Source organism: Akebia trifoliata, chromosome 14 (genome assembly GCF_017979445.1).
Source record: "Akebia trifoliata isolate Shusen 1 chromosome 14, ASM1797944v1, whole genome shotgun sequence".
Classification (NCBI taxonomy): Eukaryota; Viridiplantae; Streptophyta; class Magnoliopsida; order Ranunculales; family Lardizabalaceae; genus Akebia; species Akebia trifoliata.
The window spans coordinates 35,598,896-35,670,984 of NC_141388.1; the positions used below are offsets into that span (position 1 = coordinate 35,598,896).

Sequence of the window (72,089 nt, forward strand, 5' to 3'; positions counted from 1 at the left end):
AAAAAATGAGAGAGTTTCTATTGGCACCTCAACTTTTACTTATTCTCAATCATTCACTTATTTTCTTTATTTATTACTAAGGTTTGCCTCAAATTACAATATCAACATGATAAAATATTATAACACTCATTCAAATAATTTTACTAGTTTTTTACTATTAAAAAAATATTCATATAAAAAATAAAAGAATCTAAGTAAAAGAAAAGAAAAAAAAAATGAAAGAGTTTCTATTGGCACCTCAACTTTTACTTATTCTCAACAATTCACCCATTTTCTTTATTTATTACTAAGGTTTGTCTCAAATTACAATATCAACATAATAAAATATTATAACACTCATTCAAATAATTTTACTAGTTTTTTACTGTTAAAAAAAGATTCATATAAAAAATAAAATAATCTAAGCAAAAGAGAATAAAATAAAATGAGAGAGTTTCTAATGGAACCTCAACTTGTATTTATTCTCAACCATTCACCTACTTTATTTATTTATTACTAAGGTTTGCCTCAAATTACAATGTCAACATAATAAAATATTATAACACTCATTCAAATAATTTTACTAGTAAAAAAATATTCATATAAAAAATAAAAGAATCTAAGCAAAAGAAAAGAAAAAAAAAATGAGAGAGTTTCTAATGGCACCTCAACTTTTATTTATTCTCAACCATTCACCTATTTTCTTTATTTATTACTAAGGTTTGTCTCAAATTACAATATTAACATAATAAAATATTATAACACTCATTCAAATAATTTTACTAGTTTTTTACTATTAAAAAAAGATTTATATAAAAAAAAAAGAATCTAAGCAAAAGAAAAGAAAAATGAGAGACTTTCTAATGGCACCTAAACTTGTACTTATTCTCAACCATTCACCTATTTCCTTTATTTATTACTAAGGTTTGCCTCAAATTACAATATCAATATAATAAAATATTATAACACTCATTCAAATAATTTTACTAGTTTTTTACCATTAAAAAAAGATTCATATAAAAAAAAAAGAATCTAAGCAAAAGAAAAGAAAAAAAAAATGAGAGATTTTCTATTGGCACCTCAACTTGTACTTATTCTCAACCATTCACTTATTTTCTTTATTTATTACTAAGGTTTGCCTCAAATTACAATATCAATATAATAAAATATTATAACACTCATTCAAACAGTTTTAATAGTTTTTTACAATTAAAAAAAAAAGGTTCATATAAAATATTAAACCTAAAACAAAAAATTCTAAGGGAAAAAAATGAGAGTTTCTATTGGCACCTCAACTTTTACTTATGTAAGGCCATTCACCTATTTTCTTTATTAATTACTAAGGTTTGCCTCTAATTACAATCTGAACAAAATAAAATATTATAGTACTCATTCAAATAATTTCAATAGTTTTTTACAATTAAAAAAAAGTTCATATAAAATCGTAAACCTAAAACAAAAGAATCTAAGAAAAAATAAATTGAGATAGTAAAAACATGAGTCTTGTTAACGTGTGCCCTAAAGGGACACACGATAACAAAATCCTAAAAACATATATGAACACACTTAGATTTCTTAGGAATATCTTACATCTCAATGGTTCGTTGGACACTAAATTTTTTCAAGAAAAATTAAAGAACACGAAAGTGTTCGCTTTTAAAAATAGAGAGTTTCTATTGCACACCAATCCATATATAAATAACCAAAGAATTGCTATAGTTGGTGTAGGGCTAGCAAAATTTAGTATGGCAATAGTAACTCACTTTCTAACTCGTATAGTTTCTGTGGCTGTGGCATACATTGGAGTCCAGTCTTCTCCTCCAACCTCAAATTCTCTAAAACGAAAAGGCACCCAAAATCAGTCCTCCACCATGTTTGATCTCCGTCACTACCACCACAAATTCTTCACTGTAAAGTGTACAAATCCTTACTATCTCCACTCAAAGATTTATCTTCCTCTTAAGATAACCTCAATCTCTCCCAAAGTGTCAGGTTTGTCCCCAATTTCTTCCTAGTTTACAATTCAATTTCGAAACAAATCCTAGATTTTTTTTTCCTACTTAAACAATTTATCTTTCTTTAGTTTTTTCTTATTTCCATTATGATCAAAAATGATAATTAGAGGATAGAGATTGGAGGGCAATTGTCGACTGGAAATTTAAGGTTTTGAATATTGAAAAAAAAAAGAAAAAGGAACAGTTGCTTACCTGACAGGGTTGGAGAGATGAAGATAGAAAGAGAGGTTCTTTGTTGTAAGACAGAGAGAGAGAGAGATGACGCCAAGTTTTTCTATTTTGTTTTTGTGGAACCGTGTGATATTGCAAAGGCTCGTTGAAGTGTTGGTAGTCGAGAGAGTCGAATGATTTTTCCGAATGAAACGGAGTATAAAAAGACTTCTTATCGAACCCAAACACTCAAGTTCCAAAAACAGAACGAGTTCGACATGATTTTAGCTGTGCGAAGATTTTTCCAAACAGACTATAAGTCCCGTACAACATCATGGGCTTGTGAAAAAACCCATGATGAAACAAAATTCTCAAATGCTAAAAATGGAAAATTAACTTAAAAACCTTTTAGTTTTGGAAATGTAGACCTACTTGGATGGACCTAGTTGTTGTCCCATGATGGTTGGACATGACAGAACAAATGTAGGGGTCAGTTTCGGTTCAGTTCCTAACATTAGTTTGATTCCGGTTCTTGGTCTGATTCCAAAATAAATGGAATTGGAACTATCAAAAATTATGAATACCCATCGGTTTCGATTCTCAAGAATTGAATGAGAAAAAAAGTATTTCTAATAATTATAACAAAAAATTTCCTTCAAGAAATTAACATATTATCAACAAAATTATTAACTTAGTTATAATTTGTTATACTAAAGATACAAATTAATGATTTTTTTTTTCAAAAGTAAAAAAAATTATCTTTGTTTGAAGTAATAAAATTTTAGAAGAATTACTCTTTTTAAGTTTCAATCAATAATTTATATGAAAAATTGAAGAATTTTATATATCATGCATTTATTTTGAAATAAAAAATACCTTAAATCATCCATAGTATGGAAATAAATGACAATAAATCAGTTTTAGGTACCTACGGGTACCCATTGGACAGAACCTAATGATTCTAATTCCTATTAGTTCGATTCCATTTTAGACCCGGCTCTAATAGATTCCAATAGAAAAAGATCCATAATCGGGATTTTCAATTCCGATTCCTGTTAAACGGGGTACCCATTGACACCCCTAAACAGATGTGGCCATTGTCAATCATGTCATTTCCTCCAAACACCTATTAAAATAGAGATTCTATTGCCACACCAACTTTTGCTAACGCCATCGCAATTCATATGTAAATCACTAAAGAATCAGCACACATTTGTGGTTGGTGGCAATAGAAGCTCTCCTAAAATATATGTACATGAAAGACAACTTCACGTAAATAATTTGCAGGTACCCATGGGAGTTCTGAAGGTAATCCCAATTGCGATTGAAAAAGTAAAACTCAATATAGAAATTATGGTTGGATCCCATAAATTGTGGGTATCTAAAAAGAAAGGAGTCGAGAAGTAACAAAGACATAAACAAGGACATATAAGCAAAGATTGTGACTAGAATGAGGCTCAAATGGAATGTGATGAATGAGTTTCCAATTATAATTGGTATGCATCGAGGATCTTGTTGAGTCTGTATTTGTTTGCTCTAGTTATAGATGAAGTAACTGTTCATATTCAATAACTTGTACCACCATGGATGAGACTAGAGAGAGGGAACCAATGCAAAACTAGATGAGAGAGAGAGAGGGGTTTACAATCCAAGGGCTTTAATATATATTAAAACTAAGGCCAACTATGGTACATACATACCTTGAAGCGGCCAATTTCGTTATTTGAGATTTGTTATACGTAAAGATGGAAAGATTGTGGAAGATGCTACTTGGGGGTGTCAATGGATAGTCGAAAATTCGAATCCGATTTGAATTTAAATTCAAAAAATCAAATAATATCCAAAATTTTTGGATATTGGATTCGAATTCAGATATTAACATTCTGAATTTGATAATATCTTATTTGAAATAATATATAATATATATTATTTTATTTATTTATTATATAAATATTATATCATATAATAAATTTTTTTTAATATTGAAAAATTAATTGGAACAAAGAAAAATTATGTTTTTTTTATATACAAATTATTTGAATTCTTATCCGATATTATCCAATATCCAATAGGATGGTCGGATTCAAATTCAGATAAAGTTTTAGAACATCCGTCGTATTCGAATATCAAATAAAAATTTTGGATTTAGATATTGCTATATCCACACTGATAAGCATCCGGTGACAGCTCTAATGCTACCTATAGAATCATGGATGTTTATTGTCGAAGTATGTTGCTCTAATACTGTGACAAACGCATATCTTTCAAATTAAGTAAGACCCACTACATTTTATGGAGTTGAATGTTGGATAGTCAAGAATCATCATATTAATAAACTGAAGGTAGTAGAGATGCAGATGTTGAGACGGATGAGTGGAAAGATTAGAAGAGAGAAAAAAAAGTGAACACATTCTTAAAAAAAAATGCAAGAATTGCACTAATAAACGATAAACTAAAAGAAAGAAAGAACAGATGGCTTGGGCATAGTTCATGTAGGCTGATTAAAACCTCAGATAGAAGAAATATTCGAGTTGAGGGTCCTAAAATAAAAAAAGAAAGATACAAAAGAACATGGATGGAGATGGTGAAAGTAAATATGAGGTCCCTCTCAATAGTAAAAGATTACGAGGGTGACTGCTATTGGCACCTACCTTTTACTTATTACACTCCAATTTCTTCAATTATTTATCACCCCCTAATTAAAGATTAAAACACTGCATTCGAACATTACAAAAGTAGGCATTAGTTCATGTAAATAATTCATCAATCAGCTCTCAAGACTAATCTTGATCCTTCATTTCACAGAATTGAATGGATGAACAGGATTCATTCAGAAAAACCATTGCAGGACCTCTGAACATCTGATAAATCTTGTCAGACAATAATAAAAATAATGGGCTTTAGTTCATGTAAATAATTCTTCAATCAGTCCCACAAATGACCATTGGGGTGATGTGTGCTTTGGCAAATTAAAGAGGTGATCCAACAATTGGATGTTCATTTGAGTCTCTCATTAGACAAGTTCAGCAAATTGGAGAAGCAAAATCTTTGAAAACAAAACACCCAATTTTCTTTTCTTATTAAATCTCTATCATGACTTACCAACCGAGAATAGGACTCCTCCAAAAATTTCCATCCATGACACGACCTCAATCTTCCATTATCATATGGGCACCCCCAATTCCGAAATCTTCATTATTCTTTTGTCCAAAGCACGCCTTTGCTGTTTCACAAGAGATGCCATGGAAGCAACCTGAGAAAATACAGTCCAATTTTGAGAAGGTGAATGAAAATTCCTTGTGAAATCAAAGATGCATAGAAGGAAAGTCCACGATATTGATGAAAAACTTGCCTCTGCCCGGAGTTTCAAAGCCTCTCTATTAGGGATTTCTCGCAATCCGTCCATTAGATCTAGAAGTTTATTCCATTAGCACAAGTTAGAAAAGTTGGGTGATCGATTAAACCACCCATCTGTACTCTACGCAGCAATCTCACCCCAAGCAAACAATTTTGTCAAACAATGTATTGTTTTTATTAACTGTCCCTTTTTTTTTTTTTCCTTTATTTCATCCTTTCGAGGGGATATATCAGCCTATTCCAAAACTTCTAGCCATATAGGACAAAACATGTTAGCAATGTTATTGGCTCTTGAACTTTACCATATATATATTTATGGGGAAATGTTAACGTCCAAGACCTCATGGGGATGTTAGCATTCTCTGACACATAAAACCCTACCCATTTTGTCTTTTAGTGAAAAAGACAAGGGTATGTTGGTCTTTTACATAATACATGCCATTAGCATTTACTGCAAACAAGGCATTTAAATCCAAAGAATAAAATGCCCCTTAGTATTTATTATGTAAAAGACCAACATACCCTCGTCTTTTTCACTAAAAAACAAAATAAACAGGGGTATGTGTATGTATGTATGTATGCATATGTACATATCAATCAGTAAACAGCCATCCCATACAACTAAAACCATTAAAAAGTACCAAACATACCAGCAGCTTGGGATTCAATCTTGTAAACTGATTTAGCAAGAGTTTGAATATCACTTCCAGCATTCCTGCAAAAATTTTAAAATCAGCTATGTAGACACAGGTGTGTTGTGCGTAGGGGCAGGCACACTTAGACGAATCCAAGGTTAATTTTCAGTAACGATGACATTCCCATCACAGAGATACACTGATAAATCTACCAAAACAGGGTTACAAGTTAAAACATTCAAGTACCATTTCACCATTAACTTTTGATTCTATTTTTCATAGGGTTAGAAGTTTCAGAGTGGGCTATTTTGTGAGGTCAGCCCTAGACTTATATATAGGGTAGCGACTTATATATACAGGGTGGCATTTGACAGCCAAAATTGGGAGCCAAAGTTTTGTCCTATATGGCAAAAAGTTATGGAATGGGCTGAATTTTTGTGAGGTATGGCTAAAAGTTATGGAATGGGCTGATTTTTTGTGAGGGAGATCTTTATGGTGAGTACATCATCCTCACAAAAAATCAGCCCATTCTGAACCTTCTAACCCTAGTTTACAAGTTGAAGAATCGTGGACCTTTAATTTGTAAACCACTTTTGATGGGGTTAGAAGTTTCAGAATGGGCAGATTTTTTGTGAGGATGATCTCCTCACCATAGAGATCATCCTCACAAAAATCAGCATATTCCGAAAATTTTAACCCATATAGGACAAAATACTTTGGTTACGTTATTAGTTGTTGAACCCGACCCATATATCTATAAAATAAAATACAACTAAGTCGGAACAATTGTATGTGACACAAACGTCCAATCAACTATAGTGTTGTTGGAGACAAACCTCCCATCATTTACAGTTTTGTAAGTTAAATCCCCATCAAGTGATAGTGTCGTGGGACCCACTTTATTTCTTTTATTCTCCACCTCCTCTAACTTTGCTATAATTTCTATTTTTTCCACTTTTACCCCCTTTACCCGAAAGAGGATTTCCCCTCCTCTAACTTTACTATATTTTCTCTTTTACCCCTTTAATCCACTTTATTGTTTGTCATCTCTTACCCCTTTAATCTCATTTTTTTTTAATAATATCCTTTCCATCAAGCAATAGTTTCTTTGAATACACTTTATTTCATTTATTCTTCACCACCCCTAACTTTACTATATTTCTCCTTTTACCCCTTTAATCCACTTTATTGTTTTTCATCTTTTACCCTTTTAATCTCAAATTTATTATAATAAAACCCATCTAACTTTATCTTTCTCCCTTTTACCCCCTTAACCCAAGAGAGGATGCCCATGTCGTACCATAGGCACGGGTGAACTCTAGTATATAAAATAAAACACAACTGTATGGCCCATTTTGCTAGAGTGTTGTGGGGGATAAACCTCCCATCCAGCTACAATGTTATGGGAGATAAACCTCTCTTCAAGTTACAATTTTGTGGGGGCCACTTTATAGCCTCTACTATTCACGCTCTCTAAATTTACTATATTTCCTCTTTCACCCCTTTAACCCACTTTATTGTCTTTCATCTTTTAACCCCTTAACCTCATTTTTTTAATAATACCCCTCTAACTTCTTTTTTTCCATTTTTAACCCTTACCCCGAAGAGGATGCCCGTGCCTAACTCTAGTAAATATATAAACATCAATTAATTGAATGAAAAAATTGAAACAAAAATGTACCAGATGGTCACCAAGCATGCATAAATAGATGATAGATATATAATAGTTGAGGTAAATAAAATTTTTAGGGAAATCAAAAATCACATTTACATGAGTTCACTGTGGCCACGTTTCATTTCCTTTTCAGCAAGAGCAGCTCTTTCGAGCAGTTTTTTGCTGTCCAGTTTCATTAAATCAACAGAGCGGTTCAGCTCCTTCACATTCTTCTCAGCTTTATCAAACAGTGCCTGCCAAGGATTTGTGACGATTTAGGTTCGGAAAAAAAATGCTCCAAAAGGTAAGAGAACACAAGCTAATAGCATCTATTAATAAACCATGTGGATCACCAGGCCTTTTGTGTGAAGAAGTACCCCCCCCCCCCTCTCTCTCTCTCTCTCTCTCTCCCTAAGCACGCTAACAAGTTCAAGAAATGATGTTATGATGTTTTGATGTCCTTTACAGTTGTTAAGTTTTCTAACTACCATCCAAAATATGAAAACTACAGATTTGTCCAAAAAGTATAAATGTACGAAAGCATTCCATAAATCGATAACAATATATTGAAAGAGACTTTTCTAGAAACTAACTAGACAAGTAAAGGTACCTCCTCACTTTGAAGCCGACCCAATGTATGTCGAAATAAAAACCTCCTCGGGCCTGCAGAGAAGATTTAGCTTTTCGAGATCAGACAGTGGCCCTAGAAACTAACATATCGGCACGGTTTTATGATAATATTGGAGATTATGTTTTATTGTAAAATAAAGATAAATTTTCAACAGAACATACTTCTAAAATAACATGTGCTTGCCACTGCTTGGATGGGCAATTGGCCCTATAACACCACCCTGAGCATCAGAGAAGGGGCTAAAACATGGATGGCAATATAAAATTTGAATGCCAAGACTATGTGAACCTCCATGAAAAAAGTAAATATTTCAAAGGGTTAGGATTTGCCCAAAATGGTGCAGTCTTTGGGGAAAGACCCACCCAAGAAGTGGCCTTACACTTGACAATTCATTGGAGAGTAAGGCTACCCTTACTAACTTAGCAAAATTTCTAATTTTACTAAGGGTTGTTGAGCTCACATTGTGGCGTCCAAAAACATGATCCAATGCCGCAGGGATGTAGAGGACAAAATTCTATGAACTTAAAAAAAGGGTTATTTTTCACTGTTAAATTTTAAATTTGGGAGTTTGGTGAAGTTTAATAGCCGTCCGTTTTCAAAACCTCAGGTCAAGCCAAGAAAAAGTAATTTATTTTTATTTATTTTTTGGATATGAGATTTTTCCATAGAATCTAGAGGGCTGTGGCGTTGAATTGCCAATTTGGTAATCCATTTGAGCTCAACGACCCTTAATAAGGAAAGTATTTTCTTCATTGGATGCAAGGGAAATGGCATCCATCCCACACTCCCACAAACGGGTGAGGGGACTCGTGAGGGAATATACCAGTCTTTGCATAAAATATTGTTAATATAATTTCAAAATACATAAAAACAAGGAAGAATATTTAGAAAAAAAAAACAAAATATTGTTTTGTTACATAGGTTGAGGTAGTACAGTGCAGAAGTGCAATGTAAGAGCAAAAAAGATCTAGTTAACACCTCGCATAAGGAGGAGGCCTGCTGCAACAGCTACTCCACCAGCCATGACCGGGTACTCCCTTGCACTCATCAATTCATCTAGAAGATTAGATGAAAGTCAGAAGATAAAAATAATACAACCAGAATCATCCACTAAGAGAAAGATCATTTATGTGGACCCATGTCCACCATTCTCAATAAACTCTATCCCCTTATTATACACATGGTCAAACTGCTTCCAGTTCTAGACATGGTTTTAAATCTTGTCCGAGTTGTTTATCGTCCACCAACAAGACGGGATGACAAGTTGTCTCAAAGGCATGGTTTGTTCTGATTCCGAGGCATTGTTTTAATAAATCTCGTCTGAGACAACTCAAATAAATTGGACGTCTCATCCGAAATGACTCCGTCTTGTACATGAATGAGACGAGACATCAAAACGAGTTCTAAAACCATGGTTCTAGATAGATCTGTTAACCAACCAACTACTCCAAAAGACTGATTTGTTAGAGAGGGGAAGAACCATGAATATAAGAGGGTGGGGGTATAACACACCCAAGAGTGGAGGAAAATATACACTCAACACTCCCCCTCACCCAAAAGGGTGGAAAGAATCAAACCCGTGACCTATACGAACCTAGCATACTGATATCATCTTAACGAACCAACTACTCCAAAAGACCGGTCTGTTTGAAGGGGGGGGGGGGGATATAAGAGGGTGGTCACGGGGACTTAATTAGGGTATGACACACCTGAGAGTGGAGGGAAATATACACTCAAAAAGATCAACTTGTAGGACACCTTTTGAATGGGACATAACCAAAAAACCAAACAACTGGATGATCCTAAGTCATAACCATTCAATATAGAGCTAAATGGATGATAAAGACAATGAGATTATGGTTAGGAAAGAGTAGTTCAAACATTGAAAATTGTTATTCTAATTTTTTGGTTTTTTTTTGGGTTATGTCCATCTGATAAAAGCCATCGACTAAATGATCTGAATTGTTAAGTAGGAAATGCTGCACAGGATGGGGAGACATAATTGAGGATAATAGACCTGACGTCCACCATATATTCTCTTAAGCAAAATAAATTATTCAAATTTGCTTCCCCGTGTAAGCTGGTGAGAATGGGAAACTAAATATAAAGTACGTGGGTTAGTTCTCAAGATGATTCAGAAAGATAACAGCTCACCTTTGACTTTCTTGAAGAAAGCATCTTCATAAGATTTATATTGGGATTTCAACCGTGGTACGGAATCCTGCCAAAAGTACCAAATATCTTAGCACAAGTGAGACAATAAGAAATGAAAGTTGGGATACTTAGTACAGTTTTAGACTTAAGTAGCACGAATAACACAGTGTATCATTCAAACCTAAAAAGTTGAGAATAGGCATGGGAAGATCTATCTTGCATTCTAAATGCTTCAAACAGTATGTTACCCATAACAAATATTACTAAAATACAGACGATTTATGGGGCATTTTGGCTTTTATATAGAGGAAAGATGGGATACTTAGTACAGTTCTAGACTTAGAATTACACTATAAAAGGTCTCTACACTAAAGATGTACAACTGTCACGGAAAAGCATACTCATCCACCCACAATATGCAAGGCAGACCCACTAAATACATTTCCTGGTCCAAAATTTGTACCACAGAAGGTGTAAGCTTTTGATAGAATGTATCATTTTAGAAGATCAAGAAAACAAATGTGGGCAGACTCATAGTGACAAAAGGCAGCGATTTTCAAAAAATTGCCATTACATTTCAAAAAAGGCAGACCCACTAAATACATTTCCTGGTCCAATTTTTTTTTTTTTTTTAAAACCAAAAAAAATCTCGAAGTTTTTGAAAAAATCTTTTATTTTTCAAAAATCATGATTAATAATGATTTAATCAACATTTTTTTTGAAAAAAAGAAAAATCACAGATTATTTTTATTTGTAGCAGTTTCTAAGTGGTATTTTATCATTTAACATATGAAATACATATTTTTATGGATTTGGTTCATACAATCAGGGGAGGAGCTGGTGGGGGCAATTGCTCCCACAGAACTTTGAGACACCCTTATATTTTCAACTAATTACATGCCCCATTTGTGCCCCCTCCCTCACCACTCTCCCAATTTGCCCCCACACCCTCACCTCCCTCCAATTTTTGCCCCCCCCCCCCCCCCTCTTTCAATTATTTGTTGATGACATTGCCTCTTGACCAGGCCTTCTCATATACTAATTGGAAATGACCTAATTATGCTTTTCTTCAACTTCTAACCAAAAACCTCTGAATTTCTCCCTAAAACCATTTATGTTCAAGTTCTTCAACTATACAACTAACCATAGTTTGCCCCCACTACAAGAAAATCCTGGCTCCGCCCCTGCATATGATGAGGTTCATGTTTGGGCTAAGAGATCTCCTCAGTAATCCCCATCAATACTCACTCACTCATACAAAACCTACATATAGAATACGGGAAATAAAATTTTTGAATACTTGAACACTGCAAAAATGAAATAAAACCAAAAGGACTAAATTTTTCTCATTTTAAAAATTTTCAGAAAATGCATACACAGTATGAAAATTTCTGTGATGAGAATCAGGAGTTTTGAGTACCAAGACAGCAAATGTACACCCTTAAGTAGAGTATCTTGGTATGTGTCTCGTATACAATGAGTCTGGACCAATCACTCAATGGAACCCGACTAAGGGCTTTCCTTGGCCAAAAATTCAGTCTGATTGGATGATTTTTAATGGTCCAAACTTTGGAATGTTCCGGAGCTCTTCCTATAATTGTTTTTGTTGCCATCCAAAGTCTAGTTCAAAATTTCATGCTATTTCAGAATGTTTCAGCCTCAACCCCAAAACATTGAATGTTTCAAAAATATTTTATAATAGAGTTGTGCTACACTGACTTCATACAACACTGTGCTTATAGAGAACCATCAATTTTCCTCAGGCGGACAACACTTGTATCTCGAGGAAAAGCATTTATGGTTCTATGCGCTCCACTACGTCGGCACGGTGTTGTAGGAAGTCAATTTAGCATTTTTCTTTAGAGTCGTGCTGGGGTGACACAAAGGGAGACACAGGGGTGACACAATGACGTGGTGTCGTGCACATTACCGTAGAGGCTTTTCCGCGAGATACGAGTAAAAAGCATCTACAGTTATGTGCGCCCCACCACATTATTTGTGTCACCCTTGTGTCTCCGTTTGTGTCATTCCAGCATTTTCCTTTTCTTTATAATATTTAAGAACATCTCAAAATGTTTCGTCGAAACTAAATTTTAAACCCATTATCATACTTGATATCATATTATCCTTTTTTTTTTTTTGGCCATGGAACTCTCTTTAGATGGAACCCATTAAACAGTGGATCCTAATATTCTTCATGAATACATGTGTCTACATATTATATTTAAGGGCTGTAATTTAGAGTCTTAATCACTCCAACTATTGATGTTTCCTCATTAAAATAAGGCCTCTTTCAAAAGGCCAATTTTTATATCTTATTTGATTTTCCAAAATTTTAAGAATTAAAATTTATTAGGGGCACAAAAAATGGTAATCCAAACAGACGCTTAAGAGTAAAACATACGCAGAGAACAACCTAGAAAAGCAAAACCCTTATCAAGAAATCAAATAATTAGAAACCCAACAAATTCTACGTACAACCCATAACACTTACGAGCAAACAAAATCTAAAATCTCAAAAAAAAAAAAAAAAAATCAAAAACCTTTAATGTTTGGAGATGGGTTGATGAATTATGTTGGATAGAACGAGCAGAGCGAAGGGCAGAATCCGTGGACTCGGAAACGGTCCGCTTCAGATCCTCTGAGGTGTAAGCGTGCCATGGCTTCGCCTTCCCTTCCTGTGTTGGCGAAGGAGGAGATGATGTCTCTGCTTCCATTAATTCTCTCTTTCCTTTCTTAATGGTGTAGAAGAGCTTAAGAGACACCTGGGCTGGGTCTCTCTCTAGACTAAGCAACCGAGGGTGTTCTAGTCATTTACTCTCTATACTGGGCAAGGTACTCTGTTTTATTTATATTTTTTTATGTGGACTCCTGCCATGTCGACACGTCATCACAAAGCAAATAATTGCTATTTTCTTGATTTTTCCTCGATATCCATCATCTTTAAACTTTGTTTTTCCTTGAGAGCTGCTTTTGGCACCCTGACATTTACTTATCACACACATTTTCTTAAATTATTTACCATACACCATTAAGGACAAACACATTCTTAAAATGTTACCATGGTCGTTCAAATAAAATATTTTCAGTAGTTGTTTATAATTATGATTAAGTTCATATAAAATCTTAAAGTAAAAAAAAAATAGAAATATAGAAGAAAAAAAAAAGAGTTTTTATTAGCATAATCACCAACTTAGAGTTTGGGAATAGTTACCAAACAGAAAGATTGAAAATTTCAATAACATCAAGAAAGAAATCGAAAACAAAATGAAGAAAAAATTAAGTTGGAATTAGGACTCTATAATTGTTCCTACTAAGCGACATTCTCATATTATATCATTAATGAGTTGTGATAATCTGATTAGCCCACGTGGCAAACTCAATCTAACTACCTGATGTGACAAGGTCGATAACTGTAGATCTGTACTCCTTGGGATACACGATTCTCTTGAAATACACTTTTTTTTATGGGAAAGTGCAATCGTGTATCTTGAGGAGTGCAAATCTACGATTCCCAAATTTGTCATGTCATGGTAATTGATTGAATGTGCCATGTGGGGTAGTTAGATTATCATGATGAATAATTAAATACCCACATTAAATTATAATAATCAATTACCAAATCCAATATTGATTTTATCTATAAATAACTACTGGTCACAAAATAGTTAAGCTTTTATTTATATTGTTTAAAATATTAAAAAAATATAACAATCGTCCAAAGTAGGATTAATCAACTTGTAAAAAATATCACAATCAAAATCATCTTTATTAACATCATTATTAGTTTATGTTTTATTGGTAAAATGGTCACCATCATCTTCATCAAAGTTATATTTTGTTATTACTACATCAATGTTATATTTTATTTTTTCTGATTCAATCGTAAAGTTCGTGATTTAATCGTAAAATTCATAAAAGTCCTATCTTACTAAAAATTGCAATTAAATTATTTAAAGAAAAAATTATAATTTAATCTGTGACTTTCATGATTATGTCTATTGGCACACCAACTTTTATCAATCATTCACTTACTTTCTTTATTTTGAAGGAGTGTCATAATTAAAGGTTGGAGTGCCATTAGCAGCTCCATTTTCCCATTTTTTGCTACCTTCCTTAAGCTTTCTATTTCAAAAACTTTCTCGAGTTCCATGTAGTCTGGAGGGGGTGGGTCTCTTCCTCCCTCTCTCTCTCTCTCTCTCTCTCTCTCTCTCTCACAGTTTTCTAGGGCATCAAGTTTCTCCTTCATGATGCTATGTTCTTCATTTCGAATTCGGATTCGATCATGTCTTCGAGATTACGATAAGCTTCAATCCTTCGCTGTTATTCTCATTTACATTCAAGTAAACTTTCAATTCGTTTCTTGATTCCAAAATCAAGGTTTCTGATCAGTTTTTCTTTTTTATATAGTTAGGGTTTCATGTTTGTATTTGTGACAGATCGGTTGCGCTTTGATTGGATCTCTCGGGGCTTTGTTCAATGGTGTATTATTGATCAATTTGGTTGTAGCTTTGTTCGCTCTCGTTGCAATCGAGAGTAGCAGTCAGAGCCTAGGACGAACCTACGCTGTTCTTCTTTGTTGTGCGATCTTGCTCGATGTCTGCTGGTTTATTCTCTTCTCTCACCAAATATGGTGCGTTTTCGTCAATTTGGATTCTAATCTCTATTACATATTTACTACTGGATTGCCAAATTTGGATTCTAATTGTGTTTCTAAGTTGGGTTGTTTGTTGTTGTTGTTGTTGTTTTTTTAATATTTTTTTTTATGTGTAGAGAATTTTATTAAAGAAAGAAAGTAGGTTGATAGACCTATGTACAACGACAGAGATAATAAAAACAAACACATGCACGATCCAACTGACAACACCCCTATTTAGCGTTGTTACAATTCCAATCCCACCTAAACAAGAGGTCCTCAAACAAAATGCCTTTAAATTTCTTAAAGGCTTTAGACCAATAGAAAAGAAACTCCATTACATGTATGAATTATGATCACTTCCTGGATTGAACTATCTTTTCCTTTACATATGCGATTATTCCTTTCCTTACAAATGGCACAACAAATTGTGAAAGGAGTCAAGCTTCATAAAATCCTTTTTCTTTATAAAAATGCCTTGGATTGCCACGATTGGAACAAAGAAAAGATGGGTAACGGAAAAACCCAATCAATTCTAAATAATGAAAGAAATTGGGACCAGATCATAAAAGCAAATTTACAGTGAATGAGGATGATACACATCTTTCCTGTTGGCCTTAAAAAGGGAACTAAAATCGCTGCAACAATACTTTGGGAGATGAGGAGATTGAGAGTAAGAATTGAGGTGCATCTATTTTATGGATTTTTCGTTATTAATATACATATTTGTTCGATTAACTTTCATTGGCATTCTTTTTTAATTATATTGCCTTCTCAACCTCTTTGCTATATGTATGCATTATTACTCCTCTCAAATATATATGTGTGTATATATATATATATCTCAAAGCCTTTTCCCAATGATATGGTATCTATGAAATGAATCAGTGTTCCTCAATTCAATTCTTTCTAGAGACACGTCTTCTGTTATTGAAAGTGTGTTCATATCCATTTTAATTGTCTCAATCAACGTTCTTTTGGCTCTTCCTCTTTCCCTTTTAACACCTTCATCTCAATCGACATTCTTTCCTATTGAATGTACTGCATTTTCTTGAATGCGTGCATAGTAATTTTTATCTTTTCTAGTCTTTCCGCCCATCCATCTCAATATCCTTAGCTACCCTTAATTTATATGGGTACTTCATTTATAATTAGAGCAAACTAATAGGGACTCAAAGTCAATCTTGATATAAACCAATTGTAACTGGAAACACTTTTGTCTCATCTCCATTTACTTTCACACAGTCACAACTCTCTCATACATGTCATTCATAATATCAATATATCTATTTGGGACTCTTTTCTTGAATGTAGGTATAGTTAGATGGGTTCTTCATAACCTTTCAAAATGCCTTTTTTTTTTGTGCTTTGTTTATGGATGGCGTCTTGAGCTCAAGCACTAAAACAAAAGTTTCTTTTCCTAGAGCACAATTTGCTGACATGTGTGCCATTGCAATGGGTTAGAACTCACCATTGAATTGGTCCCACCTAGGGCATTATCCAGTCCAAAATCAACGTGGTTGAATCGTGGATGATTTTTAACTTTATGGATTATGATCTATAGATTTCTCTAGGAGCTCTAACTAGAATCTTTTTTTTTTTTCCATCACCAACAAAGGTGTAGAGTAAAATTGAATGATCGAGATCATCCTATACATTGATTTTTGTCACTGTAGATCTCCTAAGTGTGAGTCATTAAATGTTTGGTCTTGATCTTTTGTATACCTTCCATGGGTACACTTAAGGTTAGAGTATAAGTACTCAGACTCGTACTTCAGATTAATCAAAAGCTCCTCTCTACTCGCTACCCACACAAACATGAAGACAAGCCTACTTAACTTTAGTGCAATTTTTTTTTATTTCTGTTAGAAACGACTGTTACTACAAAAACTAGATGTTACAAAAGTCCATACAAAAAATCCTACTACTAATCTTATTACTCATTTTTGAACTAGTGTTTATGCCTTTATGATGCATGACTGTGAAAACTAATCTAATATGATGAATTTGAGATCAAGTAACTGATTGTCATAAACAAATCTGATTATAAAATAATGCTCAATCCATCACAAATTAATTAGAACGTGTAAAAGGGAATTAAAAATAATTGATGGCCAAATCACAATCTTACAATGCTAATGGCTAAACCTTAGAATTTTGAAAGATGGTCCCAACTGGAAGATAGTACTTCCATTAGCCTAGGGTTCCAAACCAAAACAATCAAATTTCTCTTGATCCTTTCAAGGATTTCAAGAAAAAAAAATTAGGCTCAAATAGTTATGTCTCGAAGTGATTAGATGCAAAAGTACTAATGGGGCATACTTTAGGAGCTTCAAATAATTTTCAGCAGCTTTACTTCAAAATAGTGATCATCTCTAGAAAAGGATCTAGGGCTTATAGGACTTGAGTTAGGGGTTGATCAATGGATTTTAGGGTTAGGGTAGGGGTTGTTGGGGCATATGTGGTTAAAATAGGGTTTGGGTGGGGTTATAAGTGTTGGAATAACGAATAGGATTCAAATGCGTAGTATTTGGGGTTGGAGTAATTCAGCTGGGGTGTGTGGGTTGGGTATAGGTTCAACTAGGGCCCTAATAACCAAATTGGCTATCCCCTGTATAATGGGATGAACATTCTACAAAAATGTAGTTCTATGGGCTCTCCTTGCTCCTTTCGCAAGCCAAATGAATCTTTCCAATGTAGAGCCTTCTTGATGATGTGTCTGCCTTTAATCAACAGTGGAATCATGAACTAAGCCCAAATAAACATCATCCATCAATAAAGATAATTGTGTAGTGGATTTTTTCCTTCTCCTCTAATGAATTCTAAATTGTGAAGCTCTAATGTCCTCATAAATTGAGGGACCCGTCCTAAAAATCTTGCAACACTAAGGGGGATAGTCATTGATATTCTTACAAAGATCCTAGGAGCAAGTATTGAAACGTTGAACAAACATCCAGGTAGAAAGCTATACTTTTGGGTCCGTTGCATCATATGAGTGTTCAACAATTGGGTTTGCACTGGCCTGGGTGTGCTAATCTGCAAATTCACATGAATAAGAATTGCGAACAGCAGACGACAGTACAACAAATACAAAATACAATTATTGGTGAGACCTTCATCTTCACATTCTTTTCGACTTGAAGCCATGACTAATTGGTGAGACAAGCATCTTCACATGTAAAATTACTCTATTGGAAAGTAGCATTGCAGGAGCAGTAGATGTTTTACAACTGAGCCTTGATATATTGTTGAACATTTTACGCTAATGTCCTCTTGTTATACATTTTTCCTGTTTATGTTCGTTTTGTTGTTGAAAAATCTTTATGTTCTATAAAGTTTTTTTTACAGTTGTTGATCTTTTTGTTGTTTGCCCAGGAACATTTCTTCTGAGAAGTATGAAGCATATTTTATCTTTTCACTGAGGCTCGCTCTAGCTATGCAAATTATTGGTTTTTCTGTGAGATTGGCGTCTTCATTATTATGGATTCAGATATACAGATTGGGAGTCTCATGTGTTGATAATACAGTCTCTCGTGAAGCAGATTTTGATTTAAGGAATAGTTTTTTGAATCCCTCAACACCTTCTGTAGTTAGACAGGTCTCTGATTCTGACGACATTTTAGGAGGCTCTATCTATGATCCAGCTTATTACTCATCTCTTTTTGAAGATGCTATAAACAATGGACATGCGAATGAGGTAGTGTGTTTTTTCTCCTGCACGCTTTTGGATCACGTCATTTGCTGGATGCTTTATGTTCTAGTCAAAATTTCTATCATTTCAATATCAACTTTTCTTTACAATACTCAGTTGCTTCATTTTATCTCTCATTTGTACCTCGACAGAATATTGTAAAAAGATGTCACAATTTATGTTGGAAATACATATATTTAAGATTTTTCAAAACAGTGTATGAATTAAAATTCATGACCTAACTCATAGTCCATTGAACCATTAGACACAAGAACCAATTGTGATGAAAAGATGAAAATCATACCCTGGTCTATGCTGATCACAAGGATAAAAAAAGTTGCTGAAATTAGGTTGAGAATAAGATGTAATCATCACTTTCCAATTCGATGAAACTTTGATCTCTTGTGCTTAGCATGCCCCAGATCCTCTTGGACGCCCCCTTGCTTTCCTTAATCTTTGCTCTATTTGCTCCCATACTATTTTTCTGATAAGGGAGAACATATAATATATATACACACATTATATTGGACATACATTGAATTTAGCAATCTATTGGGATAAGATTGCCATTGTTGATGATATCGGTGGCTGTCTGGCTATTTGTCTGGATTCAATCATTGGAAATACAAATTATGTTCATTTTATATTTGTAGGGCAGCACACATGGTATTGGTGGCGATAATGGGCCCACGTCTTCCACTGAAGCTTCACAACTGAAGTCATGCATTAGCAGATCTTTTCAAGTTGTTGATGTAAGTAACAAGCCTTATCTAGAAAATTTTGGGATAGGCAAGGTATGAATGCATTTCTACCTACTTACAAAAACAGTGCTTCCAATTTCAAATTAGCTAAAAATGCATAATGGATCAATGTGGCTGTTGTCAGTTATAAAATTGAATTGGTCGTGGAATTTGATAATTTAGCTGCTTAGGAAATCCATGAACAATTTTAGGAAAAATATACAAATCTGATGTTTAAATTGCCCAAGAAAGTGTTATCATGAGCATTTTTCTCTGTTGCTTGATTTAATAAGCATCATACTATTTAGTCTTCAGAATCAGATAGCAAACCCTAACGATGAGAAATCATCCCTCATGAAGAAGAATCACCACGCTTTTAGTGAAATCTTGATTCTTGAACTTCTTTGAAAAGTTCTCAACAAATAAATATCTTTCTTGAGCCAATAAACACTAAGTTCGAACATTCCCAAACGCTGGTGCAAACTTATTCTGGCCATAATCCTCAAAGCAGATTTTAGGCTAAATTACCTAACTCTAATGTTTTATAATGGCTTAACTACCCCTAAATCCAACCCCCGACATTACAACTGAGTTTGTAGCATTGTTTGGGGACCTTAAATTAAAAAATAAAATAAAATCTTGCATAAAATTGAAAAATAATTGTTTGTATATATTGAAAAAGAGCGAGTGTATGCATTGAAAGGATTTTTTATTATTTGATATTCGCAAGAAATATTTATGAGAGCTGAAAATATATCTGTCCTCGGTGGATTTGAAGAAATAGGATTGCTTCTCATACCATTTTGTTTTGATTGTCGACTATATTTTGATATCCAAAATGTTCGATGCTTTTGTGTCAATTCCCCTATTATTTATGTTTGAAAGATCTATTACTCTGCATTGCATAACAAATGCCTATAATGGGGTTGTTGGTTTCCTTGAATTTCATTGTATTAAGAGTATGATTTACTAATAGGATAGAAGTTCATTGTTTGGTTTTCTTTATCGATATTTATAGTTGGAGTGCTGGGGCAGTTGTAAAGCTGTATTTGGCTGGAGTCAAATCCAGCAAGTTGGGCTCTTTGGGTAGGTCATTCTAGAATTAGTGTTCAATTAGTTTCCTCATAATCACAAGTCGGTATAAGATTCAGTTTCCAACATCTTGAAGAGTGTATGAGGCAACTTGCTTAACATGATTCAATGGTCAGTGATGAAGTTACCATTCCTTTCGATGGAGGGTTAGTAGGTTGGGTGAGTTTCAGGGATGCTTATCACTAATGTGGACATGGATTCACTTTTAAATTAATTTTTTCTTCCTTTGCATAATTTACTTTATTTTCTTCTAAAAACTTAACTCAGTTATTTATATTTGGATAAAAATCAGTTATTTTGTAGAGGGAAAAAATTGCGTTTGGTGCATTTTTACAACTATTCAATCCTTGGTGTGGGCACGATAAGGGGTTCCAAAGGGGTCTAGAGTGGTAAATTTCCTTTCCTTGCACCGTGCTCCATGTGTTTTAGGTATAGCTTAACCCACTTCCACACATCCCAAGGAGTCTTAGTTGTGGAGTTTGTGTTGATGACTTGGACTAGTATCAATCAAGAACTCTTCTTCCATATAAAAGAGAAGAAAATAGCAACACTTGGACACAGAAGACTTGTTGTTGGACAGTATGAAACATGGTTTCAAAACTCGGTTTGACATCTTATCTCGTCCATGGATTAGACAAAACATTTTACTCAATGAATAATAATTGATTTACATATATTTAAATTAAAATAATTATAATGTTTTAATAAAATAAGATAGATTAAAAAATGTTAAGTAAAAAATTTATGTTTTAGTTATATAATAAATATTTAAATTCTAAAATAAAATAATTATTTTAATCAAAATCCCGGTTGACTCAGTTGAGTTTTACTGACTTGGCCGAGATTTTCAAAATATTGTCCGACATTTCGTTTATCTCAGGAGATGATGTCAATGTTGATGCACACTATGTATCCGTATCATTGTTGAATGAGACCTTGGTTGAGATTTAAAATCATGGTATGAAATGGAGAAGAATCGTGATAATCTAACTCATTTTTTTGTACGCCCCCTGACATGGCAGTTCACAGAACCATAAATCTTTGTCCTTGTGTATCCCCAAGCGAAGGATACAAAAAAGAGTCAGATTATCACGACCCCCAGATGTTTGGGATAAGGTTTTGTTGTTGTTATTGGTTTTGCTCCTTGAACTTCACAAAAATTATGTCTGAACTCAAATCCATTTAGAGTGCAATGTAATTAATTCAGTCACAGAATGACTATTAGTATTGTTTTGTAACTGGAAGTGATACTTCCAGATGCAGGGATGATTGCAGTAAGCAAGCCTCAACAAATTTGATTTTTGGTGTACTTTGCTGGTTAAATCCCTTCTCTCTCTCTTTTTTTTTTTTTTTTTCCTCTCAGAATTTCAAGGATTTGTATAGTTATCCATTTTAAAATTCATTATTTTCTATGATCAATCGGATACCGATATCCTTGATTGAACTGACCTGTTGTATGAATTTTGTGTGGCATTTTGAGACTTCTATATTTTCAATTTTAATCCATCAAATTTAATAATTTCAATCTTAAATCCCAAATTAAAACAAAGTATAATTCGAATTGTAGATGGTTGATGAACATCTCTTGAGTTTGAACAAGGCTCGGATCAATATGAAATCATGGCTAAACTTAGCGTTAGGGTTCTTACTAAGATCTATGTAGTTCTTTTTATCTCAGATGGGTCAAGATGTTTGAGAGAGGTGGTTTTTGGGAAGCATCCTGTCATGCATTGACATCACAGCAAATCTGAATTTCGATTCTCTATTTTATCGTCACTTATTTATGTCTTAAAACTAACTACTTTTTTTAAATTTTATTATTTTATTTATATGTATATATATATATATATGAAAAAAAAAGGTAAATTACACTTTTGACCCCCTAATGTTTTGATAATTGCTCTTACCTAGTTATAGTTATCTTAGGGGTTCACTTACCCCCTTCCGTGAAATTGCAGACAAATTAACAGTTAAATTCTTTTTATAAAGACCATTTTGCCCTCATTTTAATTATTGTTTTAAAATTTATTTATTTATAATAAAAAATAATATAAAATTAGAGGGTACAATAGTAAACTAACATCTGAATTTTAACCTCTCAGTGACCCCCCCCCCAAAGGGGAAAGGAAAAACAAGGCAACTCTATAATGTTCAATTAAAGTGTGCCTTCAAAGTAAATAATCATGGATCTTATTTATTCCTAGTTGGGGCGAGGCTTATTTATAAAAATGTTTTTAATGGACAAACTGGACTTAAACTCACGACCCCAAAGTTGTTTTGCAATGTGTCAAACCGACTGAGCTCTGACTATGGGTGCCCATAATTTCCTCTCTTGTTATGACTTAAATGTATTGCAATGTTGCCACTCACAACATGGACAATAAGTGAACACCCTGATTGTTGTGTACATGGCACTTGAAATAATTTTCTTATTCCTAAAACCTTAATCAATGTGTGAACTCATTGATTTTTGTGCATGTAGTACACAATAAATAATAAAAAATGAATTTCAATTTTAAAATGATATTTGAGTCAACTCACTGATTTTTGTATACGTAGCACATTAAAAATGAATTTCATTTTTAAAATGACATTTGAGTCAATTCATTGATTTTGTGCACATGGCACATAAAATTGAATTTATTTCATACAACGACACTCAGATCAACTCATTGAGTTTTGAGCACGTGGCACATAAAATTAGATTTCATTTCCATAAAAATTATCATTGAGATGCCCCATCAATCTCATGTACATTGAAATTAATTCATTAATCAATTTATCGATACATGTCACTTGACTCTTTGGAAAATAATTGGGTCGTGACTTTTTTTCTTAAAATGATTTAAAAGGATGATTCTAATTTAAAAAATCATAGTCATAGGATTCGATTTGCCGACTCGATATAAATGATGATGGTTTGATTGGCTAACTCAATATAAAATGATAATGATTAGACCTTTAACCTTGAGACATTAGCTTGGTTTTAGTATTCTCTCATCAACTTTTGGACTTCAGGGATTGTAGTAGAGATCAATCATCTCAATCGGACGAGTTTAGTGTGTAACATCTTCCAAAATCCGTAATTTGACCTTTTGCCCATGTCTCTTACCTATAAACCAATCAAGATCCATTTTGGAGTTATCTATGGTTCTTAAATTTAAATTAGGTGGCGGTTCCCTTTTTTTAAAAAAATCCTTCAATTATCCATTAAATATTTTTCATTCTATAACGAAAAAGGTGAGACAATTTCACTATCTTTAATATAATAAAATAGCAATGCAAGAAAAAGATGGTTATGTTGGCATCAAGAGCATGAAAGAGTAGCGCAAAGTGTGAAGGAGCTCTTGGATGCAAGGAAACTCAAAGGAGGTGATTTTCTCTATTCCAAATATTACTTTACTTCACCTCCAGGTTTTCCCACTTAACCGGAGAAGGACAGATAGTTTGAATCCCCATTCCTGCTCGTCTGCTCGATCCTAGCTCGCCTACTTGCTTTTTGAATAGAAGAAAATTCAAGTCAAAAGCTCACACCACGGAAAAGTCAAATGCTTTAAACTAAGGATTCAGTCTATATACACTCTTCCTGGTGAGGGTTTGATGTATCACAGAATCCGAAAAACAACTTCTAAGTAAGATGATCTTGGCTTGTCCATAAATCGACTGTTCATTCCCATGGAGTAAGCAACGTCTGGGCGATAATTAGTCAGGTAGATAAGGCTCCCAACAAGTCTCCTACATCAAACCAAATCCGAAAGCTAAGAAACAGTACCTTGTCTATGCTAAGATATAGAACCATGTTCTCTCATGCTCAAATCGACTTAGAAGAGCTAAATGAAAATAACATATACCAATACTTGAAATTGTCTCACCTACATCATATACCAATTGTTAAAGAATTCTAGCCATTCAATCTTGATCAACAAAAATAGTTATAGATGAGTGAGTCTCTAGAATAACATTTTTTTGAAAAACTAAATGGTTTTTCAAGGAAAAGAGATCGAACTAAGCTCTAGTGTTAAGATAACAAACTAATTTACACAGAAAACACTATTCACTTATGCCAAAATGAAACAATGAAAGGGGGAGCTAAACCATTCAAAAACTAACATCTGCGCTCATTCTGCATTGGGTTGTCAATGGGCCCTTCATAGACTGGGTTTGAGTTTAGTTAGTTAGTCCATTTAATTATAGGGCCGGGCTAATCCAGCTGAATCATGGGGCCGGGTTTGGGTACTGATTATAGGACCCTATTTCAATTCGTCTCCTCTTCAAACCTTCGTCTCAAACCCAACCCAGGTTGAAGTTGAACCCTCTCTGTTTTCCTCTCTCTCATTCTCCGCGCGTGTGTCGATCTCCTTCGAACTTTCTCTCATTGTACCTCTCTGGATCTCATCTCTCGGTTTGATATCCTCTCTGAAACGAAGTAGACGAAGCTCAAATTTACAGTATTTTTTTCTCTTAAAGATTCTTAACGAGTTTCTCTTCGAAATTTCTGAAGTTTGATGCTTTATCTTTATTTTTTCTCTTTCGATATGTAATTTGTTTTGTTTCATTTCGTCTCTAGAGTTTTGTTTCTTCTTATTGTGTCTTTTTTTTCCTCATTGGAATGTAGGTGGGAAGCTGGTTATCATACAACTAAGCCGGGGTGAGTGACTATGTTTTGTTTTTAAAGGTGAAAGTATTTTTTCTTGTTTCTTTTTCCTGTTTAATGTATAACTAATGTTCTAATTAAAACCTTTTAATCGCAAACCTGCTTAGGTGGGTTGGTTATTGGTTAGTTGAAAAGGTAACTTTTTCTTATCAAATTGTTCTCTCCTCTGATCGGTTCTTATTGGTTAAAGAGAGGTGAGCCCATTTCTAATATTGTTGTTTCCCTATAGAAGTTGCATTACTTGGTTAATTATGCAAGTGGATTGTTTCTTGGATATTTGACTAAGGTTTCTGTTAATCTTTTCATATTTAGTCGTGGTTTGTGGATGTAAGTCAACAGAAACATAAGTGAAGGCTAGTAAGTTTCAATGTGCTTCCTCACTTGCTCATACTGACCATTACAATACTGAAATATTATAACATTATCCAGTGACAGACTGCTCCAATACGCAAATTGTTGATCTACTATCATTTCAAGTCGTCACCAAGGTTTATTTTGGTGCGAAGTGTGAACTACCCTTTAATAAAACCATAAATCTTATCAACCCATTAAGTCATTCTCATTAATTAAGGAAATTGGCATTCTCTGATGTTAGAAACCAATTGGGTAGGATTTGAAATATCAATCAAGTAGTAGTAGTTACAAGGGCTAATCTAATTTTTGTTTTGCACCAAATGAGAGAACAAAAGATTAACTACCCATTACTCAAAATCAGAAAATCTTACCAATCCATTAAGCCATAGATCAAGTAGTTTATTGTTTCAATGAAGCTACATTGAATGTATTGGTTGGACTCCCACCTATGTATAAAACTTGATATGCTGCTCTTTCTTTATTATTGGAAAATGTATAAATAGTAAAAAATATATAAATAATTTGAATATAAAAAAAAAAGTAAGATAACCAACATATATTTCTAATTTTAAAATACCAAGTTTCAATCCCCATACTCAAATTCAAGTTTCAATCCCTTATAATTAAGAGTCGATAGCCAATACTCAATACTAAGCATGTCCATGATCCACCATTATAATAAATAAAATTAAAAAGTTCACGTCCAACACTAAAAAATAATCTCAAGACCCAACCACTTTTTATCTTTTACCATATGAATGCTTTTCTACATCATCCATATTATATTCTTTTCGTGTGGTATCATTTTCTAAAACATCCATAACATGTTTATTACTATTGAAAGTATAGGTGTATAAAAATACTTGCATGAAATTAATAGTGAATTTTAAAAAACAAATTGATTTACATCTGAGGCTTACGCCTCAGCAAAACTACTTGCACTGTAGTCATACGTCAGCTGAGGCATATGCCTCAACCATGCCTTAGATGTTTGGTCACCTCACCCCAACGCCTCGCACTGTTTTGATGCGCCTTGCCTCAAGGCTCACGCCTCATCTGAAAACACTAGTTCCAGTCATGGTGCGAGGATCATACTATGTTGGCACAGTGCACCATGTTATCTTGTTCACTCTAATTTTCTATTAAAGCTTACTAAACATAATGCAATAGAAGCATGTTTTATACTATAATGTAGAGTTACCACTCTTTTGTTATCAGAGCCTATCGTATGAGATTGTCACTGGTTTTCATACCGCAAGCTCATCATCAGCCCCTCCTAGCATTTCAACCGCAAAATCTGTAGACGGTCTTCTTTCTGAAATTGCACCACTTACAAATGTTCTCGTACGTTTCATAGTTTTTGGTTTTACTTTTTTCCCAGCCAGTCTGCTTATAACATCTTCTTTCTTTTATTTTCTTAATTTATAATTGCATGATACCCTTTTGTGAACGGTATAGTGGAACTGGCCTTTTTTTTGTTTGAGAACCCTTTACCTGCCTTTAATATGGCACATGTTTCCTAACCAGGCCTGCAAGGCCAATAACCTCAAAGTTATCCCTCTGGACAATCCTTACCATGCTAACAAACTGAATCTTTAATTTCAATATAGGATTGTATGTAGTATTTGCCTAACTGATTCAATCTTAGGAGATTGCTTAAGATTGAGTTGTTTCAGAAAGGTGTACATTTTTGCCAAATCAAGTTGGCTTATGAACAAGGCACCGAGTAGGATAAATAAGGCACCAAACCAGGGGTGTACATTTTTAGTATTTTAGTGCCTAACAAATCTAGTAGGTTGATTAACATGCCAAACTGAGTTGTTATTTGGTTTTTATCAAGGCTTGTTAGTGGGTAAGTCATACATTGGTGAGGATGAGATTTGATAGTATCAACCATGGCGGAAAATAACATTGCGAAATGGAGAATAACGGTCTTTATAATGGGAACAGATTGGTTGATTGTGCTCTACAAAAAAGGCGCTGTATTGGGGCAGATTTGTCTCGTCAATTTTGTGAAAATGCCCCGAAAGAGCTCGAAACAGAGGCGGTTCTGTAGAAACGCAGACGATAGCTCTCCAATTCCCTTTTTTGGTGTCAAAATTTGGTGGTTGTTTTTTGATAAGTAATTTGTTGGGGAGCTATAGAAATCTCTAATCGTGTTTTGGAGTTCTTCCAATACTGTGAACCAACCAATCGTTTGAGGAGGTGAGGTAAAAAATCTTCAACTTCTAAAGTTTTAGAATCGAAACCCACATAAGCGTTTGAAATTGCAAGAATTATAAATTTCTAGGGTTAGGGTTTCTACGATTGCCTCAATTTCGAAGAACATCGCTGCATCTGCTTCAGAGTTGGTGCTTAAAACCTTAAACCTAGTTTCTATTTGGCTTTCTATACATTTTCAAAGCTCAAAAGCATTTAAATCCAAGCCATTGACCATCTCACTGCTTTAGTTCAAATAGAAAAAAAACAAAACAGAAACACAATAAAATATTTTATGCGCCAAAATTATTCACTGCTTTATTTTAGAAATACATGTGAATGTATGCTTCTTTCAATGAGTCTTTGGCATATAATGATAGGCATATACTTTAATGGTCAATATGTAAAGTGTTGTTTATTACTTTGAAATGCTCTCTGATATAACTTGTCTTAAGTGTGGTTTAATGTTTACTTGAAACATTTTTCTCATGTATTTGTTATGCAACAACAGTATAAAGTAAGGTGTTCTAATACCAATCTCCGTAATGCTCCATTTTTTTAAAAATAAGCCAAGAATTCTATTATGAAAAGCTTTGGTATTTCAAACAAGTAGGTCTAGTTTTTGGTGGTAAAACAATTGCCCTGGATAGAGTTGAATTGTGAAATCAGATTAATCGGGAAAATCCGGATGTCAAAGTTCCTTACCAAAAACCGTTACATGTATCTTACAATGCATATTTAGAGTAACTTTTTTTCTTGAGCATTAGTTCTTGTAAATAAATAGATGAAACTTATACATGTTTCTGTTCTTGATTTTGTTTGCTTTATTTACAGTCCTTTTATGTTTCAAAATCAAAATCTTACTGTGGTAGTTGCTAAACATGTTCTACAAATGGCGTAAGGAGTTGTCAAATAGACCGTGGAACCATTATATAGTGATCTCATCCAGCCCAAGAGAACAGTGTTATAATTCCAGCAATTTGTATTTATGTGGAAAGAGTCACATTTCAAAGAGTGAAAACAGACACCAATCAAGATTATTTATAGTAAATTAGAAGCATATAACAGAAATAAAGGCCAAAGAGCAATATGATGCTTCTAACTCTTTACTGTTGGATCAATAACACATGATATTAATGTCAAGGTGATCCAATCTCTGCTTATTGTTCATCATTATTATGGAAATCCCAAATGAAAGCTACGGGGCATGGAGAAAAAATCTTAAAACTCGAGAGAGAAGGAAAAAATGCTTCTGCTACACCTTAATGGAAACTGTAAAAACACAGCCTCGGATCAATCCATGACACCCAAAAGGAATTCTATTTGAAAATACGTCTCAAGGAGAATCCGGTTGCCTCAATCATTAGAAATGGCGAATTTTCAGGTTTTGCATCCACCAACATTACATTTTAATTATCGGTACTTTGAAAGTAATGCTCCTAAAGGTACTCCGAATGCAAGTTAGTTCAGCCCGCTATCTTATAACTTTTGGTCCAGCTCCAAAACTCCTTAATGATTGATTGTCCATTAGTGAACAATTCCACTTAAGAGCATTTACTGTTACTAAGTGTATATATCATTTGGACTTTGTATCCATGTTAGTTAATTTCCTGATATTCTGTTCATGATAGTTTCCATGTGATTTCTGGGTACTTATCTTATTTGGACTGTTTTGTGTTGCAGGGATCTCTATGCTTTGTACATTGTGGAAAGCTTGAGGCAGTAACTTTCCTTCGAGTCTACTAAGTAAATGGCTATAAACTCGTAACTATCGCATTTTTTTTTAATTCCTCTGTTTTTTATCTTTTTCTGGTAAAGATATCTCCTTCTATATCTCTATGGTATAGATTGAAAATCCTAACCCAATAACTGTTGTAGTCTCACATCCATTATAGGACCCCTCATCTAACATTTAGTGAGTTTCTAGGTTCAAGAATTTCCCATTGAGCATTCTAGAGCAACTTCATGTAGTAGAGAAATGTTGAAACTGCTCTGTTTATGGATATATAAAAGCTCAAAGAATGCTAAGAACTAATAAATGATAGAGCTTAAAATCACGAAGTGTGTAAACATCTTTAAGGGATTAAATGGGGAACAGAACTGTCTTATCAAATATCTACCAAGACTAATATGGGTTCAAATTCTATCATAATCAACAAGGTGACAACCAATTAAGGATTGCTGGCACAATTTTTTTTCTTTTCTTTTTTAAGTTTTAAATGTTTCAAAATTCACAATGTGCATGGTAGCATAGATATACATGTGGATACCTCTGAATTTTGGTTGGCTTATACCAACAAAACCAAAGAGTTTGTTTTCTCTTATATGTGTCAAATGATGACAATATATTTTCCAAGCACTGAAGCTGCATTACACCTACAAGTTCCTTCATCATTTATTAGCAAGGTTCCAACTCCCCCTTATAAGGAAGTTAATGGTATTTTTCATTTGACACATTTCTGGCCTTCTTGCATTCGATCAAAAAAAAAAAAATTATATCTTATTTACTTAAAACTTGTTTTTCAGGTAGGTAGGAAGAGAGAAAATCAATATGAGAATGAAATTTTTACAAAGTCTGGTTCCTGGTATTGACAAGGTAATTAATTTTAGACTCAGTTTCACTTTTTTATTTTTAATTTATTTTTTCTTGTTCTGGTCTCATGTCGTTTGATTTGTAATTACTAGGTGAGTGGTAAGGCCCATATGTTGGATGAGATAATTAACTATGTACAGTCCTTGCAGTATCAAGTAGAGGTAACCATAATTCTTACTAGACATTTTGATTTAAATTGGAAAATAAAAAAACCGACAGACTAATAGGACTAGCTAGCCCAGCTGTAAGATTAGCTCGATGAATTTGAAGCCCAAACAGATAGCATAGTAATAGATTCTGTCGTCTATTGCATCGGTTATTTGCGACAGAATAAACGACAGTCTTTGTCTGTCGTTCACCAGATTAAAGCAGTCGTTTTTGGCGACTGCTCATAACTGTCATTTATGAAAAACGACTCCGAAATTTACGACTGTCCTTGCGACTGTCATATCCGTCATGTTTTTTAGATTTTTGACGTAGTGAACAACTTGGGTATGCTCCCCAAAGTCAGGAGGTTGAGTTTTTTTCCACCCACAATTTTACCTGATATGCGTGTTTGTAGTGGCAGGGTGTATCTACAGGGATTAGTCCCACTTCCAAAGGGGGTGGGGAAATCCTGTCACATAAAAACTTTACATAGATGTACAACAGTTGGCTTTTAGATTGTTGTAATTTTTTACATAGTTACTTAAATTTTTTATATTTGTTCGGACTTTGTTACTTTTTTCCTATTCATGTTGCATCACTTCCAGTTTCATGTAGTACTAAAATGCTAATGAATAGTCCATGTTCGGTTCATATTCTTACGTTGATTCATTTTTCATTGCAGGAGTTCTCCACAAAAGTCAATATTCATACTCATGTTTGTAGTTGTAGTAGTAGTGTAGCTGGTGGTAATAGTTGTTTGGACACTCATAGATTGGGGTATGAGAATGAATGGGAGGAGCTACTTAAACCCTTTGACATTGAAGATTTGAAGAAATCATTTAATTGGATCACCCCACGCCAGCTTTGTCAAATGCTTGAACTCCCCCTCGATGTGCCCACATTGATGGATATATTCAATTGGGCAGGTAAGCAAACAGGCTATTCTCATTCATTTGATGTCTACAATATGTTATCTTGATTATGAAGTGGTATGGGAGAGCCAATTTTCCGGGCCAAGCAACTCGGGTTCTTAGGGATATGAAGGACATCTTTGGCTGTGAACCCACTTTCAGATCTTATAATGTCGTTTTGGATATATTGGTTGCTGAAAACTGTCCTAAAATTGCCCCAAATGTGTTCTATGAAATGTTGAATAAAGGTGTTTCACCCTCTCTATTCACTTTTTCAGTGGTCATGAAAGCCCTTTGTTCGGTCAATGAGGTAGATTCCGCATGTTCCCTCCTTAGGAAAATGACGAAGCATGGTTGTGTACCCAATTCGATAATTTATCAGACTCTCATACATGCCCTCTCCAAGGATAATAGAGTAAACGAGGCATTGAAGCTCTTGGAAGAGATGTTTCTTATGGGATGTGTGCCTGATGTAGATACCTTCAATGATGTCATGCACGTCCTATGCAGGCTCGATCGGATACATGAGGCAGCAAAGTTGGTTGATAGGATGCTTCTCCGTGGGTTCACCCCTAATGCCGTGACTTATGGGGTGTTGATGCATGGGCTATGTAGAAAAGGTCAGCTTGACGAAGCAAAAGCGCTGTTGAGCAAAATACCCAACCCAAATGTGGTATTGTTCAATACATTGATTAATGGTTATGTAAAGATTGGACGGTTTGATGATGCCAAGGCTATTATGTATGAGATGATGCTACCGATGGGATGTGACCCCGACATATTCACATATAACATCCTAATCCGTGGCCTTTGCAAACTAGGATATATGGGTTCAGCCCGAGAGTTGTTGGATGAGATGGTCATCAATGGTTGCAAGCCCAATGTGATCACTTACACAATATTGGTTGATGGGTTTTGTAAGGAAGGTCGATTGAAGGAAGCCGATGACGTTTTAGCAGATTTCGGCTAAGGGATTTGGTTTAAATACTGTGGGATACAATTGTCTTATGTGTGCACTTTTTAAGGATGGAAAGGTATCTGAGGCTATGGAACTTGTTAGTAAGATGTTGGGTGAAGGATGTAAACCTGATATATTCACGTTCAATTCTCTAATATACGGACTCTGCAAGGCCGATCGTATGGAGGACGCTTTAGGGGTTTATCAGGACATGTTATTGGAGGGCGTGATTGCCAACAACATTACTTACAATACATTGATTCATGCTTTTCTAAGGAAAGGTGTGTTGGAAGTAGCACTAAAGCTTGTGAATGAAATGATATTCCGAGGTTGTTCCCTTGATGTCATCACTTATAATGGCCTAATTAAAGAACTTTGCAAAGAAGGGGCAGTCGAGAAAAGTTTGGGCTTGTTTGAGGAAATGATGCAGAAGGGTGTCACTCCTAATAGCATTTCTTGCAATATTTTAATCAATGGCCTTTGCAAAATGGGGAGAGTACAAAATGCACTTGAGTTTCTAAGGGATATGGTCCATCGAGGCCTAACACCAGATATAGTTACATACAATAGCCTCATAAATGGTCTTTGCAAGATGGGACGTATTCGAGAGGCCATGAACCTTATGGACAAGTTACAAGCTGAAGGGATTGCTCCTGACATTATCACTTATAATACTCTCATTAGTTGGCATTGCAAGGTTGGCATGCTTGATGACGCCAACTTGATTCTATGTAGAGGAGTGCACAATGGGATCATACCCAACGTTAAGACATGGAATATACTTGTCAATAGTTCCATTAAAGAGGATGATGAAGCAAGTTAAAATTCAAATTTAGATTCAATTAAAGTAATTGAATGAAACCTCCACCCTCAAAAATGGTCATCGCGGCGTATTGTAGCCAAATATGCCCCTCAAGCCACATGATCATTTCAGTTCTTATAAATCTGTGGGGACTGCATCTTCATTCAAGTTTTTTGCTTGTGCACTTCAGGTACTAATAATGTTTGTTAACCATTTATGTTGTGTTGTTCTTCGATTGTTCTCTCTTTTTAGTTTTATTTATTTATTTATGTTTTTACTTAAGCCTCTCTTACTATCGTGATTTAATATTAGGGTTTTGAACTTTTTCCAGAAGAGCTAATTGACTAGGGGGAATGGCGAGAGATGGAGGAATCGAGATTACAAATGTGATTAATGTGGGAATTGCTGCCCAAGAAGATTGGGAGAATCATGGGTTCATCTCTCATATATCTCTCCACGTTCATCGCCTCTTTGAATTCCTCAATTCAGTTCAGTACGTATCAAATCACATTCCTCACCCACTCAATTTTCTCTTTGTTATTTCTTGATGATGGTTTACTGTTAATTTTCTTTGATTAGGGTTTTCAACTGGTGATTCTCTCCACAATTTATACTCTCTTTAGGACTTTTTCCAAGATTGTAATTGAGATCATTGAAGAATTAACATTTTCGTACAATATTGAAAATCTAGAAGACAACAGAGACTATGCGAGCATCAACAATTGAGTCTTAAATATTGAAGAACATGATCATCATCATTAGAAACTGATTGAATCACAGAAGTAAAACTATCGCTGTTACTTAGTTTTGGAATGTTTGCTTTCATGTCCATGATTCACAAAATTCTAATCTTTGGATAGTAAGGAAACAATTTGAAAATTTCAGCTTTTGGGTATGTTGATTATTTCATCATTTTGCATTTAATAGTGATCACTGGGCTATAGTTCATTTTGGCGGATTTCATCTCAAGATGGGATAGGTTTTCTGTCTTTCCTGCTATGTGGCCTAAGTTCTCTTTAGACACATAGCAGGAACAATTTTTTTTTTTCCTTATCTAACATAGTGGTGCGAGTTACTCCAATTTTTTTTTCATTCATTTGATCACTGTAGTCATTGTTTTGGTAGGGGGGGGGGGGGATTCAAATTCTGTAGAAACAATTACTTTGATTGAAGCCCTTCCACCAATAGTCTGACTTGATAAGTATGCCGTTGACAACGATTGCAAACTTTATTTTGGAGAACTACGATTGGCGGTTTGGCCCCCTACGTTTTACTTATTACACCCCAATTAAAAATAAAGAAAATCAGTGAATGATTGAGAATAAGTAAAAGCTGGGGTGCCAATATAAGTACTCTCGTTTTTTCCCTCCAATTTCTTATTTTAAGATTTTATATGAGCTGAATCATAATTGTATACAATTATTGAACCAAGCTGAGCCAAACCTTGTTTATGTTTGAAAAGTGTGTTTTAATTGTTAATTGGGGTGTAGTAAGTAAAAGTTGGGGTGCCAATAGCAGCTCTCTAATTTTAATAGGTTATTGTGTCTGGCTACCACTGTATTTTAATGGTTTCTGACACTTCCAGAGGCAACAACAAAGAGCAAATTGGCATCTCTGAATGAGAAGCTCAATACATTGCAGGGTTGTCTAGAACTTCTTGAAGTCTAAGTGGGTACAACATCAGCCAATCCTTCCCTGATTCTGCAATCCAGTTTAAAAGGTAATGAATTTTCTTTGTAGGTTATGTTTTTTGCTAATTATGTTCCACAAAAGTATGGAATCTTTATCAAGTTGTGTAGTAGCTGACTAGTTTTTGTACCTGACTTCAAAGAATAGATGTTTGACATGTTACCTCTGAGATATTAATAGTATGTTAGTCTCCCTATTTGATGCACTTGAGCTTGCCAACTATGCTTGGATCACTGAGTAAGGGATATTTTCAGGTTACATGGTGAAATATAAAGATAGCTGCTATTGGCACCCCAACCTTTTCTTATTACACCCCAATTTCTTAAATAATTTATCACACCCTAATTAAAGATTAGAACTCAGTCTTCAGACATTACAAAGGTTTGGCTCAAATCATAATCTCAACATGACAAAACATTAAAACACTCCCCGTTCAAACAGTTTCAGTAGTTGTTTACAATTATGATTAGGCTCATATAAAATCCTAAACCCAAAAAATAGAAATCTAACAAAAAAATAAAAAATAAATGAGAGAGCTTCTATTGGCACCCCAATTTTTTTTAACTTATTCTCAACCATTCACTTATTTTCTTTACTTGTAATTGGGGTGTAATATGTAAAAGTTGGGGTGCCAATAGCAGCTCTCAATATAAAATATCTCATAAGATTTATATGACCCAATGTCTGACACGTCAAACGCTTAGAAAATGGATTGCCCTTATTTTATTGATGCATTATTTATCACCATTTTTCATGCTTAAACTGTACATTTTCTCCTAAGTAATTTAGTTTGGTTTACAAAAAAGGTAAACAGATGAGTTTGATTCACAATAAGTAGAACCTTCTGTCTGAAACTTCCATATTTAAGTTTGATGAAAAGGAATTTGATATTAAAAGCGTTATTAAGTTTCATATTTTTAAAATCATTTACAATTTTATTATTATTATTTTTTTATCAGTAAGCTGTGACTGTTAAGGGCCCCACCCCTTTTATTAAAAAGAATCTAAAGCCCAAGGAAAGAACAAGACATATCCTGTAAGTAAGCATAACAGGGAAATATCAAAAGGAAAATTTCCTAATAACACAATCAGACTAGTAGAGGAAACTCCACGTTTTGCTAGCCAATCTGCCACTTGGTTTCCTAGCCTAAAGTACTTTTTGGGTTTAACCAATAAGCACGTTCTTAAGGAAAGTAGAAAAATCGAACACCTTAAGAGAAGAAACAATAGGATCAACATTCGAGGACTCTTGTGTATCCCTTTTCACACAATATGCATTCTTATATTTAATTCTTCAAGACTTCCTACAAAATGCAGACCCTCCTATCCATGTTTATCTCTTTGGTATATCTTTTTTTTTTTCACACATTAAGCATTTTTAGTTTGTATTTCATATAAAATCATACTGAATGGAATTGTTCTTGATGATTTAGAAGACCTTAATGAAAATATCGAATTACAATGACACCGAAATAATACAATTTGCTGAAGTTGTCTCTGCATGATTTTAAAATTTACAATTATTCAAAACTCCCTCAAGGAAACCAGAATGGCATACTGAATTCACTACTATACTTGGATAAATGCGGAACTATAAAATTTGTACATAGCTTACGCCAAACAAATATTTCAATTGCAATTTGTATTTCTGAGTTTAGATTTCCAATTTTTCATTTTTAGTTTGTATTTCATATAAAATCATACTGAATGGAATTGTTCTTGATGATTTAGAAGACCTTAATGAAAATATCGAATTACAATGACACCGACATAATACAATTTGCTGAAGTTGTCTCTGCATGATTTTAAAATTTACAATTATTCAAAACTCCCTCAAGGAAACCAGAACAGCATACTGAATTCACTTCTATACTTGTATAAATGTGGAACTATGAAATTTGTACATAGCTTACGCCAAACAAATATATCAATTGCAATTTGTATTTCTGAGTTTAGATTTCCAATTTTTTTCACTGAACACAATTTCTTTATTTGTTTTCATCCATCTCATGGCATAGTTAGCAAGTGCACAACAAATATAGGTAAAGAAGGTACTGTTGATTAGTAAATATGCATCTTTGTATATGATGTTACTTGTTGGTGATGGTCCAGAAAAATACTGGTACTGTGAGGACTTTTTGTTTTCTTGTAATTTCTACAAGGGTTAATTACACTTTGACCCCCTGTAGTTTGTCATAATTCCATATTGACCCCTTAAAATTTTGATAATTGCTCTTACCTCCCCTTTCATTGATGGTGTTAAAATGCAGATGTTATTTTACTATTTTACCCTCTCATCTATGTTTTTTCCTTAAAAAATAAATTTTAGAACAATAATTAAAAATGCACCTGTCTAAGCATTCACACTTTTGCGCATGTGCCCATTTTTGCACAGGGATATATTTTGTTTATAAAAAAGTAGACATTTTAAAAAGGTAAAATGGTCTTTATAAAAGTAAATATCATTTTTCAACTCTTTGGGTTGATGGCAAGTAGATTGAAGGGCCCCCCTTAGATAGCTACAAGGGAGGTAAGTGCAATTGTCAAAATATTAGGAGTTCGACATAGAATTATACCTAACCAAAGGGGGAGAATGTATAATTTACCCTTTCTATAAATATAGGCTTATGTTGACTGTGTCTCACTTGCACTCCCATTATTTTTGGATTACGGATGGGGGTTGTGCAGGAAACTCATTATCTATCTTGGATGGAATTTTCGTGGCTGTCAAGGATTGTATAGACTGTCATCCCTATCAAACCAAAGGTGAGTTTTTAATGAAAATTATAATTTTATAAGTAAGTTCCTCTACATATCAGCATAAGTAGCTCAGTTTCCTATAACATCAGGTGCGACAACATGGTTTAACAAGGTCTGCTTGGTCGAAGGAGATGCAGTTTGTGTTTCAAGATTTCAAAGCTGTGTTGTGATTTTGATAGGAAAGGGAAATATGCACGAGTTGGGCCTAGGAACAATGGTAAATAATCCAAATTATGGGCAAGGGATATGCCTTTTTCGAGTTTAGTGGTTTTAGTTCAATGTGTTTTTCTTTTTTTAGGGTTGGTGAAGGTAGTTGGTTCTGCTTCTTGTTGACATTTTTTTTTCATAGATTGATGGCATGCCATTGAAATCAATATGTTTTTACTTAAACTTACTTAGTAAGGAAAAAATGGCCTTACTTAGCTCATCCATCTTCACAACAAAACCTCAATATTTGTAAGGCTAAGAAAATATCATAAATCTACATATTAGCAACGCTAAGAAAACAAAGTTCGCTTAATTTTGCGAATTGACTTTCTTAAAACTCGTCGGTTTTTTCGGTTGAACCTGCACTTTACAAAAAACTGACGGTTCTTAATAATAAGCCGATTTTAATTTTTAAAAATCCGAGCAGACCTGGTTGGACCATCAGTCCGGTTCAGTTTTGGAAACACTGGTCCACTACATAGAAGCAGTTGTTGATATATATTGAGAGTGGGAGTGGCTTTAGGAAAATGAGAATAGGGTCTCAATCTTGCCACATTAAAAAAGTTCAAATATTACTTATGAAAGCTCCATTTCTCAAGCACTTTTAACATTCAACCCTCATAGCCTTTATTCCAATAGTATTTATCTTAATGAAGAAATATTTTTACAAATGTGAAGATCACTATTCATTTTATTTTAGATATTTTAAGAAAATCTATTAAAGTTGTTTTATATTGTTGTAAAAGCTTCAAATTTTTTAAGGAACTCTATCAATTGAATTACACTTGGCATTTTCAAGGAGGTATTCTAAATTTTGATGGAAGTGTAGGGGTGTGAAATAATTCAAAATGCCACTTGTCTTGTAACAAGGAGGGCACCTTCAAAATTTTGAAGCGGTCTACCCTCTTCAATCTATTTTGTTTTTAGTGTTTTAGAAAAATATTTTAAAGTTGAGGTGGTGTTGCCTTGGTAGAAATTATTAGTCATCTTGTGAAATAGTCCAATAAACATTAAATTTCAACCCAAATGATAAAATTTGAGGTTTATAAACATAAGTCTAGTGAAAATTTATAAATAACAATAGTATTCGATTACTTGCATAAAGGACTTGTACATTATATTATTTGTCAATCTTGAGTAGAAATGAATTATATTTGTTAGGTATTTATATCTCAGTTTATTTGATATATTATAAGCATAAATGCACATTTGACCACGTTTTAATTAGGGATGCAACTTGGTCCGGTTCAAACTGAGAATCGAACCAAACCGATAGCTTTGGGTTGGTTTAGTTCGGTTTAGAACAAGTTGCGGTCTGGGTTACGGAAATGAAGAACGGATCAATTTGGTTCGGTAATCGGATCAAGCTTGTATAGAATCGAACACTTATAAAATAAATAAATATATATGTATATAATAATTATTATGAATTGTTTTAAGAGTTAGGACATAGATTAATGATCTTTTATGAATAAATTCATAATATATCTATGTATACATAAAATATAAAAATTTAATGATTGATTTATTTTATTCTTAATAATTTTCTCTTCTAATAAAGTATTTTTTATATATTATAATGTATGTAGTGAGTGTAAAGGTGATTTCGTGTTACCTCTTACAACTTAGCTCCCTCTGATCGTCTAGTGTCTCTTGCTCTCTCCGATTTGTGATAATGATATTGGTGTAGTACCTGTCAAAAACCCTCTGATGATAAAGTCAGATATGTAATTAATCAGTAAATGACTCTGATCTTTCGAACCCTTCCTTCTAAGTCTCCTCCTCTATTTATAGCTTTCTCCGAGAGATCTCTTTGAATAAGGAATCTTTTCGAGATCCTTGTTCCTAAGAAATGATTCTTTACTTTTAAGAGAGGATATTAAGAACAAAAAGATTCTTTGGATTCCGTTATCCAATCCCTTGATTCTTGGGATCTTCGTTGAAATTATGGGATCTGAGTTAATTTGAAGTCCACTTTAAAGTCTACCTTGCTCGATTTATATACTGGGCAGAACTGACATTCGAGCTCTGTCCTTTGGACGAGTTGGGTGCTCTAGGTACCACTTAAGAGGAAATCAATTAGTTCTTGCCTCCCACTAGTTTAATATCTGGACACTTGTAAGGTCCAAATGCCTTACACAATTAACCCTCTATAGTTAGTGTGACATTATTATTTTTATTTCATGTAAAATATAATTGTTTTCTCTATTAGACTTTAAATTTTCGTCAACATATATTGAAACACTACTCATCTTTGTTGTTTGTTGCAATTTGCTGCCTTAAAGTGCCTTTTTTATGTTTGCTTGATCATTTTCTAAATATTTTTATAACCCACATGAATATTTAATAAATTTTAAAAAAAATATTTTTATTTTCAAGTCGATCAAAATAAGAACCAATAACAAAATGTATATCTTATACACTTCATAACACAATGAAAGGTTACCCTACTTATCTCGGGAAAATTAATTTCTCATAAAAAAGTCATTTTGAGATTTTACAGAATCTTGGATCGACCAATCCCACGAATCCATGGTATTCAAGGTCATCCTCAATTTACAAAATTTTCCTCATTAGGCTTCTTGTTATTGATCATCTGAGATTGTGTGAAATTCTGAATTGACTTTTCTCTAAGCAAAAAATCTATTACCTCGTGTCCACTTAAAAAAAAAAAAAGTCACCAACCCAACCCCATCAACTCCAATTCGAATACAACTTACTTTGGTCCACATCCTTATAATGAAAGGTGATCCTAAACCCATTGTCTATAACTAAAATATGCCTTGAGAACTACGATCATAGATTCACCAGGATCCATAATTAAGCCATATTTTTCACTCATCTCATATCCATAGCATTTTTTTTTGTTGCTTTGGCTGGTCGCACGTACCACCACTATGTGCTATGTAGGCATTTAAATATAACATTGTGGAAGAGTATACAGAGATTCGAAGTCAGGACCTGGGGAGCACACCCAATTCCTCCTTACCATCTCAACTAGCCCCTAATGAGTATCTCATATCCATAGCATGGTTGCATTTTCATCCACTTTGATTATGCCGATAACTTTCACTAATATTGCTACTATCTATATGAAAAATCTCCAACTAGTTATGACCAAATAAATCCTATTCAATATTATTAAAAAGTAATAAATATTTAATAAAATTTCTTTCTTCTACACTGACGTTTTCAAATGATTTTTGTAATAGTAACAACTTAATTTTCTATTGTTGCAATATTGTTATCTTCAACTTGTAATAATCATCAATACTTTGTTAATGTTTTTTTAAGGATATGAATGATCAATATCTATTTAAGAAAGAAAAAAGAATTTAATTAATATAGTGGATGGAATGAGATTCTTTATAAAGAGCTGATTTGATTTTCAACAATTTGTGAGTGAGAATTGAAAAAAGGACAAGATTCCAAAGTGCCAGAGCGAGGTTTAAGAGTAGAAACGACACTCATGGCACCATTAACAAAAGGGATCCGAATACCAATCCTAGTAAATAATATCCATCTTTTTTTTCCTCTTAAAAGTTATAGGTTTTTATTTGAATCTCTTTCAAAATCTCAAAATTTCCATTTGATACATTAGTTTTCGAAAAAAAATACTAGTGTTAGAAAGCTCTTGTTGATATAATAAAACCGATATTTGTTATTATTTAAATAATTGTAATCAAGAAAAAATATATATATTCTTATTGTAAATTTAGGGGTGTCAATGGGTACCCATTTAATTGGAATTGAATTCCTTGGTTCCATATGCCTGATTAGAATCAATCAGGTCTATAAGGAATCAAACCGATAGGAACAAGAATCGATTTGGTTCTATCTGGTTGTTTTATTTTTGTTTGTTTGGTGGGGTTAGTGGTTAACCGTTAACATTTAGTATAAAAAGGGGTTTGAACTTAAGACCTTTGGAACAACCGCCACTAGATGTTACCATTTAGCTTAGTTGTCCTTTTTTATATTTTAGATTAGATATGGTTGAAGGTTTCCCAACTTTTTAAAGTTAATAGATATTACATGAAATTCAATTAACTAAGCATTCGAACTTAAGGTGTGTAATCTCTTCTCAAAGTTCAATACTGGAAGAAGATTAATTTTAGTTCCTGAAAAAAAATATTAAATCGTCATCTTTACAAGTTGTAACTATTTTATTAATGTTGTTAGAGACAATGTGTTGCATTTTTGAAAGGTAAGAACTTCGGAATGATTCATAGGAATTATTTCATCATATTCTTGTTGTATGGAAGCACCCAAATACCTTACTATTCATATGATGAACACACAAGCAAATGTGCAAAAGAGAAAGAAAAACACAATTGACACAAGCGACAAGATTTATGCAGTTTGACTTACGTGTATATATATATATTGGCTTTGGTAGGTCACACGTACCATCACACCTCGTACGTGTACAATAATTAAATAGTCACCTTTTTTGTGAAGGGGCATATAGAGATTCGAATTCATGACCTGGGGAGCAAACCCAGATAGTCTTGCCATCTCACTTAACCCCTAGTGAGTGTATTTTCTAGTATATATATTGAACTCGCTTGGGGAAAAAATGTATTAGTAGCTTATATGTTGTGGGAGGGCTACAATTTTAAAGACACGGTACTCATTAGTGAGTGTCTGGTATATGGAGATACTTATACTTCTTTTCACATATAGAAATATAGAAATTCAAACTCATGTGACAAGTCAAGGCTCTGAAAGAACCACTAACGAAATATCACATTTAGAAGCCCATTTACTCCGCAATTTAAATAAAAATGGAATTGTGATGCTGGGATCTTGGGTCGAAACTGGTAATATTTTAGTAGGGAAATTAATGCTTAAAATGGCGAAAGAATCATCGTATGCTTCGGAAGATAGATTATTACAAGCCATACTTAGCAAAAAAGGTATCCACTGCAAAGGAAATTTGTCTAAAACTACCTATAGGTGGCAAAGGCCGAATTAATATATATATATATATATATATATATATATATATATATATATAATGTCTTGGGACTTCCAACGTATTATCTAGTATAAAAAAAAAAAACCCCAGAAGTTGTATGGACAGCAAAACCATATAGCACCCGAACATCCGACACTCTACAACAAACCTAAGTCCTACATACCTCCAGCAAAGTAGAGATTAGGGCCAAAACTAACAATTTTGTGATGAAAAAAGACTTGCATGCGAAGAAAATGGAATTCTACCATCAAGTTGTTTTACTCTCATTTCAACTCCTAAGAATTGGAACGAGTACCCATGATTCTTTGGGGTTTTGATTTTGGTTCCATTTATTTTAGAATTAGAACTAACATGAATTGAAACTAGAAAAATATGATGGTTCGGACTTTTTTGTACCTCAAGAACCAACCCATTGATACCAATGATAACATTACCCTTAGAAAAAGAGTCCTAATAATCTGACTACGCGATGTACCACACTCAATCGACTCTCCTGATGTGACAAGTTTATGAGCCGTAGATCTGTATGCCTTGGGATACATGGTTCCCTCGGGATAAACTTTTTTAAATGGGCAAATGCAGTTGTGTATACCGAGGCATACATATCTGCTATGGCTCTCGAACTCGTCACGCCAGAAGAGTCGATTGAGTATGCCACATGGGGTAGTCAGCTTATCACGATTCTTAGAAAATTTCTTAATGGTCTCTATTGATAAAAGGAAAAAAAAAAAAAACAAATTTGCTGTTTTATTTAAATTAGAAGAGCAACTATATTAGTTTTTGGGCTTCCTTTATATCAAAGGAACATGAAAGTACCACGAAAAGGGTACTTGGTTGCACACATTATTTCATTACTTTTCTTAGACGTTGAGGTTGTCTATTTCATGCAATTATTGTCAACCACACATGAATGAATCTAGTTCATGTGTTCACCTTCTTCTCCATCTAGTTCTTGTGTTCACCTTCTTCTCCATCTCCATATCAACTTCACCCAAGAAAAAAGATTCTTAAAGAAGCTTATATTCTTTCTCTCTTTTCAATGGGGAACAATAGAACTAATAAGATTCACAAATAAAACAATTAGTCTACGAGATTTGTGATGATAACATCCTTTCGTATACATGACGTATTACCTGTGCATTGTGTCTTGGGATTTGTTATTATGCTTTGATCCACTAAGTTTCACATCAATCCATGATCTACAATCATGAGGGTATATCTGCAAAGACACTACGACGCTCAAGTCACTTATCTAAAAGAGCTCTTTATGACCATGTGTGTCATGAGTCATTAAGCATTCTCAAGAGAGTACCTATGAGAATGAGTGTTTTGCCTTGTTTGCCTCCTTAAATTTAGAAATTTTAGACCCCCCTCCCTTGATTATTGACTCTTAACTTTAATAAAAATTGCAAATTTAATCCCATTTGTGTTTGAAAAATGTCAATGGTCAATGGATGTCTAAATTAAATTTATGGATGCAATTTCAAATTTCCTTAGATGATGATGAGGCAGGCAAGTCGTATAATAGTAGTGTTAAAATTATTAATGTGAGTAGAAAAGTATTTCATCCCTTGACTATTGAATTTAAAAAAACACATGTCAAGTCAAAGTCAGGGATGGGGAGAGTCAATCTAAATTTTTTGTATGAAATTTGTACTTAATGGAGAGGTATTCCAAAACATAGTTACAAAATTCTCCAATTAAACGATTAAATTGACAAATTAATCGATCATTTATCACTTAATTGTTGAATATGATAACATTTTTACCCTTCATCGTCAAAAGTTTATTTTCTTTAACATTCAAATCTCAAGAACAAGATAAGATTTTTAGAGAGGTTGTAGATGACGGGTTTTGGTAAGAAATCCAAAAAATCATTTATACATTTTCCGAAAAAAATTCTACGTTTTGGTAAATATTTGAGATAGCCCTTGTGATTTTAAACTGATCACATGCACCTTGACCTGAGTCTTCTATTGAAGACCAACTAAAAATGACTTTAACTGCTCTCATCTTCAATCTCTAGTGTAGATTTTTTTTCCTTCCAAACCAGTCATCTTCAACATCTTTAGTAAAATCTCTTTACCCTTGCCATCAACCTATTCAACCTTCAAACATCAAATAGAAAACAGGATTTTTGTGGAAGTTGAACACAATGGAAGTTTGGATAGAAAAATCAAGGGTTTTCTATAGGAAGGTTAAGATGAAGTTGAAAATAATTTACCAGATTTTTGACAAGAGAATGAAGATTTGGGCAGTTAAGGCATTGTATATTAGTCTTCCAAAGTATACTTGAGTCAAAGAACATGTCATTTAATCCATAAAAAACAAGGAGGAAGGAGGGGGGGCATGTCATTAATTTGAAAACTTAGGGAAAATCACAAATATTCACATAATGTGGAGAAGCATATTTAAATCACCCATAGAAAATAGACCTAGACCACATATTCATTAATATATGGTGTATCAATGTACATCATATTACTATAAATCACACACTGAGATACTCTAATAAAGTTCATCCGATTTGACGAACCAAACCCCCATTGCAGTAAGGTACTTGTGTTTTTCCTACATTGAAATAAAAGTGGTGAATGTGACAGCAAGTTAGGTGTGGGTTAAGATTGATTTCTCCCATCAGTTCTCCCAAGTGTTTCTCAGCTTGTAACTGCTCCTTTCTTTGGTTTCTGATAAAATTAGAGTAACAAAAAAAAAAAAAAAAACACTCTTGGGCAACCAAATCTGCCTGGCAATCACAAGGTTTGCTGTGGGATTCAAATTCTATTTGAGAAAGCATCCCCTCCCTCTCTTCCTGACTAAAACATTTTGTTGCTCAAGATCAATAGGTGTCAGTCTCACCTTGGCACTCCAAGAAATTCAATTCAAGTGTTATGCCAATGTAGCACCTGTAGTAGTCGTTGCAGAAGTTATCTGATGTGCAGCAAGGCACACATCTTCCTTCTTTCCTGACATCCTGGAAGGTTTGTCCGACATTTTCAATTTCTTCTCTTTTCTTTTTTTCCTTTAATGGGCAAAAGATCGAGAAAAATTTCAGTAGAAGGGTGACTGCTCTTTAGGGTGCTGTGGGTGACTGCTCTTTAGGGTGCTGTGGCTTTGTTTTTTCTCTTTTCTTTGCTTCTTCACCCTTGTTTTTGTATTTCTTCTTGAGGACTCCTTGTCCTCTTTTCAATAAATTCTTTGATTATAGGGGAAAAAAATCATTAAAAAGATGGTTGACATGACCAATCAAAAGATACAAAAGTCAGTTGAAAACCCAATAAAACAAGGTCTACTCAACAGAAAGATTAAAAATCTACTCTTATTTAACTAGAAAATCTTCAAGGAAAATGCCCTTAAATGAAAGCTAAGAAGCAATGGTGAAGAGATTTTCACAGAAAATTTGAGAATCCTCTGGGCTTGGGAGCAATCAAGGTTGAAACATAGATAAATGTGGCTTGAAAAATCAGTATGTCCATTTATAAGACTGTAGATATGGTGAACAAGTAAAACCACATTCAGAATTCTCTGATTTTTCTCTGTTGGATGATGCATTGGTCGGTTCAAAATCAAGGGTAGCTAATTTTGATGAGATCCTTAGAAACCCAGATGCATTTATAGCCACAGGAAGCGGCTTGGTAATGGAAATTCCATTAAAAAAAATACATTTCTAACGCAAGTAATATATACAAGTGAAACATCCAAAGAAAACATATGTCACAGCAACCCAGATGTTGGAGTCCCTGGCCACTAAGTTGCTCAGAGAGTGATCGGCAGCAGGAGCTTACCCGGAACTTGCTATTCAGATCCAAACAATGGCCAAGATTTGCATTGAGGCAGAGCTCATATCACTTGTGTAGTAGTCGTTAGAGGGATTATGACATGCTAGAGTTTGCCCGCGCTCTCTGGGGTTGAGGGGTAGAAGAGGAAAGACAATGAAGTTGAGAGGGGGGTATCATTGGAAAATGGAAGGAGAGGAAAGACAATAAAGTTGTAAGGGTATTATTGAAAAAATGACAAGAAGAAAGGCAATAAAGTTGGAGGGGTATTCTTGGAAAGTTGGGGACTTTGGTAGGAGAGGAACGAAAGAATATTTCAAGTTAAGGAGCTGTCGTCTCAGGAGGTGATCTTGGAGATTCTCAGTCTTTTTTTTTTTTTTTTCTGGTGCAAGCTGAGTAAGGACTTTGAAGGGGTGTTCTTTGAAGACTTAGTGTTCAGATGGGTTGAAATGGGTTCAATTTAGTTTTGCATTTTCTTTTCTTTATATTTTTGTATCTGTTGTAGCTTCGGTTTTTTTTTTACTTTTCTCTCTTTGTGCTTTGTTGGGACGTTCTCGTCCCCTCTTTTTCAGTTTTGAATAAAATTATAATTATTACAAAGCGGGAGGGCAGAAGAGGAGAGACATTAACATTGGGGAGGTGTTCTTGGAAAAGGGAGAAGAACCAAGGGTATAAAGGTAAAAGTTGCCCTCGAGATGTGTGTGAAATTGAATCTGAACCCTTCTTCATGAGGGGATAAACCTTGGGAAGACAATTGCTGTGTTTTATTAAATAGATTTTGCTCAGTAAAGATTAGTAATCAAGTTTGATTGCTTATTTCTTGATGAGGTCAGACTAGCGAACAAATCTTGATCGTATTATTGAAATATCTGAAAAACTCAAGACTGAGGTTGGATGATTCAGATGTACCACCAACAAATTTTTTTATTTTTTTCCAATTAGAACCTCAATTGTGCTTTAGGATAGGATACTTGTCTGAAAATCTCAAGACTGAGGTTGGATGATTCAGATGTACCACCAATGAAAATTTTTATTTTTTTCCAATTAGAACCTCAATTTTGCTTTAGGATAGGATACTTGTCTCCCTTGCATAGATGATTTCTCCATCATTGAATGGGAAAACTTCTATTGCCATACCAGCTTTCCATTACCACAACAATCATATAATTAAATAGATATCTAAGAAGTGAACATGACCATTCTTTTTTTATATATATACTAAATCTACCCATGAGTTCTTTTTCGAACCCAAAACAACCAGTGAGGAGGAAAGAGCAAGAGTCCGTGAGAGAGAGAAAGATGAGAAGAGTTTTGGATTGACAATGAAAAAAAAAACTAGATGAAGACTTTAAGAAAGAAAGAAGGAGCATAGAGAAAATGATTTTCTATGAAAAACTAGAAACCTTAGAAGAAGTTGAAAATATAAGGTTGAGAGAGTTCTAAGGAGGGGTAATTCCAATGCTCAAACGTGTTCTACAATCAGATTGTGGTAGATCAATTACAGATGGCTGACAAAAAACGTAATCTATCTTCTTTTTTTATCGGTAAAAGTCATTTCATTAAGGCGGTAGAGAAGACCGACGAAAAGAAACAATACAAGAGAATCTAAAGTCAAAACGTCATCTATCTTGTTCATTAATTCTTATTTGGTGTGGTATTAAATTTCATTATTTGGTGCGTTATAATGAAAAGTTGGTCTCAAAATAGAAGTGAAATAATGACTAAGGTGACTTAAAAGTTCGATTGAAAATTGTGACACTAAACCAGTACCCATACGATTTCTTCACTGATGAAACCACAATAAAGGAGACCAACAATCACGACCTCTAAAAGAAACATTTCTTAATCTAATTTATGGAGGCAGCAATTCTTACAAATCATTAGATCTTACCCTAACAGCTCCTATCCATTTGGACCACCTTTATTTTTATCCTTTTTTAGGTCTCTAAAGCATATGGCAATGTAGATATTTGACATTTAAAGGATTTTAATGACCTCTTGGTCTCTACATATTTTAGTTTGAACTTAGAAGTTTGGGCAGGAGGATGTAAGATACCAAATTGGTTTCTTGTCAAAAATGTAAGGGAGTTTGTTAAATTCAAAAGGCTATATTACTCCTTGTGTCCAATTTTAAGAGAGGCGGAGAATATATCAACACCATACTACTTGATTCATTCAAAAATACAAGAAATAATAATAATATAAAAAATACAAAAAAAAAAATACAAAACAAAGCAAGAGAGCAAACTAGATTCTAGAGATTCTTCAAACAAGGCATGTAGGCTATGGATGGACAAAGGGAAAGATAGTTCTTCAAGGATCATAATTCAGAAAATAAAAGATTATGTACAAAGGAAAGAAAATTCAAGTAAGATGAAGCAGAAGATGGATGGATCATACACTAATGTCTTTAATTCTCGCTTGGTTGATGACTATTTTCAGATGCTGCGGATGATGATGGTGGTGGTGTTGGAGCAGAAGAATCACTTCTGCTCTGAGACTCTGTCAAAGAAAAAATCCCATTAAAAGGCCATGGAATATTATTAAGCCAATCACTGCTCTCATTCTCTCCATCTCCATCTCCATCTCCATCATCGACACCCAAACTACTCTCCAATGGCATCCTATAAATACTTTCCTCCAAATTTCTTTCGATCTTCAAAAATCCATCATCAACTGGCATCTGAAACCTACAAACCGGGCAAGAACTATGAAGCTCAAGCCATGGCTTAATGCACCCACTATGAAACTTATGCTTACAAGGCATCTCCTTTGCCGCTGAACCAATCTCGAAATCATCCAAGCATACCGAACACTCAAGATTCTCCTTGATCATCACAGTGGGCATAGCTTCTACTGCCTCTTTCTTTGCCGGTACTGACCCATTTCTGCTTGGATCGCTCTCCGCTAAATGTTGAAGCAATTGATCCAAACCAGGGCCGATGAGGTAATCGCCCAAAGAACCTGGAAAGCTCTGATTCGGGTTTTGGGTTTGATTCCCATCGGAGGACTCTTGAAGAAATGTGACCTCATTGAATGGATTGAGCAAGGCAAGGCGCTCACGTTCTTCCTCTTGGTCTCGTTCTCGCTCTCTTTCCCTGTCGTTTTCGGAATTCTCTTGATCGGATATGATCCCAGAGCGAATACTTTGAAGTAAGCGGATGATAGCAGCCGAAGTTCTTCTCCTATGGATAATCGATTCTTGTGTTTCTTCTTCTTCTTCGTCTTCAGATTCTGATTCTGATTCTGATCCTCTTCTTAATCTTCGGAGACGACGACCACCAGTCATCAAGGCAAGTAAGATCGGCGCCCAAAGAGTGAGCGCTCTCTCAGTTCTCGGATCAGGGTCCGGGTCTCTCATGACATCTATTTCGTCCACAGACCTGCTTTCACAGTGCGGGCATTTCATCTCCTCCACCTCCATCACTGGGTTCACTATTTGTGAGCAATTATAACACCAGTATCTAGTAGTAATCAGAGAATCATCCATCTCTGCCCCCTCAATTTTTTCTCTAACTCTGCAATTTTAACAACCAACAAACAATACTACCTCAGAAAATGGGTACAAATTCCTCCAAATTTCTTTGACCCAACATGGAGAAATTTCCCAACACTACCATACATCCCAATCCAATCAGAAAAAAATAACAATAATAAAACCCTGATACAGAAATCAAGAACAAAATCCTTAATCGCACAATCCATCATACATTAAACCTCAAAAAAAAAAAAAAAAAAAAAACAAAAAAAAAGGAACTTAATATAATTTTTCTAAAATCTCACAACCTATTAAATGTTCTGAGTTGACATAAAAAATCACCATGAAAGTAACAAAAAATTGCTAAAATTTCAAAACCCAACAAGCAGAGGTCTCATAAAGTTCCAACAGGGAGATTTAAAATAAACAAACAAAAAAAAAACACCCAAGTTAGTATTCCTACTTATGAACACAGAATGAAGCTAAAACCTCTTGAAAGTTCACAACCCAAAGAACAAAATCACCAATCAAGGAGGAAATCCAACAAGTATTGCAGAAGAAAAAGAGAATTTTACAAAGAAGGGTAGCCCAGAAGAGAGGTTTAAATGTATGAGAAATCAAACAGAAAAGAAGAATCAAAATTATTGTGCACAGAACAGAATAACACAGACCATTATTTATTTATTTTTTAAAGTCCAAAAATCTCAAATGGGCTTTCAAGGAAATGAAGATCAGATGATGAAATAGTGGATTTCTATGTATTCGTACCTTGAAAATGAAGATTCTGTGGATTTGGTTGAAGAAAACGAAGTAGAGAGGAAGAAACACTACCAACGAGGAAGAAACACTACCAACGCGTTTTCTTTCTCCTCTTACGTGTCTTTTCCCTTCTTTTGGATGATTATTTAGACACGCCCCTTAATCTTTTGGTGAATATTTGGGGTACCCTCCTTTGTTTTCGAATTGATGAAATAATCCCCCTTGACCTTCATCTTCTCTCAGATACTAATTGAAATGACTTAAATACTCTAATTTTTTAATATCTTACCAAAAATCATTGATTTTTCTTCCAAAATCTGCCATTCATGATTTCCAATATAATCCAGCAAAAGCCGTACCCAATGGACCATAAGTAAGAAGAAAATCATTGATTTTTCTTTCAAAATTTGCCAGGCAATTGTTTTCAATATTGTCCAGTTCACAAATGATACTAATATATATCTCATCAAGTCAACCTGATTTTCTCGGATGTAATGGGAGCAAAAAGCTTGTATCTTTGAACCAAAATGAAGAAATAGAGGAGAAGAATCCAGAGGACCTCGATAATCTTGTTTCATTCATGAATGATATTGAAATGGCTCGAGAGAGTCATCTCAGTGTTTAATCATTTTTGAAACCATGTCATCATCTTCAAGTTTTTTGGTATCATTCATGAATAAGAACATTATTATAAATAAATAAATAAATAAACTGAGATTAAAATCTAGGGATGAAAATAGGGCTAAGCTAGGATTTTGTCTAAGTAAGGGGATCTAAGGATATTATAAATTTTAAATTTTTCGTAGGGGTAATAGTAACATATTTTATTTTTTTCACTATCACTTGTCATAATAGCCTATAAACACTTTTAATATTTTAAAAACTCTTGTGGGAGGAAAGAATCCCCGTTGCGCACATTTTAGATCTGCCCCTAAATGATAGATTTTGAAAGAAAAAAATCTTTGTTTTTTTTTTAACAAGGGTTTACAAATGAGGGTAGTTAGACCAATTTTTGTTAGCCTTTAAGATTAGACTTTGATCAAGGGGTATGCATCAATTTGAAAACATTGGAGGTATCTCAAATATGGACCAACATAGAGGAGTATATATAAATCAACATTTTCCATTTTTAATTTTTTTTTTTTAAAGGGGCGCTGATGACCATCCAACGATCTATAAAGCCTGGGGATTGTGGTCTTCATGATGATAAAAGACTCCAATTTCAAATAAAAAGAAGCATTTTTGGAGTAGTGTGGCTAAAGAAGCATTTTTAGAGTAGTGTGGCTAATATATGTCTTATTAATTTAACCCCTACTTTTATGAAAATTATTTCATTCTAGAACTTTCTTAATATTGTTTGAAACCCCCATGTAATAATGAAATTACTAAAAGGACCCTTCTTAATGACATTATTAAAAATTTATTTCGTCGCATAGGAAGAGATCATGCAAAAGAAACAACGTGGGAGTAATCTCAGAAAAGATTCAAATATCTAATTTATATTTGTTGTAAAAGACAAATAATTTGGGTTCATCAATGTTGGCATGTATCCATGTTAATGACATTTGACGTGAAAGGGCATGTCACTTAGGGAGGTACCTGACTTGTTGCACACGTTACAGATATAGTAACCAAAAAAAAAATGATATTTTTTTAAAAAGAGAATTGCTATTGCCACATCAACTGTGTGCAATTTTTTGGTGTGGCGTTAGTAAAAGTTGGTGTGGAAATAATAACTCTTTTTTTTTTTTAAAGGAAAAAAATGTGTTTATATTGCATCTTATATATATCTGACGATTAAAATGATAAAAATAAAAAACACGACTTTTTTTTGTTTTTTGTTTTTTGTTTTAAAAGTCACGTTTTTTTTTTAACTTTCTAGACAAAAAATTAAACTAAGCTAAACACTTCTTTTTTTATTGTGGGATTCAATGCATTATAGAATTTGGTTATTCATAAATGTAAACATATGGGATTTAATGATAATATCTTGATTTTAAGAATTTTTAATTTTTTTCGTAGTGTATATGTTGATGAGTAATCTTTTATTATTATTATTATTTTTTCATCATAACATGTATAATTATGTTTGAGAATATGTTATATTGGAAGCATGGAATAAATTAAAATAATTTTCTACCCCTAAATTAAAAACTAGATTGAATTGGTGGTTCAACCAGGTTCGATTGGGTTTTATGATAAAATCAATTAGATAATTAGAGGTCATTTTTTTTTTTTTTTGAAGAAAATAATTAAAAAAATTTCTTTTATTTTAAAATATTAAAATTTATTTTTAATATATATAAATTTAATATATTTTATTTTAATCCAAGTGAACCAAGAGTTGTCAACTTGACTCAATGGAGATTTGAGCATGTAAAGTTCCATGATTCTTATAACTATGAGAAAAATTAGTTTGGCTTGTTTTATAAAGAGCATTTGATTTTCCTAAGTTAAACAAATGAAATTGTATTCCAAAGTTTTTAATTTTCTTTCATTGAGTCTATTAAATTGCATAGGAATAACACTTCTTAACAGTTTTGGGTTTTAGTGAATTTTAGTATTTTGGGGGATTTTGGGAGGAGGCGGTGTGAATGAACAATTGGATTTTATTGATTCGATGGTTCAACCATATAACCCTAGGGGAGCAACTTGATCCGATTCAAATTGAGAGCCAACCCAAACCGATAGCTTTAGGGTGGTTTGGTTCGATTTGGAACATGTTGCGATTCGATTCCGGATTACGAAAATGGAGAACCAATCAATTTGGTTTGGTTCTCGGATCAAGTTTATATAGAATCGAACCAAACCGAGAACCGATCCCCTATGCAATAAATAAATAAATATAATAATTTTTATGGATAGATTACTGATTTATTGTATGAAATTTTATGTTTATTATAGGTTTAATTTTACGTTAAAAAATATTACTTACAATTTATATAATATTGACAACTCAGAGAACCGAACCAAACAGACTTTAGTTCGGTTTGGGTTGATTTGATTTCAATGGAATTTGGTTCGGTTTTGGCTCTTATTTAGTGGAATCGACCTATATTGGTTCGATTCCAATTTGACCTCAAACAGAACCAAGTTGCACCCTAATATAACCCAATGACCATCCCATTATTATGAATACTTTCAAAGTACATAAGAGTTTTTGGAGAAGACTATTATTTCTCTAATGACTCTTACCCGTACATAATATACATAATTAACAAATTGAGTTGATGGAGTAAAGGGTTGTTGAAATTCCAAAAATATCATTTAAATATTGAAAATTATAAAAGACTAATTCAATCATTTGACCAAATTGGATTTTATATTATATCGATTTAATTAAATTTTCAATGTGTAAGAAATATTCAACCATGATAGTTTTACCTAACTAATTTTTTATTTACATTAAAATTTCAGGAATATTCAACATGTAAGGAACATATGCACGTATTACCCAAGTGCAAGGCTTAAAATGATACGGATTTTATCTGAAATTCAAATAATCTGAATCCGAACTTAGCGAGTTTTGTTTCATTAAGTATATCCTAATTAAAATATAGTTCGGATATGGATTGATGTCCCTTAACTCGAGTCAGATATGGTTTCATCCCTACATTTGCTAAGATCCGAATGATATATTACTTTATAAGATATATTCTTATATATTTCAAATTACTTTTCATCAACCAACAACGATTAGGTGTAGTGCTTAAGTTCTCTTTTCAACATGGAAAAGTCTTGAGTTTAAGTTATTATTTAATCATATTTTAGTAATTTTATTTAAAATAATTTTAAACGGTTTGACATTATCCAACCCGATCGACCCGAATCAATAAATTCAGTCGGATTGAATCCAAATATGATTTTAATAAAAGTAAAATGGTTCGGATATGGTCTTAGTTAGTATGATTTGAGTTGGATTCGGATCCGGATATGAATTCGAATAAAAATTTTGGATATGAATATGTACACACTCATATTCGACCCATTTTAAGCCCTATATATATTAAATCATTATATATATTGTTAATTATGTTAGGGTCTTCATGATATTTATTAATTTATTATAAATAGATTAATGATTTATTATATGAAATTTTATGTTTATTATTTGTTTATATTTTTTTCATTATAAATATATTACTTCCAAGTAGGTTTATAGGATACTGGCAACCTATAAAACCATACCGAGCCAAACCAAAGTGACCTTAGTTGGTTTGGTTTGATTTTATAGGCAATTTGGTTCGGTTCTAGTTCATATTTAGTGGAACTGAATCAAGTTGCAATCCTAAATGTCGCTATTCTCCCAAAACATCACTCTAAATTTTAGGAACGATCTTTCTTCTATCTTTGCTCCTAAAATATTGGAAGCTCATTCTCTATGAAAAATTTCATTCTATGCAATAAAAATAATGATTATAATTGCTGTAGAAGAAAATACCAGTGCAACAATATTGACAGATAAATTGTTTGTGAGAAGATTCACTCCAAATTCCTTCTCATGTCTCATACTAGTTCTACTAAATTGCCACAATGCTCTCTTGAAAAATTGAATCCATTTAATACATGTAACATATGCTACAACCCCCATATATGGGAACAACATACCAATGATTAGTCTCAGATATGCATTCGAATGGTCAATTTGTACTTCAGCATATTTGAAACACAATCAAAAGAAAATAATTTGCACAAAATTTTCAAATAATTAATCTCTTAAAATTTTGCTGATTTTACTTGAGTCAATGACTTCGAGCGTGTCATTTTCTTTGAAAAAAATATAATCACAATTAGTTGATGTTTGATTCAGAAGAACTCTTTAGTGAGAGTAGGACCATTAACCAATATATTAATGACATTTTCATGGCATCATACAAACAGACCCCTACTTGCTTGCTCTTTCCATAGAGGGGGTTATCGAGTGCCGACAAGATTAGCCAAGTGATGTTTCCCACCAAGATCCGCTCGTATGAAAGATCTTGACCATGTAACAAACATATGTCTCCTTGGTTATTTTCTCTATTGGTTGACCAAAAGAACATGATTAATTGGAAGGGTACCATCATCAATCATGCTAATATTTTAACTTTGAGGCTATATTAATTTTACAATATCAATAGATAAAAGAATGTGAATAATATAATAAGTACAGTGAATCTAGAACTCACAATATTTCTTTGGATTGAATGAAGTGAGAACAACATTTATATGGTAGACACCTAGTAGTTATATTAAGGATTTGAAAATGATGAAAAAGGTAAAATAACTAAACCAAACAGTCAAAGAAGTTATATAGAACACCATTGAAATGACTGACCATCTGTACATAAAAATGATTCACATGATGTTGGTATGTGTTGGGCCTGCTACTCTTCACATAACATAAAAATAATTCACATGATTAAGTCATGTGTATTACAAATAGTTGCCATATACAATGTTTCTAATATGGGAAATGAGTCACAAATAAAAGTACATGCAGGTAATAAGGGACTCATAATCTAACACATTCACACCAAATGAATTGTGGTAATGGTAAGAGGTAACCCTAGAAGGCTACTGAAACCAAATCAATGGTCATTCAACCCTCTTTGCAAAATAAACATCATGAGGCAACAAATCATACCATCATCTGCTATGGACATAGACTTTCCCTCATGCCATTGATCTTTAGGCAAAAGCTCCATTGCCACTATGTCACCATCAAAAGCCCTATTCATGTTAACTCGATCATAGATTAATATTTCATCGTCAATGCTTTCATTTCCAACATATGTTTCAAAAGGATTATAACAGTTGACACAAAATTTTCCTTAGTGGTAAATTCCACGATGCAGGCCAGAAGTTATCTTTGAAATGGGTTTGTGCTGAAACACAAAACAAAAAAGCAAATTAAAATTGTAGAGTACCAAATAAATTATGGTTGCATTATAAATCAAAAATAGAAAAATGCTCCCACATACTCAATGTGAAGCTAGATGCACTTGAAATCAGAAACTCACTATAAATAACTTTCTTTTTTGAAGATCTCAAGTCTTCAACTGCCTCCATGTCTACATCTTCAGTGGTTGGATGCACAACAGGTCGAGCAAATCTAATTGACCAAGTGATTTGACATAAATTGTAACTGATATAGAACAATGATTTTCCATAAGCTTCTTTGCATAATAAATCAATTTCAATGTAGATTTATCATTGATAGGTACCAAGAAAAAAAAAATGAAAATGTTACTCAAGAACTGTAAAAAGATCAAACGCTTCAAAAGACTAATTGAATTTGAAAGGAGAGTAGAAACTATTAAAAACATTGATAAGAAGCACTTGTCTCTTTTTTTGGTGGGTCATCTCAACCACCTTATTGTTTTCTCTTTCTTTTATAAAATTACACTTATAAACATATATATAAAAAAATACCCGTCTCAACACAAATATAAAATTCAAAATTAAAATAAACAAGAAAAAAAGAATTCCTTCACTAAAAATGAAGAATTGTTAAAAGATAATGAGTTCTTACCACAATGGTTGCTTATTGTATGTTATTTGTTATGGTAAAAGTTAAAATTCAAGTAAAATATTTGTGACAATGATTTTTTATTTTCATGTGGAAATGATTTTAAGACCTATTGAATTTCATATGAATTATTTGAAGAATTGTAATAGGATTTTATTTTTTGTCATATAGGTAATGGTTAAATTGTCAAAATGTCTGATAAAGAAAATTCCAAGTAAAAGTTTTCATATTTCCATTGCTCATCCATATTTTAAATTACATTCACGTTCATTTACAAGATATTTAAATATTTCAAATTAAAAGCCTAGTTCATCAAAATTCATTTCAACAAACAGAATTATAAAAGAGCATTATAAAGACTCATGAGTTTCCTCATTCAAGGGTAAACAAATCCCATTTTAAATGCCAATTCATTGTATATAGAGAGCGAGAGAGATGAAAAGGGACTTGAATTACCTTGTGTCTAAGAGGTGTAATTCTTATACTTTTTTTTAATAAGTGTAATTGTTATACTACGTAGGAAAGTAAGGCATCACCAGTCCAACACAAAAAGGACCAAGAAGACGTTGAAAAGTATTTTTTTTGAAATTTCATATTAAACAATGAGAATATAGAGCCGTAAATCGTAAAATAGAGGGATTGAATTCGTGTATGAAGAAAATGTGTTTTCTAACCAAAACCTACTTATTAGAGGGCATTTACGTTGTCGAATGTTGGTACCCAACTACCTATATCAAAATCAATTCTTATTGACACAGTAAAGCTGAAAATAAAGTTTATTGGGAAGCAAATAGAGTTTCAAAAATTATTTTTGAAACTGAGTAAAAATTAATATAAGTACCGCAAATTAAAAAAGGAAATAATGGTAAAAAATCATAACTATTTATATTTCAAATCAATTCATTGCATCTCATTAAATTCTAGCTTGATAGAAAACCAGACTTGGTTAGTTGAGATATGAGAAAGTTGTGCAAAGGATAGTATCACAGATTTATGTGAAAATACTATGTTTTTCAAATTTGGAAACAATAATTAGCTTTTGAGGAAACACAGATTTTTCTAGTAATAGGAAAGCTAGAATCAAATAAGAAACCAAAACAACCCGTAGACCTTGAGGGCACTTTTAGTATGTTCTCACCTATTTAATAAGGTTTTTTGGTTTAACTGAGAAGTTGCGACAGAAAAGAATATGAACTAATGAATTAATTTAATTGAATAATATGAGAGGCGAGGGGGTGCGGGGGTTGTTTTTATCTAAGAGGGAAGCAAGTTTCTTAAGAAATTCAACCCAAAAATAAACTTCAAGAAGGAAGCAAGTTAGATAAAAATAATAATTAGATTAAATACACACACACAAGAGGGAGAGAGAACCAATATCTTGTGATATTTACCTTTCTTTGATGAGAGGAATTTGTCAACCTTTGACCCATAAGATAGACACACTGCATTTTGCTTGAGGATATGAAAGGCTCAACTTATAACTCTAAAGGATCAATATGAATCTTACCTTGTTTAGAAGCATTTCTCAAATCCTCGATTCTTAGTAACCTCTACAATTGAATGAGCTTGTATTTGTATTACGCCCTCGATCACCGCACTTTCTCACGAGTTATGAGCAATTGAAGAATAAATAAGAAAAAATTGTGGAGAAGTTAAATAGTGGTATTTTTGAAAAAAATTTTGAAAGGAAGTTAAACAGTGGTAAAAAAATGTGTTCGGAGAAGTTATAAAAGGAAAAGTGATTAAAGAAGTCAAGCGACGGTTAGGTTCCTTAGACGAAGTTGCAAAGGAGTTTAGAAGATGAAGAGACATGGCTTCATGTATGTTTACTTTATTCAGATTGCTAACATGCCGTCTTAAAATGAGGGTTAAGGTTTTGAGAGAAGTTGAAGAGGTTAAGAAAGAAGATGAGGCCGAAATTACTGTCGGATATAAAAGAAAATATTAAATTTAAAAAGGATTTTAGTCAAAAAAAAAGTCGTACCATCAATCCTCTTTTTATATAGGTAATAGATTTATCTTGTAGACACCCAAATTTGATCGGGCCCTCGACGCAGAATGCCCCAAAAATCACAAAAAATTGGAATGGGCTTTGAGGCCCAAACCTACAAAAATCCAATGACTTTTATCATTTATCTTTCAATAAATGGCCCAAGGCCTCTCACGTGGCCCACGGACCAAATCTCTTCCCATCCTTCTAAACCCAACTTAACTCAATCCATTACCAAAGCCCAAAACCCAAAATCCAATTCATTACCCAAAGCCCAATTCATTACCCAAATCCAACGCAACCCAATCCAACACCACAACCAAGCACCACAATCAGCAAGGTGTGACACATGGCATCACCCCATCTCACCTCCCTCATCTAATCAACCAACCAACTCCATTACTTCTCTCCAAAAATTAATTCAACCCATAACCCTACCCTAACCTATCCTATCCATTCTCTCAAATCAAACACGTATAACCTATCACCCTCCCCTAATCTACTCCCATCATTCCCTACAAAACCTATCTCTACAATCTACACCTATACCCATCCTCTCAATCAAACACCCATCCTTTCATATCAATTCATCTCAACCTTTCATTTCCACCCACTTTGACACATGTCATCATCTCCCTCACCCTCCCAAAATATCATCAACCACCTCATTAAATCACTCATTCTCTTAAATCAAACATCATTTAAATCACAACTACTACCTTAAACTCACCTCACCAAACACTCAACCCAAATGGGTTGGGTTGGATCCAAACCATTTGGGTCAAAACTCACCCATTTAACCTTCTTACCTAAATACCCTCCAACCTCCATCAAATTACACCCACCCTTCTCTTAAACCCCATACCATTCTATCACTTCTCAATCCTTCACCCCATTATACCCCTAAAATAACCCTCCAACTTCTATAAAAACCCATCCATTCTCCCCTTACAATAACTAATGAAAATTTGACAAAAAAACTCTAAAAAATCACAACTCACCTCAACTCTCTACTCTTGCTCTACTCTCAACACCCAACTCTCAACTCTCAACTCTCAACCTTCTCTCAAACAAGTCAAGCAAGGAAAAAGAAATCAAAGGAAGTCAAAGGAAGGAACAAGGTGGGTTTGGACCAAGAACACCCCCCCCAACTTCCCTCCTTTACTCTCCCTTTCTCTACACATTTGCACACACCCCACTATGGTCTAAATCACCAAAGGGCCCCTTCTTCATAAGGGTGCCCTCAATGATTTGAACCTATATCGAAAGCCCCTCACATTTGAGGGCACATATCAAATGTTTTTTTTTTTTAAATTTCATTTTCTCTATTTCAAAAAACCGATTCCGAGGTTACCACCTATGGTGGATGGAGTAGGGTGCCTAACACCTTCCCTACTCCATAAATGGACCCCCTTACCTTTGAATCAAGGTTGGACCAAACATGCATTATCCAACGAGAGTCATCAAAAATGTCAAAATGACGTGTTTTTCAAAAGATACGACTTCGGGTGACCATTCACACCCATTTTCGAATTTGAATGGTGGCGACTCCAAAACACCCCAAAGTAGAGGGATGTTTTCAAAACATTGAGAATCCCGTGTCCACATATCTAATTCAACCATCAAGCATGTATTTTCACTCAGGGGCAGATTTACAGTAGGGGTGGTGCGGGCACTTGTCCCCACAAGAATTTTCAAAGTATATCGATTAGTGAACTATTGCAACAGATTTTAGCGGTAGATAAAAAAAAATTACCACTATTGCCCCCACAATTTTTATTTATTTTTCACTCTTAGTTGTTCCCACAACTATTTTTTTTCACTCTTAATTGTCTCCCACAATTTTTTTTTTACTCTTGATTGCCCCCACAGGAGCAAAATTCTTGCTCTGCCCCTATTTTGACTAAACACTTAGATGCAACCCAATTTATCATCTAATTTGCAATATATCGACACCACACCACAACTTGAACTGGAGGATTAGGAATGCCAAATCAATCTAATTACAAGCTTAATTGTTGGTATTTTTTTTTTTTTTTCAGTATATTTTGTTTACTTTACTTCATTTATTCCTTTTGTTTCTTTGTATTAGCATTCACCACATGTTGTACACAAGTTATATATATTAATCAGAAGAAACAAACTATTCCATCTTCCATTTTGTCAAGTTATAGTAAAAACACTAAAATATTGATGGAATTGCAAAATACACCTAAAACTTCAAAATAGACGAAATTTCAATTGTTAAAATTTTTTACAATCAATATTTATTTGTGAAAAGTAATAATATTAGTCAAGAATCAGGAAACCATCTTAAAACCATGTTGTGATCATCAACTTCTTCAATATCATTTGTGAAGAAGAATCAGGAAACCATCTTAAAACCATGTTGTGATCATCAACTTCTTCAATATCATTTGTGAAGAAGAAGAGAACAAATACTGAGACTAAAAACCATGGATAATAACAGGGGTGGAGCCAAGATTTTGTCCACTTGGGGCAAATGGACAACTAAAAGCCTTACAAATTTAAAAAATAAATAATAATAAAAAATAGGGGAAATAGTGGTGGATTTTATTTTCTGTCGTTATCATTTGTCCCAATAGCCTACAAACCCTTTCAATTTTTAAAAATTCTTGTGGGAGGGCAAGTGCTCCCATTGCCTCCACTGTAAATTCTCCTCTAGGTGATAGATTTTGGAGGAAAGATTTTTAATCTTTTTTACATGGAGTTACAAATGAGGGTATTTAAGCCAATTTTTGTTAGCCTTTAAGAGTATACTTTAGTCAAGGGGTATGCATCGAAGATATCTCAAATATTCATCGATATGGAGGAGAATATCTAAATCAACCTTTTCCATTTTTATTTTTTTAAAATCTTAATTTCTTTAAGGGACTGATGACCATCCAACATTCTATACTAGCTTAGGGATTGCCATTTTCACGATAATGACAATCCCTTGAAAAGACTAGTGTATCATCGGTGAGCAATGCTATAGAAGATTAGTGAAAGAAACAACATGAGAATAATCTAAAAAAATATTCTAGTAGAGTTTCAAATCTCTAACTTATACCAGTCGTAAATGACAAATGATTTGGATTGATTAGCGTTCGTGTGTATCATCGATGTTTAATGACATGTGATGTAAAAGGGCTTGTCGGTTATAGAGGTACCTCGCATGTGTCATGTGTTATTGACGATGAATATGTGCATTGATTACATGGCACAATTTCACTACACCAAATTACCCCATGAATGTTTGACCGTAATTAGGTCCAAGGGCGGAGTTAGTAAGGAGACATTGGGGGCAATTGCCCCCACTCAAATTTTTTGGGCATTTTAGATACCCTTGAATTTATGCTTAAATTTGATATACCCTTGCATTTTGAACTAGTAACATGCCCCATTTGACCGTGTTGCCCTCACTCCCTCATCTTCCTCCAATTAACCATAAGTTTTCCCCCACTGAAAGAAAATCCTGGCTTCGCCCCTAATTAGGTCGTTTAAAGAAAATTTCTTTTGGATTGAACCTAGTGACTAGATCCTTTTGTTAGGGATGTTGCTACCACTCCAAAAAATTCATTTTAAGATTTTAGGAGTTGATTTTTCTTCAAGCCTCGCTCTTAAAATGTTGGGTGCTCATTCTCTACAATTTTTTTTTGTAATCCCAAGGAGTATTCCCACCTTTTGATGAGAATAATCTACTTGGGGCCACACGCACCATCCAATACCTTGTCAATAAATACAATGATTATTATTGTGAAAGAAAAATATATTAGTGTAACAATACTATAAGTTAATATAACTCACGCATTTGTTGCAAGATTTATGATTGCTACCACATCTCTGACCTACTTTATTATTCTTCGACAATTTTATTTTTCATATTGCCACTAAACCAATTTGACATGAACAAACAAATACATTGAAATTAAGTTTTACATTGTTAGTGAGAAAGATTGGCTCCAAATTATTTCTCATTGCTCATATTTGTACTACTAAACCACCAATCAACTGTTTCATCATCTAATTTGCAAGTTGGGTGTTTGCAATATATCCACATTGCAACTTGACTGGGAATGTTAGGAATGCCGAATCACAGTCCCAATTTTCGAATTTTTATTTTATTTTTCATGTGCTCATTAACAATTTCAATGTAGGAAAAAAAAAAAAAAAACTTACTGCAATGGGGCTTGGTTCATTGAATCGGATGAACTTTGTTATAGTATCTCAGTGTGTGATTTAGGGTAATATGATGTACATTGATACACCATATCCCCCTCCTTTTTTCTGATGGATTAAATTACATGTCCCTTGAATTAAGTCTATTTTCGAAGACTTACTTAAAATGACTTAACTGCTCGCATCTTCATTCTCTTGCCAAAAATCTGGTAAACTATTTTCAACCTCATCTTAACCTTCCTATAGAGAACCCTTGATTTTCCATCCAAACTTCCATTCTGTTCAACTTCCACAAATATTTGAAGGTTGAATAGGTTGACGGTGAGGGTAAGAGATTTTACTAAAGATGTTGACAATGACTGGTTTGGAAGGGAAAAAAAAATCTAGGGTTTTTGGCTAGAGATTGAAGATGAGAGCAGTTAAGTCATTTTTAGTTGGTCTTTAAGAGAAGACCGAGGTCAAGGTTCATGTCTTCGGTTTAAGGTCACAAGGGCTATCTAAAATATTTACCAAAAAGTGGAGGCCTATTTTTAATTTTTAATTTTTAATTTTTAATTTTTTAATTAAAGGAGGGATGTAACTTGCAAGTAAACCATATTTTTTCTATTTAGCTATAGATTAATTAAGTAGAAAATTCTTCTCATGTTCTGGGTTCAAATCTCCATCCATACAACTTCGATTATATAATAATAATGCATGAAATGACTCATGTTCTATATGACCCCAATTTTTGAAATATTAATCCGAGGTAGATTGTAATTAATAAGCTAAAAAAAATATGAACTTTAGAACAATTTTTTATGTTGTGGGGTTTCCTAACACAATTTTGGGATGGGACTACTCCTTTAATGCACCTCAATCCCATAGAAATTTTCCAATGTGCAACAAGGCAAGTCAACGGGCCACCCAATTTAAAACACACATCCGAAGAAAGTAAATCATTGTCACTAGTTTTATAGTTGAGCCAACCCCTTAGGATACAACGTAAACCATACCGACTCGAACATTAGAAAAAAACCCTAATACATTATCGTATAGACATGTTAACCCACCGGGGGCTAGCTGAGATGGTAAGGAGTGACTAGGTGTGCTCCCTTGGTCCTGACTTTGAATCTCTATATGCTCTTCCACAAGACTATATTTAAATGCATGCACAATACAAGATGATGGCACGTGTGGCCCGCAAAAGAATATATATATGCATAAAAATCTTAAGGAATGGGAGGCAACATATCATCTTGAGAACTCCCAACTTAACTTGAATTAAAGAGAAATGCATGATTCATGTTGTCGACCTCAATATTTAGGATAAGTTATACGAAAAGATGTCAACATCAAGAAATCAACTAATCGAATCTTGAAGATTAGGTATTTTTTCTTTTCTTTTTTTAGCATCTTTTTTTTTCTTGAGCTTGAGAATAGATGCAGGTTGAGAATAAACAAGAATATGCACTCTCATGTGGGTAAGAATAGAGAATATTTGCATGAAATGAACACCTCAAATGTCTGAAAAAAATGTAAGGAGAGAATGTGTTAGATCAAGTACCCTATGGTACGGTACTTTGCAATTTGGTATTGAATATTATATTATAATATGATATAAATATTTTATTACTTATTAAGTTCGGATTCAACTATTATTCAGTGGTGATTCAATTAAAAAAACCCTATCTTATTGTCGAGATTTGAATGTTAAAGAAAATAAAAGTTTGACGGTGACAATAAAAATGTTATAATATTCTACAATTAAGTGATAAATGATCTATTAACTTGTTGATTTAATCAGAGAATTTTATAATTTTTTGAAAAAAAAATTCATAGAATTTTGTGACTGTGTTCTGAATTACTAGTTTTCACATATCACGTCCCAACTCACAACAATATAAATATTGTCCCTGACTTAATCACCTATGGGCCTAGGATTTTGTTCTTGGACTTTTACCTCCCAGAAGACCTCGGTACTTTGTAGATTCAATATACTCCTTATGAATACTTCAAGCATTACATTTCTAAGCAATGTAGGACTAAATCCCTTATCCTGTGTCGTGCTACCTCTAAGAGTAGGTTATTACACCATATTTTTAAGTTGTAATTGATAAATTTTTATATGATTGGAATACCTCTCCATTTAAGTACAAAATTTTCATGGCTATATATGCAGACAAAAAATTTAGATTGAGCCTTCCCATCCCTGACTTTGACTTGACATGTCGTGTTTCTTTATCTCACAAAGTTTCTCTCCTTTTATCTCACGGGGAATGGGGAGTAGGGTTAGTTATGTTAGTGTAGCTAGTCAAGCCTTTAAAGTCAATAGTCAAGGGATGCATAAATAGGGATGGAGTAGGTTTTGTAAATTAAAGTCTAGATTACAGGAAAATGGCTCTTCATGTACTCTAATTATCCCTTAAATACTTTTCTACTCACATTAATAATTTTAACACTGCTATTATCATGATTGAAGGAAATTTGGAATGCATCCACAAATTTAATTTAGACATCCATTGACCATTGACTTTGTCAAACACCAATGAGATTAAATTTGTAATTTTTTTTAAAAGTAAAGTTAAGAGTCAATAATCGAGAGAGAGGAGTCTAAAATTTCTAAATTTAAGGAGGCAAACAAGGCAAAGCACTCATTCTCATAGGAGTTGTGATAATTGACTTGGTCACGTGACATACTCAATTGACACCCCTTACATGAAAGGCTCAATAATCGTAGATCTGATTTTCTCGGGATAAGAACTACATCTTTTTATGGGGAATCATAGAAGTATCTTGAGGAGAGTAAATATACAGTTCTTGAACCTATCACGTCAGGGGTGTCGATTAAGTATGTCACATGGTAAGTCAGATTATCATGATTCTTCTTATAGTTACTTTCTTGAGAATGCTTATGACCATGTGAAAAAATTTCATGATCATGGCTCGGACTGACCATTGGGTGGTGTTACTAGACCCATTAATTTGATGGGCCTAATAACACCATGGCCACATCGGGCCTACCTGGTCTACTAGCATAGAATTTTTTCACATGGCACACATGGTCATAAAGAGCTCTTTTAGATAAGTGACTTGGGCGCCGTAGTGTCTTTGCAGATATACCCTCATGAGCATAGATCTTTGCACACTCCTATTTCAAAAATATCGGTACAAAGGAATTTCACGATCGAACTACCAAAATGGCCTAGAAATCCGAGTCCTAACATGGATTGATGCAAAACTGAATGGATCAAAGCAAAATAACAGATCCCAAGGCACAATGCACAGTAATAAGTCATGTATACGAAAGGATGTTACCATCGAAGGCACAGTACCTCATCGTGTACGAATCTCATAGACTAATTGTTTTATTTGTGAATCTTATAGGTTCTATTGTTCCCCATTGAAGCCATTGAAAAGAGAAAGAATACAAGCTTTTTTAAGCATCTTTTTTTTTTCCTTGAATGAAGTTGATATGAAGATGGAGATGGAGGCGAAGGTGAACATAAGAACTAGATGCAGTTGGACTTTGAACAAAAATATTCATTCACGTGTGGGTGACAATAATTGCATGAAATAGACACCTAAACCACTAAGAAAAGTAATGAAATAATGTGTGCAACCAAGTATCCTCATCAAGGTACTTTCATCTTCATTTGATTTAAATGAAGCCCAAATACTAAGATATTTGTACTTCTAATTTAAATAAAACATTTTTTTTTATTGGCTTTTTGTCAATAGAGACTGTTAAGAATTTTTCTAAGGGTATTGTTATTATGGGTATCAATGGGTTGGTTCTCGAGGTACCTAAAATCAGAACAATCATATTTTTCTAGTTTCAATTCCTATCAGTTTTGATTCTAAAATAAATGGAACCAAAATACAAAAAACCCCAAGAATCATTTAGGGGCTGAAATGAGACTAAGGACACCTTGATGGTAGAATTATGTCTTCTTCACAAGCAAGTCTTTTTCCATCCAAGAATTGTTAGTTTTGGCCCAAATCTCTGATTACTTTGGTGGAGGCATGTAGGACTCGGGTTTGTTGCAAAGTGTAGGTGGTTCGGGGATCAGACGGTTTTGTCGTCCATACAACTTTTGGGGTATTTTCGATACTAGAAAATACATTGGACGCGAAAAACCCTACTATTGTATTTCTTTTCATGACTTCATCAATAAGAAATTTTCATTGCCGCTCGTGGATGTACGTAATTTTGTCGAACTGTGTAAATCATGTCACTTGTGTTGATTTTGTGTTTTTCTTTCTCCTTTGCATATTTGTTTGTGTGTTTGTTATCTGCATCGTAAGGTATTTGGGTGCTTCCACACAACAAGAATATGCTGTAATAATATCTATGAATCATTGGGAAGTTTTTACCTTTCAAAAATGTAACACATTGTCTCTAAAAACATCCATAAAATAGTTACAACGTGTAAAGATGATGAGTCAATATTTTTTTCAAGAACTAAGATTAATATTCTTCAAGTATTGAACTTCCAATAGAGATTACCCACCTTAAGATCTAAAATATAAAAAGAAATGAAACAACAAATCAGTTCCAAATGCCCATGGGTGCCACCAGATAGAACCAAATTGATTCTTGTTCCTATCGGTTCGATTCCTTATAGACTTTCTAATCAAGGCATAGAAAAAGGTATATGGAACCAAGGTATTCAATTCCAACTAAACGGGTACCCATTGATACCCCTAAATTTAGTTTAAGAATTTTTTTTTCATGATTACAATTATTTAAATAATAACAAATATCGGTATTAGTATATAATCGATAACGTGAGCATTCTAACATTACTATTTTTAACGAAAACTAATGTACGAAATGGAAATTTTGAGATTTTGAAATATTCAAATAAAAACCTATGATTTTTAGAGTAAAAAAGAAAGAACAAAAAACACTAAGATGAATATTATTGAGACAGGATTGGTATTCGGATCCCTTTTGTTAATGGTGCCACGAGTGTCGTTTCTACTCTTAAACCTCGCTCTGGCACTTTGGGATCTTGTCCTTTTTCAATTCTTGCTCACAAATTGTTGAAAATCATCTCTTTATAAAGAATCTCATTCCATCCACTATATTAAATTCTCTTTTTCTTTCTTAAATAGATATTATCATTCATATCCAAAAATAAATAAATTAGGAAAGTATTGATGATTATTACAAGTTGAAGATAACAATAGTGCAATAATAGAAAATTAAAAAGTTATTATTACAAAAATCATGCGAAACCTTCAATGTAGGAGAAAGAAATTCTATTAAATATTTATTACTTTTTAATAATATTAACTAGGATTTATTTGGTCGTAACTAGTTGGAGATTGTTCGTATAGATAGTAGTAATATTAGTTAAAGTTATCGTCATGATCAGAGTGAAGGGAAATACAACCATATTATGGATGTGAGAAGAGTGAAAATGGGTTACAGAATTGTAGTTCTCAAGGCATATTTTAGTTACAGAAAATGGGTTTAGAGGATCACGTTTCTTGCTAAGGATGAGGAGCAAAGTAAGTTGTATTCGAATTGTAGTCGATGAGGTAGGGCGGGTGACCCTTGAGAGACGTATTTATGGGAAAGTGGCAACATTATCATTTTAGTTCTTGGAAGATATGTGAACGTGGACATGAGATAGGAGATTTTTTGCTCAGAGAAAAATTAATTCAGAATTCCACAGAATCTCTGACGACCAATCGCAAGAAACCTAACGAGGGAAATTTTGTAAATTGAGGATGGCCTCAATTACTTCTGTGAAATCCCAGATTGACTATTTTGTGAGAACTTTTTTTTCCCGAGATAAGTAGGGTGACCCTTTATTGCATTATGAAGTGTATAAGATATTAAATTTTGTTATCGGTACCTATTTCGGTCAACATGGAAATAAAAATATTTTGTATAAATAGTTGAAAAAATTAATTAAATATTCATGTGGATTATAAAAAGATTCTTGCTAGAATAACATTGAATTGACATCGTTATGGGACATTGGTATGTACAGGACCATAGATACTTCTCACTCGTATCTCGATGAAAAATATCTATGGTTCTATAGACACATCCGCGTCAGCAATGTCTCAAACGATGTCAAGTTCAATGTTACTACAGCATTTTCCTTATAAAAATATTTAGAAATGATGAAGCAAATAAAAAGGCACTTTAACGCATCAAATAGCGACAACAACTATAAGGAATATGAAAATAAAGATGAGTAACTTTTCACTATATGTTGATGAAAGTTTAAAGTCTAGTACCGAAAACAACCATATCTTACATGAAATAAAAATAATAATGTCACACTAACTACTCGCACACGTTACACCGCAATTTTGAATGAGAAGAGAAATTTCACGAAATGGTAGATCCAGTCACTCTATCAATAACCGAGTCGGATCTAGTGTATCATAAGAGATTTTCCTTTTCTATTGATTCCTAGAGATTGGATTTAAAAAAATTCTTGAATGTGATCAATATTTCTCAAAACATGGAGTGTGAATCAAACCCATGTTTGAATTGAAATTGAGATACTGATGCAAGTTCCCTTCTAAATCAGATAGATTCATATATGAAAGAAGTTGACGATAAGTTCTCTCAAATTCATAAGTGCAGTGATGTATGCAGCTGAGGCATCCTAACAGACCGCTAGACTTGAACCTTGTTCCTACATGACCCGATCAATTCGATCGGGCACTCGCCCCATCTATTTTCATTGTTCAACTCTTTGACAACATGAAAAAACCAAAAGCTCTGCCCTCCCTCTCTATCCAAGGGATGGGAGGGCAGAGGCCCTTGGTTTGGTGTCCCCTCCGGTCAAGAATTGGGGCCTCACAATCATTAGTTGTACCTTTCTTCATTCATGGTTTGATATTCTGGTGTCCTAGGCGTAGAGGAACCACAATAATATAAAAAAATACTTTCTTAAATGAGAATATTATTGAGTACAAAATAAACTGAGATATAAATATCTAACTAAATAATATTTCATTTCTACTCAAGATTGACGAATGAATAATATATGTACAAGCCCTTTATGCAAGTAATTATTATTTTATCAATATTTTATATATTTTTTTTCAAAAGATTATTTCGATCGAATACTATAGTTATTTAAAAATTTCACTAACTTGTGTTTATAAACCTAAAATTTCTGCCAGCTTCAAAATTTTGAAGGAACCCTCCTGGTTGCAAGACACGTGACGTTTGAATTTATTTCACACCCTTACATTTCCACCAAAATTTGGAATACTTCCTTGAAAATGCCTCGTTTGATCCAATGGAAAAGGTTCCTTGCCCACTTCAAAGTTTTTTCCAACAAAATCAAACAACTTTTATAGATTTTCTTAAAATATCTAAAACAAAATCTTCATTAAAAGGAAATGAATAGTCTTCTTCACCTTTGCAAAAATATTTCTTCATTAAGATAAATACTATTGAAATAAAGACTATGAGGGTTGAATGTTAAAAGTGCTTGAGAAATGGAGCTTTCATAAGTGATATTTGAACTTTTTTAATATGGCAAGATTGAGACCATATTCTCATTTTCCTAAAGCCACCGCCCACTATCACTATCACCATCAACAACAACTACTACTTCTATGTAGTGGATATAAACATTGTCACCTTCAACTTAATTGTTTTGGTAAAAGATACAAAAACTCGAGAAAGTTTTAAACCCAATAAACCATCTCATATATACTTGTAGCCACACAACTTAAAAAGAGAAACAATACAGTTGTGATTCTCTCTTATCATGCACTTTCTCACACTGTTCAAAGAATGTTATTCCATTAATGAACATGGCAGAAATTCTTTCTCTTAATGGGAAAATTGCATTACATCCTAACCCTAACAAATGATTTTCTTATGATACAAAATAAGAATAATGATTTTCTTACGCCCCTCTGAGACACGTCCCCATCACAAAACCGTAGATCATTTGCCTTGGGATACGCATAACCACAAATCTTTTTCTTGTGCTTATTGAGGCAAATGATCTACGATTCTATGATGGGGGTGTCTGTCAGAGGGGGGGTGTCATATTATCACGACTCATAAAATAAATGATCAAAAACAACAAGACAAATACTTAAAAAGAGTATTCTTGTAAGCCAAATCCCTATATATCCATTCAACCAAATCAAGTCGTTACTAATTAAATCACGTCATTATCATTATCAAAGTCATATCCCGAAGATTTGGAGTCAATTAAAATAATCTTGTTCTTCCATTAAAATCTGTACTGACGAACCATTGCAGGTTTCTCATTGAAACAAGGGGTTATTACAACACGTCATTTCCACTTCCCACTACAACCAAGACCCTGAGCTTCGAACTGGCAATATAATTTAAATGAAACACTATGTTAAAACATACTGATAAAATCACGTGTACGTCCATTAGTAATATTGTTAATCAATCATA

General features: G+C 33.7%; 2 protein-coding genes and 2 pseudogenes across 14 annotated transcripts; 2 read left to right on the forward strand and 2 right to left on the reverse strand.

Moving 5' to 3' along the window:
* Positions 1–5,026: 5,026 nt before the first annotated feature.
* Positions 5,027–13,363, reverse strand: LOC147386995 (chromosome-associated kinesin). Its single transcript, XM_086423638.1, has 8 exons — positions 13,119–13,363; positions 10,576–10,642; positions 9,400–9,477; positions 8,401–8,453; positions 7,908–8,044; positions 6,152–6,216; positions 5,497–5,555; positions 5,027–5,397 (listed from the first exon to the last, which is right to left on the reverse strand). Exons 1-8 carry the CDS (start codon positions 13,290–13,292, stop codon positions 5,308–5,310), a joined length of 723 nt encoding a protein of 240 aa, XP_086279764.1. The 5' UTR covers positions 13,293–13,363; the 3' UTR covers positions 5,027–5,307.
* Positions 13,364–14,720: 1,357 nt separating this feature from the next.
* LOC147386996 (uncharacterized) lies at positions 14,721–22,445 on the forward strand. 8 transcript variants are annotated; one of them, XM_086423691.1, is made up of 5 exons: positions 14,721–14,918; positions 15,015–15,208; positions 18,587–18,908; positions 19,556–19,654; positions 21,615–21,677. In XM_086423691.1, exons 1-5 carry the CDS (start codon positions 14,823–14,825, stop codon positions 21,660–21,662), a joined length of 759 nt encoding a protein of 252 aa, XP_086279817.1. In that variant the 5' UTR covers positions 14,721–14,822; the 3' UTR covers positions 21,663–21,677. The 8 variants fall into 8 exon arrangements, with proteins under 8 accessions (XP_086279817.1, XP_086279814.1, XP_086279815.1 ...); XM_086423688.1 differs by lacking the exon at positions 21,615–21,677 and adding an exon at positions 21,027–21,589; XM_086423689.1 differs by lacking the exon at positions 21,615–21,677 and adding an exon at positions 21,038–21,589.
* A 6,887-nt stretch (positions 22,446–29,332) lies between these two features.
* LOC147386997 (uncharacterized) lies at positions 29,333–38,191 on the forward strand (annotated as a pseudogene). Its single transcript, XR_015171828.1, has 8 exons — positions 29,333–29,687; positions 30,472–30,537; positions 30,627–30,695; positions 31,364–33,542; positions 33,684–33,849; positions 34,938–35,072; positions 37,730–37,807; positions 37,891–38,191. The product of XR_015171828.1 is annotated as an uncharacterized LOC147386997 (transcript).
* Positions 38,192–49,002: 10,811 nt separating this feature from the next.
* On the reverse strand, positions 49,003–51,140 carry LOC147386998 (E3 ubiquitin-protein ligase SIRP1 pseudogene; annotated as a pseudogene). Of its 4 annotated transcripts, none has more exons than XR_015171927.1 (2): positions 51,009–51,140; positions 49,003–50,280 (listed from the first exon to the last, which is right to left on the reverse strand). The product of XR_015171927.1 is annotated as an E3 ubiquitin-protein ligase SIRP1 pseudogene, transcript variant X1 (transcript). The 4 variants fall into 4 exon arrangements; XR_015171928.1 differs by having other exon boundaries at positions 49,003–50,423; positions 51,009–51,023; XR_015171930.1 differs by lacking the exon at positions 51,009–51,140 and adding an exon at positions 50,912–50,997.
* Positions 51,141–72,089: the final 20,949 nt, after the last annotated feature.

Coding starts and splice junctions, on each gene's coding strand:
- LOC147386995 (XM_086423638.1), bottom strand. CDS start 13,292: ATGGAAGCAGAGACATCATCTCCTCCTTCGCCAACACAGGAAGGGAAG. Junction 9,478..10,575: donor TTTCTTCAAGAAAGTCAAAG/GTGAGCTGTTAT, acceptor CTAATCTTCTAG/ATGAATTGATGAGTGCAAGG. Junction 8,454..9,399: donor AGGCCTCCTCCTTATGCGAG/GTGTTAACTAGA, acceptor TCTTCTCTGCAG/GCCCGAGGAGGTTTTTATTT.
- LOC147386996 (XM_086423688.1), top strand. CDS start 14,823: ATGATGCTATGTTCTTCATTTCGAATTCGGATTCGATCATGTCTTCGA. Junction 15,209..18,586: donor CTCTTCTCTCACCAAATATG/GTGCGTTTTCGT, acceptor TTGTTTGCCCAG/GAACATTTCTTCTGAGAAGT. Junction 18,909..19,555: donor ACAATGGACATGCGAATGAG/GTAGTGTGTTTT, acceptor TTATATTTGTAG/GGCAGCACACATGGTATTGG.